The sequence below is a fragment of the Arachis hypogaea genome, chromosome 12, assembly GCF_003086295.3.
Source record: "Arachis hypogaea cultivar Tifrunner chromosome 12, arahy.Tifrunner.gnm2.J5K5, whole genome shotgun sequence".
NCBI lineage: Eukaryota > Viridiplantae > Streptophyta > Magnoliopsida > Fabales > Fabaceae > Arachis > Arachis hypogaea.
This window is the reverse complement of record NC_092047.1, coordinates 57,932,405-58,004,493: the sequence shown is the minus strand read 5'-3', so window position 1 is coordinate 58,004,493 and position 72,089 is coordinate 57,932,405. Positions and strand designations below refer to the sequence as shown.

The 72,089-nt window shown below is 39.3% G+C and overlaps 1 protein-coding gene and 1 non-coding gene across 2 annotated transcripts; one reads left to right on the top strand and one right to left on the bottom strand.

Annotated features, from left to right (window-relative positions):
* Positions 1–30,912: 30,912 nt before the first annotated feature.
* LOC112731034 (small nucleolar RNA R71) lies at positions 30,913–31,019 on the top strand. The gene has a single exon (XR_003166830.1). It is a non-coding gene; the product is annotated as a small nucleolar RNA R71 (small nucleolar RNA).
* A 9,502-nt stretch (positions 31,020–40,521) lies between these two features.
* Positions 40,522–42,559, bottom strand: LOC140176730 (nudix hydrolase 14, chloroplastic-like). The gene is made up of 7 exons (XM_072208273.1): positions 42,347–42,559; positions 42,122–42,184; positions 41,687–41,779; positions 41,496–41,588; positions 41,333–41,431; positions 40,896–40,994; positions 40,522–40,554 (listed from the first exon to the last, which is right to left on the bottom strand). Exons 1-7 carry the CDS (start codon positions 42,500–42,502, stop codon positions 40,522–40,524), a joined length of 636 nt encoding a protein of 211 aa, XP_072064374.1. The 5' UTR covers positions 42,503–42,559.
* Positions 42,560–72,089: the final 29,530 nt, after the last annotated feature.

Sequence of the window (72,089 nt, the reverse complement as noted above, 5' to 3'; positions counted from 1 at the left end):
CTTTGTTAGATAAGAAGTAGAATAAAAGTAAGTGGTGGTATATGTGTGATTGTATAATAGCTCACTTTTAGTGAATAAAGAGCCAGGATATCTCCTTCTAAGTATAGAGTGGCCTACTGTCTATGAATCTCAATCAAATAAAAATCCTTGGTTAGAAAGAAAAACAAAAAGAAAAAAAAAAGGGAAGTGGCAGAACAAAAGAAAAACAAAAAGAAACAAAGCTGGACACCAATAGCTTGAACTTTAGAATATATGCCTGTGGTGTCTTTGTATTAGGATCTGCTTGGATTATTAAGCTCTTTGGAGTGCATTAACACTTGATGACTTGGGTTAACTAACCCGGGATCATCGGCTGAAAGTCCACTATCAAGAGCAACCTAATTACAAGGCATTTAGCAGCCCAAAGAGGTGCTGGGCATCAATGTTCTAAAAAGGAATGTGAGCCAAGTGTCTATAGTGAATAATGTGTCAAGTATAAAGAAAAGGAAATGAACTTGCTACACATGACACTCAATTAAAGCTTATGAACAAAGTAATAGCCAAGGATAAAGGAATAATGAGAGGTCATAGCAGTATGTTGCTTGAAGCTTGAAGGAGACTTTCTAGGCCTAGGAGTCAATAAGAAGTGAGTATTTACATATCCACACAAAATCCCATGAACTATCAATAATACTCTGCTAGCATGAACATCCTCTTCCATCTCATCCTTTCTTCTCAATAAATCTTTTCTTGCTTGGGGACAAGCAAGCTTTAAGTTTGGTGTTGTGATGACAAGTCATCTTAGCCTAGTTTCACTAGTCTTTTTCTTTTGTTTTCACTTGAATGATGCACTTTCTTGAGCTACAAGTAAGCTAATTTGGGTAGATTTTCATCCTTCCTTTGATTGAATCAACCATGTATGAATTCATGCTATTTCATGAGGTTTTAGGCTATAATTGTCACATATTATGATAAAATGAATATCTCATGATTTTAAGCATAGCTTTGATGTGTTTGGTTGATTAATGATAGGTGAAGAAAGCTTGGAGAAAGGTTGAAGCAAGAAGGAATGGCTAGGAGTAAAGAGAGGACACTGGAATAAGTGAAAATGAACCAGTAAGCAAAAAGTTGGACCAAAAGTTAGCCTCAAACTTTTGCACAAACTTTTGGGTGAAAAGTTAGCCCCAACGTTAGCCCCTAACTTTTGGGCTAACGTTGGCACATGAAAGTTACTCCCTAGGCACCAAAAGTTTGCGCCAACGTTAGCCCCTAACTTTGAGGCTAACGTTGGCATGAGAAAAACACTCCCTGGGCACCAAAAGTTTGCGCCAACGTTAGCCCCTAACTTTGAGGCTAACGTTGGCATGAGAAAAACACTCCCTGGGCACCAAAAGTTTGCGCCAACGTTAGCCCCTAACTTTGAGGCTAACGTTGGCACATGAAAAACACAAAGGGGGAGCAAAAGTTTGCGCCAACGTTAGCCCCTAACTTTTGGGCTAACGTTGGCGCCATAAGTGCACTAAGGAAGGCCAACGTTGGAGCAAAAGTTAGACCCCTAACTTTTGCACCAACGTGGGTATCAGCAAAATATGGGGGCTGATATGAAAAGTTGGACCAAAAGTTTGTCTCAAACTTTTGGTCAAACTTTTACTCAAACTTTTGCAAAACTCCAACCCGGTTCACTTGGTTCACTTTGGTTCCTCTCCAAACTCCAAGAGCAATCAACCAAGGCCTCTCTCAACCCAATTCCACCAAGAGCAAAGGCCCAACTCAAGGCTTGAAGATCATTTGAAGAAAGTGTATAAATAGGATAGAATTCAAGTTCTTAAGAGAGCTTTCCTTTTGAGTTTTCATAATAGTTTTCGGAGAGCTTTGGATATTGAGTGATCTTTAATTTCTTAGTTTCGGGGAAGGAGAATTCCATTCTCTTCCTCTGAGTTTTATTGCTTTCAATTTCAATTACAACTGTCTTGGATCTTGGGTTGAAGAATTGAAGAAATTCTGTTTCAATCTCATCCTTGGATCTCACTGTTTATTTACTGCTTAATTGAATTTCAGTTTCGGTTAATTGTTCTTCATCTACTTTCTTTGCAATTTACTTTTCCCTTGCAATTGTTCTTGTTAGATCAAGGAAGGTAGTGAGATGTAGACCTGGTTTTCTAGTCTCTGGACCCCTGAGATCTGAAATTCCAATTTACATTCTGTTTTTGCTTTTCATGTTCATTTACTTGTTTTGCTTCAGATCCGATTCAACCCAAACACTCTTTTACTTTTCTGTTTGATGCAATTTACTTTTCCTTGTTTAAATTCTGCAAATCCAATCCCCAATTCCCTTTACAATTCCAGCCGTTTACATTTCTTGCACTTTAAGATTCCGCAATTTATATTTCTTGCATTCTAAGTTTCTGCCATTTAATTTCTTGTTCTTTAAGATTCAGCACTTTAATTTCTTGCTCTCTTTAATTTCATGCAATTTACCCATTCCCTTTACTTTCCATGCAATTTAATTTCTGCAAATCACAAATCACTCAACCAAATCTTGATTCGCTTGACTAAATCAACCACTAAACTAAAAATTGCTCAATCCTTCAATCCCTGTGGGATCGACCTCACTCCCGTGAGTTATTATTACTTGATGCGATCCGGTGCACTTGCCGGTTAGATTTGGGTGATTTTGAGAAATTCGTTTCTCTACGAAAATATCCCATCAAGTTTTTGGCGCCGTTGCCGGGGATTGATTAGATTGATAATGATTAAGTGAGGTGGTGATCTAGATCTAGCATTTTTTTTTATTTTCTGTTCTTTTAATTTTCAATTAACCCACTAACTGTTTGAATTTTTGCTTAAGCTAACTAAAACTTCATTCTAGCAATAGATTGAAGTGTCACTGGTTTGTGTGTTTCTTATGTTCTGCTTGTATGTCAGGTACAAGAAGAAATACACCCATCTTTCATGAACAAGACGAAAGAACTCTGAGAAGGTTAAGAAGAGCGGAAAGAGGGAAAAATATTGTTGGAGAAGAGGAATCAGAAGAAGAATTCCAAGATATGGAGGAACATTCAACCAATCCACCAGGTGAAGCAGATAACAACAATAACAATCCACCCCAGAGGAGAGTTCTGGCCTCCTATACCTTTGCAAATGCTAGACATTGTGGAAGCAGCATTCTCACCCCTAATGTCAATGCAAATAACTTTGAATTAAAGCCACAACTCATCACATTGGTCCAAAACAACTGCTCGTTTGGGGGAGGACCATTGGAGGATCCAAATCAACATCTGTCTACCTTCTTAAGGATTTGTGACACTGTCAAGTCCAATGACGTGAATCCTGAGACCTACAAGCTTCTGTTGTTCCCGTTCTCATTAAGGGACAAGGCCGTACAATGGCTTGAAACTTTTCCTCAAGGAAGCATCACTAGCTGGGATGATTTGGTGACTAAATTTCTAGCCAAATTCTATCCACCTCAAAGGGTTAACAGGCTGAAAACCGAAGTACAAACATTCACACAACTGGATGCTGAAAATCTGTATGAAGCATGGGAGAGATACAAGGCTTTGCTGAGGAAATGTCCACCAGAAATGTTCACTGAGTGGGACAAGCTACAGAACTTCTATGAAGGACTCACCCTAAAGGCTCAAGAATCACTTGACCACTCAGCTGGAGGTTCCTTGCAACTCATGAAAACTGCAGAGGAAGCTCAAAATCTCATTGATATGGTGGCTAACAACCAATATTTCTTTGCTCATCAAAGAAACTGCCAACCATCACAAAGAAGAGGAGTAATGGAGCTAGAAGGAGTGGACTCAATCTTGGCTCAAAACAAGATGATGCAGCAGCAAATTCAACAACAATTTGAGCAAATGGCCAAGAGGATTGATAGTCTCCAAGTTGCAGCAGTCAACACTAGCCAACCATCAACCACATGGGGACAGAATGAAGGAACTCAAGAAGAACAACAACAAGAGCAAGTACAGTATATGCACAACCAAGGACCAAATGAAGTGTATGGTGATACATACAATCCATCCTGGAAGAACCACCCAAACCTCAGATGGGGAGATAATCATACCCAAAACCAACAACCATGGTAGAGGAACTCAATTCAAAACAACCCAAGAAACAACCAAAACCACAACCAGCAGCAGACCAACCAAAACCCCTACAGAAAACCTCAAAACAACTACCCCAACCCCAACCAGTACCAATCCAATAACCAACCCACCAACCAAAATGCCTATCATCCACCACCCACATCTCATAACCCACCTCAAGTATCACCTGAAGCCCAGAGAATCACTAACTTGGAGGCCGTGATAGACAAAATGTTGAAACACCAGGAAATGGTAACCAAGAATCAGGAAGCATCCCTGAAAAGCCTAGAGAGACAGATGGGGCAAATCTCCAAGCAGATTTCTCTTGAGAGACCTTCAAGCTCACTGCGGAGTGACACAATCCCAAATCCTAAGGAAGAATGCAAGGCAATACAATTAAGGAGTGGGAGAACATTGATGAGCAACAATGACACTACTAAGAAGCAAGTAGAAAGCAGCAAAAGACCAATAGAAGAGGAACAGCCAACACACACAGAGGAAGCCAATGATGATGATGCAATGGCAAGCAAGGAAGCCTCAAAGCAAACTCAAGCAAAGGGGGAACAACCAAAAATTCCAAAAAAAGGGAATGAAGCAGTTGAAGAGCCAACCAAGAATCAAAAGCAACAAGTAGAGAAAACCTTTGTACCTCCACTGCCATATCCCCAGAGGTTCAACAAAGAAACCAAGGACCAGCATTTTCACAAGTTCCTTGAAACCTTCAAAAAGCTGGAAATCAATATTCCTTTTGCTGAAGCACTTGAGCAAATGCCTCTGTATGCCCAGTTTTTGAAGGAGCTTATCAACAAGAAAAGGAGTTGGCTTGAGAAAGAAACCGTGTTACTCACCGAGGAATGCAGTGCTTTGATTCAAAGGGGCATTCCACCAAAACTCAAGGATCCAGGAAGCTTTGTAGTCTCATGCACCATTGGCAGAATAATTCTCAACAAAGCTCTATGTGACCTTGGTGCCAGCATCAACTTAATGCCCCTCTCAATGATGAGAATACTTGCTATAGAAGAGCTTAAACCCACCAGGATGTCATTGGTCATGGCTGACAGATCAATCAAAACACGCACTGGAATTGTGGAAAATCTGTTGGTAAAGGTTGGGGAGTTTATTTTCCCAGTAGATTTTGTGATTTTGGATACTGAAGAGGAAGGAAACAATTCAATCATTTTAGGAAGGCCATTTCTAGCCACAGCAAGAGCCACTATTGATGTAGAAAAAGGAGAAATGATCTTCAGGGTCCACAATGAACAAATGGTCATAAACGTCTTCAAGTCAATGCAACACATTCCTGAGCAAGAGGATTATGTGAGAGTGGACATGATAGAGAGTTTGGTGGAAGAAATGCTGGAAGAAAGTCATCAATAGCAAGAAGGAAATCAAGGGGCAACAAAGGAACAAGTAGCTCAGACTTCCATTGAGCAAGATGAAAAACAAGTCAAGAAGGAAGAAGTACGAAAACAAGAACTGAAACCATTACCCACCCATCTCAAATATGCATTCCTTGGCACATCGGAGAGCTTTCCAATAATCATTAATTCATCCCTGACAAAGAAGGAAGAAGGAGAACTTCTTGATGTACTCAAAGCTCACAAAGATGCTTTAGGATGGACCATTGATGACCTGAAGGGAATCAGCCCTGCAGTATGTATGCATAAGATCCTCTTGGAAGATAATTCCAAACCAGTGGTTCAACCACAAAGAAGGCTAAATCCCACAATGAAGGAAGTTGTCCAGAAGGAAGTAATGAAGTTGTGGAATGCAGGGATAATCTTCCCAATATCTGACAGCCCATGGGTAAGCCCGGTTCAAGTTGTACCAAAGAAAGGAGGAATGACAGTCATCACTAATGAGAAGAATGAGTTGATCCCCACTAGAACAGTGACTGGGTGGAGGATGTGCATAGACTATAGAAGATTGAATGATGCCACCAGGAAGGATCATTTCCCTCTCCCATTCATTGATCAGATGCTGGAAAGGTTGGCCGGCCATGCCTATTATTGCTTTTTGGACGGATATTCTGGGTATAATCAAATCGTGGTGGACCCCAAGGACCAAGAGAAAACTGCCTTTACATGTCCATTTGGAGTCTTTGCATACCGGAGGATGCCCTTTGGGCTCTGCAACGCCCCTGCCACATTTCAAAGGTGTATGCTCTCCATTTTCTCTGATATGGTCGAAAAGTTTTTAGAAGTCTTCATGGATGACTTCTCTGTTTTTGGTGATAATTTCAATGCTTGTCTAAACCATTTAACCCTTGTCTTAAAACGGTGCCAAGAAACTAATTTAGTTTTGAACTGGGAGAAATGCCACTTCATGGTACCCGAAGGGATTGTTCTTGGCCATAAAGTTTCAAGAAAAGGGATAGAGGTTGATAAGGCAAAGGTTGAAGTCATAGAAAAACTCCCTCCACCAATTAATGTGAAATCTGTTAGAAGTTTCTTGGGGCATGCCGGATTGTACAGGAGGTTTATCAAGGATTTTTCAAAAATAGCTAAACCTTTGAGTAATTTACTAATGCTTGATAACCCTTTTATTTTTGATGAAAACTGCCAGCAAGCGTTTGAAACTTTAAAAAACAAACTCACAACAGCACCAATCATCACACCTCCGGATTGGGAGTTACCCTTTGAACTCATGTGTGATGCAAGTGACCTTGCAATTGGTGCTGTACTTGGGCAAAAGAAGGGCAACTTACATCATGTCATATATTATGCAAGTAAAGTGTTGAATGAGGCCCAAAGAAATTACACCACAACGGAGAAGGAGTTGCTATCTGTAGTTTATGCTTTTGATAAGTTTAGATCATACTTAATAGGATCCAAAGTTGTGGTTTATACTGACCATGTTGCACTTAAGTATTTGATGTCAAAACAGGATGCTAAACCAAGACTTATCAGGTGGATATTACTCTTACAAGAGTTTGACATTGAGGTAAGAGATAGGAAGGGCACTGAAAACCGGGTTACTGACCATTTGTCGAGGCTACCACATGAAACAATTCAACAAGCATCTCAGCCCATGAACGAAAGCTTCCCAGATGAGCACCTTTTGCAGATCCAGCAAGCACCCTGGTTTGCTGACATAACAAACTACAAAGTGGGAAGAAAGATACCTCAAGACTTTTCTAAGCAACAAGTGAAGAAGTTAATCAATGAAGGAAAGAAATTCTTATGGGATGAACCCTTCCTGTTCAAGAGATGTTCTGATGGAGTAATTAGAAGGTATGTCCCTGAGAGTGAAATGAGGGATATCTTGTGGCACTGTCATGGTTCAGCTTATGGTGGACACTTTGGCCCAGAGAAGACAGCTGCAAAGATATTGCAAAGCGGCTTCTATTGGCCAACTATTTTCAAGGATGCCAGAGAATATGTCCACCAATCTAATGAATGCCAGAAAGCAGGAGGATTAACAAGAAGGAATGAGATGCCTCAAAATTTCATCTTGGAACTGGAATTATTTGATCTATGGGGAATTGATTTCATGGGGCCCTTTCCCCCTTCCTATTCTTTCAGATACATCTTAGTCGCAGTGGAATATGTCTCAAAGTGGGTGGAAGCCATAGCTACTACCACTTGTGATGCATAGATTGTCCTCCAATTCCTTAAAAAGCACATTTTCACAAGATATGGAGTGCCCAAGAGTCTTATCAGTGATGGTGGAAGTCACTTTTGCAACAAACAGATGGAGAAGCTCCTCCACAAATATGGAGTAATCCATAAAGTGGCTACACCTTACCACCCTCAGACTAATGGCCAGGCTAAACTAGCAAATAGGGAGTTAAAGAAGATCCTAGAGAAAACAGTGGGAAGCACAAGAAAAGATTGGGCTAGGAAGCTAGAAGATGCATTATGGGCATACAGGACAGCTTTCAAAACTCCTATTGGCAAGTCACCCTTTCAGCTATTGTATGGCAAATCCTGCCACCTCCCTGTAGAGCTTGAACACAGAGCTTTTTGGGCCACTAAACTCCTCAACCTTGATTCCCAAGCTGCAGGAGAAAAAAGGTTGTTGCAACTAAATGAGTTAGATGAATTCAGGATAGAAGCTTATGAGAGCGCTAAGATATACAAGGAAAGAGCTAAGAGGTGGCATGACAAAAAAATCACAAAGAAGGAATTCAAACCAGGACAACAAGTGCTCCTGTGTAATTCAAGGCTTAAGATTTTCCCTGGCAAACTGAAGTCAAAATGGACTGGTCTATACTTGGTGACAAAGGTTTTTCCTTATGGGAGCATTGAACTGCTAGATGAAGCAACAAAGAATCAATTCACAGCAAATGGTCACAAGCTGTACTTGGGAGGACAATGGGATAAGGAAAAAGAGGTCCAGAACCTACAGCCTTCTTGAAAGGAATCGAAGGATGTCAAGCTAATGACAATAAAAGAGCGCTTGTTGGGAGGCAACCCAACCTGAGGTAGTTTCCTTTTCATAGCCTTTTTAATAAAAATGTTGAATAATTGATATGTATTGCAAGGAGCTAAGTTTGGTGTTGCACACCAAAAACAACTTAAAGGAGAATGGAGGATTCTAAGTTTGGTGTTCCACCAAAACCTCATTCAAAAGCACATTCTAATCTCCTGCACATTGTTAGCTCCAAGCAATCGAACAGATTATTCAACCACTTAACTGCTTTTTAGTCTTAACTTCATAACTTTTAGCAAGGATACAAGATTTTGCCTAGAGTTAACCTGTTGTACCCAGAGAAGTGGCAAGAGCTTAAGTTTGGTGTCCCCACACCAAATTAAATCCACAAGCCACACTCAACTCATGCATACTAACTGGTCATCTAAGGGCTTGAAAAGCAAGCAACTGTTGAGAATTATGCAGGGAATTCACCACCAGTTGAAGACACTATGCATCATAACTCAAAAGGGCACAACAGAAGGAAGGACAAAGGAACTGCAAACCAATAGGTTGTATTTACACTTAACTCTTGCTGTTGAAAAATACTTTGACTTGTGTTTTGTTAAAGTGTTCATCTAATACAAGTAGAATCAATCTTAGAATAAGTAATCTAGTCTATGTGTGTGCTTGTGTGTTTACTTTCACTTAGCAAAAAGCATGTTTTGTCCCCTGCATCTTTAAGTTCAATAAAAGAAATGTTTGAATGTGAAGTAAGATGGTCTCTGTTAGATAAGAAGTAGAATAAAAGTAAGTGGTGGTATGTGTGTGATTGTATAATAGCTCACTTTTAGTGAATAAAGAGCCAGGATATCTCCTTCTAAGTATAGAGTGGCCTACTGTCTATGAATCTCAATCGAATAAAAATCCTTGGTTAGAAAGAAAAACAAAAAGAAAAAAAAAAGGAAGTGGCAGAACAAAAGAAAAACAAAAAGAAATAAAGCTGGACACCAATAGCTTGAACTTTAGAATATATGCCTGTGGTGTCTTTGTATTAGGATCTGCTTGGATTATTAAGCTCTTTGGAGTGCATCAACACTTGATGACTTGGGTTAACTAACCCGGGATCATCAGCTGAAAGTCCACTATCAAGAGCAACCTAATTACAAGGCATTTAGCAGCCCAAAGAGGTGCTGGGCATCAATGTTCTAAAAAGGAATGTGAGCCAAGTGTCTATAGTGAATAATGTGTCAAGTATAAAGAAAAGGAAATGAACTTGCTACACATGACACTCAATTAAAGCTTATGAACAAAGTAATAGCCAAGGATAAAGGAATAATGAGAGGTCATAGCAGTATGTTGCTTGAAGCTTGAAGGAGACTTTCTAGGCCTAGGAGTCAATAAGAAGTGAGTATTTACATATCCACACAAAATCCCATGAACTATCAATAATACTCTGCTAGCATGAACATCCTCTTCCATCTCATCCTTTCTTCTCAATAAATCTTTTCTTGCTTGGGGACAAGCAAGCTTTAAGTTTGGTGTTGTGATGACAAGTCATCTTAGCCTAGTTTCACAAGTCTTTTTCTTTTGTTTTCACTTGAATGATGCACTTTCTTGAGCTACAAGTAAGCTAATTTGGGTAGATTTTCATGCTTCCTTTGATTGAATCAACCATGTATGAATTCATGCTATTTCATGAGGTTTTAGGCTATAATTGTCACATATTATGATAAAATGAATATCTCATGATTTTAAGCATAGCTTTGATGTGTTTGGTTGATTAATAATAGGTGAAGAAAGCTTGGAGAAAGGTTGAAGCTAGAAGGAATGGCTAGGAGTAAAGAGAGGATGATGGAATAAGTGAAAATGAACCAGTAAGCAAAAAGTTGGACCAAAAGTTAGCCTCAAACTTTTGCACAAACTTTTGGGTGAAAGTTAGCCCCAACGTTAGCCCCTAACTTTTGGGCTAACGTTGGCACATGAAAGTTACTCCCTGGGCACCAAAAGTTTGCGCCAACGTTAGCCCCTAACTTTGAGGCTAACGTTGGCATGAGAAAAACACTCCCTGGGCACCAAAAGTTTGCGCCAACGTTAGCCCCTAACTTTGAGGCTAACGTTGGCACATGAAAAACACAAAGGGGGAGCAAAAGTTTGCGCCAACATTAGCCCCTAACTTTTGGGCTAACGTTGGCGCCATAAGTGCACTAAGGAAGGCCAACGTTGGAGCAAAAGTTAGACCCCTAACTTTTGCACCAACGTGGGTATCAGCAAAATATGGGGGCTGATATGAAAAGTTGGACCAAAATTTTGCCTCAAACTTTTGGTCAAACTTTTACTCAAACTTTTGCAAAACTCGAACCCGGTTCACTTGGTTCACTTTGGTTCCTCTCCAAACTCCAAGAGCAATCAACCAAGGCCTCTCTCAACCCAATTCCACCAAGAGCAAAGGCCAACTCAAGGCTTGAAGATCATTTGAAGAAAGTGTATAAATAGGATAGAATTCAAGTTCTTAAGAGAGCTTTCCTTTTGAGTTTTCATAATAGTTTTCGGAGAGCTTTGGATATTGAGTGATCTTTAATTTCTTAGTTTCGGGAAGGAGAATTCCATTCTCTTCCTCTGAGTTTTATTGCTTTCAATTTCAATTACAACTGTCTTGGATCTTGGGTTGAAGAATTGAAGAAATTCTGTTTCAATCTCATCCTTGGATCTCTCTGTTTATTTACTGCTTAATTGAATTTCAGTTTCGGTTAATTGTTCTTCATCTACTTTCTTTGCAATTTACTTTTCCCTTGCAATTGTTCTTGTTGGATCAAGGAAGGTAGTGAGATCTAGACCTAGTTTTCTTGTCTCTGGACCCCTGAGATCTGAAATTCCAATTTACATTCTGTTTTTGCTTTTCATGTTCATTTACTTGTTTTGCTTCAGATCCGATTCAACCCAAACACTCTTTTACTTTCTGTTTGATGCAATTTACTTTTCCTTGTTTAAATTCTGCAAATCCAATCCCCAATTCCCTTTACAATTCCAGCCGTTTACATTTCTTGCACTTTAAGATTCCGCAATTTACATTTCTTACATTCTAAGTTTCTGCCATTTAATTTCTTGTTCTTTAAGATTCAGCACTTTAATTTCTTGCTCTCTTTAATTTCATGCAATTTACCCATTCCCTTTACTTTCCATGCAATTTAATTTCTGCAAATCACAAATCACTCAACCAAATCTTGATTCGCTTGACTAAATCAACCACTAAACTAAAATTGCTCAATCCTTCAATCCCTGTGGGATCGACCTCACTCCCGTGAGTTATTATTACTTGATGCGACCCGGTGCACTTGCCGGTTAGATTTGGGTGTTTTTGAGAAATTCGTTTCTCTACGAAAATATCCCATCAAGTTTTTGGCGCCGTTGCCGGGGAAAATCTTAAGCCTTGAATTATACAGGAGCACTTGCTGTCCTGGTTTGAATTCCTTCTTTGTGATTTTTTTGTCATGCCACCTCTTAGCTCTTTCCTTGTATATCTTAGCGCTCTCATAAGCTTCTATCCTGAATTCATCTAACTCATTTGGTTGCAACAACCTTTTTTCTCCTGAAGCTTGGGAATCAAGGTTGAGGAGTTTAGTGGCCCAAAAAGCTCTGTGTTCAAGCTCTACAGGGAGGTGGCAGGATTTGCCATACAATAGCTGAAAGGGTGACTTGCCAATAGGAGTTTTGAAAGCTGTCCTGTATGCCCATAATGCATCTTCTAGCTTCCTAGCCCAATCTTTTCTTGTGCTTCCCACTGTTTTCTCTAGGATCTTCTTTAACTCCCTATTTGCTAGTTCAGCCTGGCCATTAGTCTGAGGGTGGTAAGGTGTAGCCACTTTATGGATTACTCCATATTTGTGGAGGAGCTTCTCCATCTGTTTGTTGCAAAAGTGACTTCCACCATCACTGATAAGACTCTTGGGCACTCCATATCTTGTGAAAATGTGCTTTTTAAGGAATTGGAGGACAATCTGTGCATCACAAGTGGTACTAGCTATGGCTTCCACCCACTTTGAGACATATTCCACTGCGACTAAGATGTATCTGAAAGAATAGGAAGGGGGAAAGGGCCCCATGAAATCAATTCCCCATAGATCAAATAATTCCAGTTCCAAGATGAAATTTTGAGGCATCTCATTCCTTCTTGTTAATCCTCCTGCTTTCTGGCATTCATTACATTGGTGGACATATTCTCTGGCATCCTTGAAAATAGTTGGCCAATAGAAGCCGCTTTGCAATATCTTTGCAGCTGTCTTCTCTGGGCCAAAGTGTCCACCATGAGCTGAACCATGACAGTGCCACAGGATATCCCTCATTTCACTCTCAGGGACACACCTTCTAATTACTCCATCAGAACATCTCTTGAACAGGAAGGGTTCATCCCATAAGAATTTCTTTCCTTCATTGATTAACTTCTTCACTTGTTGCTTAGAAAAGTCTTGAGGTATCTTTCTTCCCACTTTGTAGTTTGCTATGTCAGCAAACCATGGTGCTTGCTGGATCTGCAAAAGGTGCTCATCTGGGAAGCTTTCGTTCATGGGCTGAGATGCTTGTTGAATTGTTTTATGTGGTAGCCTCGACAAATGGTCAGCAACCCGGTTTTCAGTGCCCTTCCTGTCTCTTACCTCAATGTCAAACTCTTGTAAGAGTAATATCCACCTGATAAGTCTTGGTTTAGCATCCTGTTTTGACATCAAATACTTAAGTGCAGCATGGTCAGTATAAACCACAACTTTGGATCCTATTAAGTATGATCTAAACTTATCAAAAGCATAAACTACAGATAGCAACTCCTTCTCCGTTGTGGTGTAATTTCTTTGGGCCTCATTCAACACTTTACTTGCATAATATATGACATGATGTAAGTTGCCCTTCTTTTGCCCAAGTACAGCACCAATTGCAAGGTCACTTGCATCACACATGAGTTCAAAGGGTAACTCCCAATCCGGAGGTGTGATGATTGGTGCTGTTGTGAGTTTGTTTTTTAAAGTTTCAAACGCTTGCTGGCAGTTTTCATCAAAAATAAAAGGGTTATCAAGCATTAGTAAATTACTCAAAGGTTTAGCTATTTTTGAAAAATCCTTGATAAACCTCCTGTACAATCCGGCATGCCCCAAGAAACTTCTAACAGATTTCACATTAATTGGTGGAGGGAGTTTTTCTATGACTTCAACCTTTGCCTTATCAACCTCTATCCCTTTTCTTGAAACTTTATGGCCAAGAACAATCCCTTCGGGTACCATGAAGTGGCATTTCTCCCAGTTCAAAACTAAATTAGTTTCTTGGCACCGTTTTAAGACAAGGGTTAAATGGTTTAGACAAGCATTGAAATTATCACCAAAAACAGAGAAGTCATCCATGTAGACTTCTAAAAACTTTTCGACCATATCAGAGAAAATGGAGAGCATACACCTTTGAAATGTGGCAGGGGCGTTGCAGAGCCCAAAGGGCATCCTCCGGTATGCAAAGACTCCAAATGGACATGTAAAGGCAGTTTTCTCTTGGTCCTTGGGGTCCACCATGATTTGATTATACCCAGAATATCCGTCCAAAAAGCAATAATGGGCATGGCCGGCCAACCTTTCCAGCATCTGATCAATGAATGGGAGAGGGAAATGATCCTTCCTGGTGGCATCATTCAATCTTCTATAGTCTATGCACATCCTCCACCCAGTCACTGTTCTAGTGGGGATCAACTCATTCTTCTCATTAGTGATGACCGTCATTCCTCCTTTCTTTGGTACAACTTGAACCGGGCTTACCCATGGGCTGTCAGATATTGGGAAGATTATCCCTGCATTCCACAACTTCATTACTTCCTTCTGGACAACTTCCTTCATTGTGGGATTTAGCCTTCTTTGTGGTTGAACCACTGGTTTGGAATTATCTTCCAAGAGGATCTTATGCATACATACTGCAGGGCTGATTCCCTTCAGGTCATCAATGGTCCATCCTAAAGCATCTTTGTGAGCTTTGAGTACATCAAGAAGTTCTCCTTCTTCCTTCTTTGTCAGGGATGAATTAATGATTACTGGGAAGCTCTCCGATGTGCCAAGGAATGCATATTTGAGATGGGTGGGTAATGGTTTCAGTTCTTGTTTTCGTACTTCTTCCTTCTTGACTTGTTTTTCATCTTGCTCAATGGAAATCTCAGCTACTTGTTCCTTTGTTGCCCCTTGATTTCATTCTTGCTCTTGAGGACTTTCTTCCAGCATTTCTTCCACCAAACTCTCTATCATGTCCACTCTCACATAATCCTCTTGCTCAGGAATGTGTTGCATTGACTTGAAGACGTTTATGACCATTTGTTCATTGTGGACCCTGAAGATCATTTCTCCTTTTTCTACATCAATAGTGGCTCTTGCTGTGGCTAGAAATGGCCTTCCTAAAATGATTGAATTGTTTCCTTCCTCTTCAGTATCCAAAATCACAAAATCTGCTGGGAAAATAAACTCCCCAACCTTTACCAACAGATTTTCCACAATTCCAGTGGGTGTTTTGATTGATCTGTCAGCCATGACCAATGACATCCTAGTGGGTTTAAGCTCTTCTATAGCAAGTTTTCTCATCATTGAGAGGGGCATTAAGTTGATGCTGGCACCAAGGTCACATAGAGCTTTGTTGAGAATTATTCTGCCAATGGTGCATGAGACTACAAAGCTTCTTGGATCCTTGAGTTTTGGTGGAATGCCCCTTTGAATCAAAGCACTGCATTCCTCGGTGAGTAACACGGTTTCCTTCTCAAGCCAACTCCTTTTCTTGTTGATAAGCTCCTTCAAAAACTTGGCATACAGAGGCATTTGCTCAAGTGCTTCAGCAAAAGGAATATTGATTTCCAGCTTTTTGAAGGTTTCAAGGAACTTGTGAAAATGTTGGTCCTTGGTTTCTTTGTTGAACCTCTGGGGATATGGCAGTGGAGGTACAAAGGTTTTCTCTACTTGTTGCTTTTGATTCTTGGTTGGCTCTTCAACTGCTTCATTCCCTTTTTTGGAATTTTTGGTTGTTCCCCCTTTGCTTGAGTTTGCTTTGAGGCTTCCTTGCTTGCCATTACATCATCATCATTGGCTTCCTCTGTGTGTGTTGGCTGTTCCTCTTCTATTGGTCTTTTGCTGCTTTCTACTTGCTTCTTAGTAGTGTCATTGTTGCTCATCAATATTCTCCCACTCCTTAATTGTATTGCCTTGCATTCTTCCTTAGGATTTGGGATTGTGTCACTCGGCAGTGAGCTTGAAGGTCTCTCAAGAGAAATCTTCTTGGAGATTTGCCCCATCTGTCTTTCTAGGCTTTTCAGGGATGCTTCCTGATTCTTGGTTACCATTTCCTGGTGTTTCAATATTTTGTCTATCACGGCCTCCAAGTTAGTGATTCTCTAGGCTTCAGGTGATACTTGAGGTGGGTTATGAGATGTGGGTGGTGGATGATAGGTATTTTGGTTGTTGGGTTGGTTATTGGATTGGTACTGGTTGGGGTTGGGGTAGTTGTTTTGAGGTTTTCTGTAGGGGTTTTGGTTGGTCTGCTGCTGGTTGTGGTTTTGGTTGTTTCTTGGGTTGTTTTGAATTGAGTTCCTCTGCCATGGTTGTTGGTTTTGGGTATGATTATCTCCCCATCTGAGGTTTGGGTGGTTCTTCCAGGATGGATTGTATGTATCACCATACACTTCATTTGGTCCTTAGTTGTGCATATACTGTACTTGCTCTTGTTGTTGTTCTTCTTGAGTTCCTTCATTCTGTCCCCATGTGGTTGATGGTTGGCTAGTGTTGACTGCTGCAACTTGGAGACTATCAATCCTCTTGGCCATTTGCTCAAATTGTTGTTGAATTTGCTGCTGCATCATCTTGTTTTGAGCCAAGATTGAGTCCACTCCTTCTAGCTCCATTACTCCTCTTCTTTGTGATGGTTGGCGGTTTCTTTGATGAGCAAAGAAATATTGGTTGTTAGCCACCATATCAATGAGATTTTGAGCTTCCTCTGCAGTTTTCATGAGTTGCAAGGAACCTCCAGCTGAGTGGTCAAGTGATTCTTGAGCCTTTAGGGTGAGTCCTTCATAGAAGTTCTGTAGCTTGTCCTACTCAGTGAACATTTCTGGTGGACATTTCCTCAGCAAAGCCTTGTATCTCTCCCATGCTTCATACAGATTTTCAGCATCCTGTTGTGTGAATGTTTGTACTTCGGTTTTCAGCCTGTTAACCCTTTGAGGTGGATAGAATTTGGCTAGAAATTTAGTCACCAAATCATCCCAGCTAGTGATGCTTCCTTGAGGAAAAGTTTCAAGCCATTGTGCGGCCTTGTCCCTTAATGAGAACGGGAACAGCAGAAGCTTGTAGGTCTCAGGATTCACGCCATTGGACTTGACAGTGTCACAAATCCTTAAGAAGGTAGACAGATGTTGATTTGGATCCTCCAATGGTCCTCCCCCAAACGAGCAGTTGTTTTGGACCAATGTGATGAGTTGTGACTTTAATTCAAAGTTATTTGCATTGATATTAGGGGTGAGAATGCTGCTTCCACAATGTCTAGCATTTGCAAAGGTATAGGAGGCCAGAACTCTCCTCTGGGGTGGATTGTTATTGTTGTTATCTGATCCACCTGGTGGATTGGTTGAATGTTCCTCCATATCTTGGAATTCTTCTTCTGATTCCTCTTCTCCAACAATATTTTTCCCTCTTCCCGCTCTTCTTAACCTTCTAAGAGTTCTTTCGTCTTGTTCATGAAAGATGGGTGTATTTCTTCTTGTACCTGACATACAAGCAGAACATAAGAAACACACAAACCAGTGACACTTCAATCTATTGCTAGAATGAAGTTTTAGTTAGCTTAAGCAAAAATTCAAACAGTTAGTGGGTTAATTGAAAATTAAAAGAACAGAAAATAAAAAGAAAAATGCTAGATCTAGATCACCACCTCACTTAATCATTGTCAATCTAATCAATCCCCGGCAACGGCGCCGAAAACTTGATGGGATATTTTTGTAGAGAAACAAATTTCTCAAAAACACCCAAATCTAACCGGCAAGTGCACCGGGTCGCATCAAGTAATAATAACTCACGGGAGTGAGGTCGATCCCACAGGGATTGAAGGATTGAGCAATTTTTAGTTTAGTGGTTGATTTAGTCAAGCGAATCAAGATTTGGTTGAGTGATTTGTGATTTGCAGAAATTAAATTGCATGGAAAGTAAAGGGAATGGGTAAATTGCATGAAATTAAAGAGAGCAAGAAATTAAAGTGCTGAATCTTAAAGAACAAGAAATTAAATGGCAGAAACTTAGAATGCAAGAAATGTAAATTGCGGAATCTTAAAGTGCAAGAAATGTAAACGGCTGGAATTGTAAAGGGAATTAGGGATTGGATTTGCAGAATTTAAATAAGGAAAAGTAAATTGCATCAAACAGAAAAGTAAAAGAGTGTTTGGGTTGAATCGGATCTGAAGCAAAACAAGTAAATGAACATGAAAAGCAAAAACAGAATGTAAATTGGAATTTCAGATCTCAGGGGTCCAGAGACTAGAAAACCAGGTCTAGATCTCACTACCTTCCTTGATCCAACAAGAACAATGGCAAGGGAAAAGTAAATTGCAAAGAAAGTAGATGAAGAACAATTAACCGAAACTGAAATTCAATTAAGCAGTAAATAAACAGAGAGATCCAAGGATGAGATTGAAACAGAATTTCTTCAATTCTTCAACCCAAGATCCAAGACAGTTGTAATTGAAATTGAAAGCAATAAAACTCAGAGGAAGAGAATGGAATTCTCCTTCCCCGAAACTAAGAAATTAAAGATCACTCAATATCCAAAGCTCTCCGAAAACTATTATGAAAACTCAAAAGGAAAGCTCCCTTAAGAACTTGAATTCTATCCTATTTATACACTTTCTTCAAATGATCTTCAAGCCTTGAGTTGGGCCTTTGCTCTTGGTGGAATTGGGTTGAGAGAGGCCTTGGTTGATTGCTCTTGGAGTTTGGAGAGGAACCAAAGTGAACCAAGTGAACCGGGTTGGAGTTTTGCAAAAGTTTGAGTAAAAGTTTGACCAAAAGTTTGAGGCAAACTTTTGGTCCAACTTTTCATATCAGCCCCCATATTTTGCTGATACCCACGTTGGTGCAAAAGTTAGGGGTCTAACTTTTGCTCCAACGTTGGCCTTCCTTAGTGCACTTATGGCGCCAACGTTAGCCCAAAAGTTAGGGGCTAACGTTGGCGCAAACTTTTGCTCCCCCTTTGTGTTTTTCATGTGCCAACGTTAGCCTCAAAGTTAGGGGCTAACGTTGGCGCAAACTTTTGGTGCCCAGGGAGTGTTTTTCTCATGCCAACGTTAGCCTCAAAGTTAGGGGCTAACGTTGGCGCAAACTTTTGGTGCCCAGGGAGTGTTTTTCTCATGCCAACGTTAGCCTCAAAGTTAGGGGCTAACGTTGGCGCAAACTTTTGGTGCCCAGGGAGTAACTTTCATGTGCCAACGTTAGCCCAAAAGTTAGGGGCTAACGTTGGGGCTAACTTTTCACCCAAAAGTTTGTGCAAAAGTTTGAGGCTAACTTTTGGTCCAACTTTTTGCTTACTGGTTCATTTTCACTTATTCCATCATCCTCTCTTTACTCCTAGCCATTCCTTCTTGCTTCAACCTTTCTCCAAGCTTTCTTCACCTTTCATTAATCAACCAAACACATCAAAGCTATGCTTAAAATCATGAGATATTCATTTTATCATAATATGTGACAATTATAGCCTAAAACCTCATGAAATAGCATGAATTCATACATGGTTGATTCAATCAAAGGAAGCATGAAAATCTACCCAAATTAGCTTACTTGTAGCTCAAGAAAGTGCATCATTCAAGTGAAAACAAAAGAAAAAGACTAGTGAAACTAGGCTAAGATGACTTGTCATCAGTCTTCTTGAACACCTTCTCCAAACGAACAGTTGTTCTAAACAAGGGTGATGAGCTGTGGTTTAAGTTCAAAGTTGTTGGCATGGATTGTTGGCTTTTGGATGCTACTTCCACAATTACCTAGGTTTGGATTGATGTAAGAGCCCAAAACTCTTCTATCCTCCCCAGCATGATTTGCTCTACCTCCTCCCCCATGGTTGTGATCCTCTTCTTTATGATGGTTTTCCATGTTGTCTTCCATGTTTGGTTCAAAGGATTCCTTTTCTTCCTCAGCACCAACCACTTTCTTTCCTCTTGTCTCCCTCCTTAATCTAAGGAAGGTCCTCTCAGGTTCAGAATCGAAGGAAGTTGAAGCCCCGGTTCTTCTCCCTGTCATACAACCATCAAGTGTAAGCAAAAAAAGATAGGTGCAGAGAGTATTTTTTTTTATCAGAATTACTGTTAGCTGTGGGTGATACAATATATCAAATAGTTAGTGGGTTAGCAAACAGAATTGAAAATAACAAAGAAAAACAAAAGAGTAGAGGGGGAAGGGAAGAAGTTTAACTAAAACAGAAAGTAAATCACTCAAACAAAAAATGAATTTCACAAAGTAAAAATGCTCAATCTAGTGATCTTCCAATTTAATCATTGTTGATGCACAATCAATCCCCGGCAACGGCGCCATAAACTTGATGCGAGTGGAAACTGTCTCTCAACAAATTTCCTTCGGCAAGTGTACCGAATTTGTCGTCAAGTAAAAACTCACAATAGAGTGAGGTCGAATCCCACATGGATTGATTGATCAAGCAACTTTAATTAGAAGAATGTTCTAGTTTAGCGAATCCAGAATTTGGATTGAGAGTTGCAGAAAATAAAATGGTGGGAATGTAAATAACAGAAAAGTAAATGCTAGAATTAAAGGACTGGAAGTAAATAACTGAAAATAAATTGCAGAATTATAAATGGGAATGGGGGATTTGCTCATAAAAGTAAATGGCAGAAATTAAAGAGAATGGGTAAGATCAGAGATGGGGAGTTCATTGGGCTTAGGAGATGTTGCAGTTCTCCGGATCAAGTTCATTTTCATCTCTTCCTCAATCAATGCACTCATTGATCTCCTTGGCAATCTTAATTGATTGAATTACAATTTCTTACAATTCAATCTCTCAAATCTTGATCAATAGCCAATTCCTTGGTCAATTGCTCATGAGAAGAGATGAAGTATGGTCACTGATTATACCACATGCATTTCCCAAATCAAGTATTGAGAGGGTTATAGTCACATACCCATCCAAACCCAATTTGGTCCAGCATGAGAAAGCATTTCTAGCTTGATCTCTTCATTTCTCTTTCAAGGTTCAGAAGAGATCCAAGTTTGAATAGCTTCTTTTCTAAGATAACTACTCAATTGGATGAAGATCGAAAGCTTTCAAGTAAAATCAAGAGAAAAGATAGAAGAAGAATAATGAAAATTAGTATTGATCCATCAAATTACAACAGAGCTCCCTAACCCAATGAAAGGGGTTTAGCTGTTCATAGCTCTAGAAAATGAAAACAAAGATGGAGAATACATCATAGAACTAGAAATTGCAGAGCAAGTAAAATACAGAAAGTAGTTCCCTTTTTCCCCTCTTTTGGAACTCCCTCAACAATTCAAAGCTACTCCTATATATACTACTTCTCTCAGCTTCTAGTTGGCTCTTCAAGTCTTGGGCCTTTGGATCTTGAGTTTGAAGCAGTTCTCTTCTTCATTTGGGCTTGGCTTTACTTGCAGAGAGAAAATGTGAAGTGGGCAGAGACCTTAGCTCAGGACGTTAGGGGTGTTAACGTTTAGTGAAAATATAAGTTCGAGAATGTTAGTGACAATCAACTTTCTCACTAACGTTACTAAGTAAAAGCCACGTTAACTTCAACGTTAGTGGCATAAACGTTGCCACTAACGTTGCCTCTAAGTCCTTCGCACACGTTATTGAGACTTAACATTTCCAATAACTTTGAAAAGCCCCCTTTGTTCCCACGTTAGAGCCCATGTTAACTTAGTTAACGTGGCTCTTTAACGTGGGCTTGCCATCCTTCGAGAACGTTAGTGACACTCAACATTGTCACTAACGTTCCAAGGTGCCCCTATGCCTCACGTTAGAGTCCACGTTAACTAGGTTAACGTGGCTTCTAACGTGGCCATGCTTAGCCATCCCCAACGTTAGTGACAATGTTGAGTGTCACTAACGTTGGCCATTCTTTCACTCATCAACGTTAGCTTCCACGTTAACTAAGTTAACGTGGAAGTTAACGTGGCTCCTTGGGGGTTGTGTGGTTGCTTCCAACGTTAGTGACAATGTTGGGTGTCACTAACGTGACATGCTTGCTTCTTACGTTAGCTCCCACGTTAACCAAGTTAACGTGGGAGTTAACGTGGTATGTTTCTCCTTAGGCCAACGTTAGTGACAATGTTGAATGTCACTAACGTTGGCATTCCTCCCCCCTTTCTAACGTTAGAGGCCACGTTAAATAAGTTAATGTGGACTCTAACGTGGCCACTTATGAGCATTTGCCAACGTTAGTGACAATGTTAAGTGTCACTAACGTTGGCTCAACTTCCCTTCTCCACGTTAGAGTTCACGTTAACTTAGTTAACGTGACTCTTAACGTGGTCAATGATGGCTTTGAGAGCGTTATTGGCAATCACTTTTCTCATTAACTTTGCAAGTTACCTCCCATTCCTTGCTTCCTTTGGTCCTGAAATCAAGCAATAGAGCGCATCAAAGTTCTAGTCCAAGTCATGGGCAATGCAACATACAATTTGTCACTAAACTTATGCAAAATCCTCATGAAATAATGTAAAATGCACAATGTATGCTTGAATCAAGGTGTAAGTGAATATCTACCCAAAACTAGCTTATTTCCTAAGGAAATGCATGAAACTAACCTAAAAACAGTAAAGAAAAGGTCAGTGAAACTGGCCAAGATGCCCTGGCATCAAGTCATTAATGCATAAATCTTCTTCCGGGTCCACTTGGTGTGTGCTTGGGCTGAGCATTGAAGCTCCCATGTGTAGAGACTTTTCTTGGAGTTAAACGACAGCTTTTGTGCCAGATTGGGCGTTTAACTCCAGCTTTTGTGCCAGTTCTGGAGTTAAACGCCAGAATTCTTGAGCTAACTTGGAACGCCTGTTTGGGCCATCAAATCTCGGGCAAAGTATAGACTATTATATATTGCTGGAAAGCCCAGGATGTCTACTTTCCAACGCAATTAAGAGCGCGCCAATTGGGCTTCTGTAGCTCTAGAAAATCCACTTCGAGTGCAAGAAGGTTAGAATCCAACAGCATCTGCAGTCTTTTTTCAGCCTCTGAATCAGATTTTTGCTCAGGTCCCTCAATTTCAGCCAGAAAATACCTGAAATTACAGAAAAATACACAAACTCATAGTAAAGTCCAAAAGAGTGATTTTTATTTAAAAACTAATAAAAACATAATAAAAACTAACTAAAATATACTAAAAACATACTAAAAACAATGCCAAAAGCGTATAAATTATCCGCTCATCAGTGTTGAACTTCAATGAGTACTTGCATTGTTTGGATATTTTGATATCACTTGGCTTATTTGTGTTATGTGGTTGATGCACAGAAAACTTGTCTCTTAACAAATTTCCTTCGGCAAGTGTACCGAATTTGTCGTCAAGTAAAAACTCACAATAGAGTGAGGTCAAATCCCACAAGGATTGATTGATCAAGCAACTTTAATTAGAGAAATATTCTAGTTGAGCAAATCCCAGATTTGATTTTAGAATTGCAGAAAATAAAATGGTGGGAAGGTAAATGACAGAAAAAGTAAATGCTAGAATTAAAGAACTGAAAGTAAATTACTGAAGTAAATTGCAGAATTGTAAATGGGAATGGGGGAATTGCTCATAAAAGTAAGTAACAGAAAATAAAGAGAATGGGTAAGATCAGAAATGGGGAGTTCATTGGGCTCAGGAGATGTTGCATTCTCCGGATCAATTTCATTTTCATCTCTTCCTCAATCAATGCACTCATTGATCTCCTTGGCAATCTTAAGTGATTGAATTACAATTTCTTGTAATTCAATCTCTCAAATCTTGATCAATAGCCAATTCCTTGGTCAATTGCTCATGAGAAGAGATGAAGTATGGTCACTGATTATACCACATGCATTTCCCAAATCAAGTGTGAGAGGATTATAGTCACATATCCATCCAAACCCAATTTGGTCCAATATGAGAAAGCATTTCTAGCTTGATCTCTTCATTCCTCTTTCAAGGTTTAGAAGAGATCTAAGTATGAATAGCTTCTTTTCCAAGATAACTATCCAATTGGATGAAGATCGAAAGCTTTCAAGTAAAATCAAGAGAAAAGATAGAAGAAGAATAATGAAAACTCGTATTGATCCATCAAATTACAACAGAGCTCCCTAACCCAATGAAAGGGGTTTAGTTGTTCATAGCTCTGGAAAATGAAAACAAAGATGGAGAATACATGTTGAAACTAGAAGTGCAGAGAAAGTAAATACAGAGAGTAATTATATGCCAAGAGGCTCCCTATATTTTCCAACTCCCTATTTAATTCAAAGCTACTCCTATATATACTACTCTTCTAGTTGGTTCTTCAAGTCTTGGGTTTGAGCCTTTGGATCTTGAGTTTGAAGCAGTTATCTTCTTCATTGGGCTTGGCTTTATTTGCAGAGAGAAAGTGTGAAGTGGGCAGAGACTTTAGCTCAGGACGTTAGTGGTGTTAACGTTAAGTGAAAATATGGGTTCGAGAACGTTAGTGACATTCAACTTTTTCACTAACGTTCCTTACCCAAGTAAGAGCCACGTTAACCTCAACGTTAGTGGCACAAACGTTGCCACTAACGTTGCCTCTTTGTCCTTCGCGCACGTTATTGGGACTCAACTTTCCCAATAATGTTGAGAAACCTCCCCCTTCCCTATGTTAGAGTCCATGTTAACTTAGTTAACGTGGCTCTTTTAACGTAGGCTTGCCATCCTTCGAGAACGTTAGTGACACTTAACATTGTCACTAACGTTCCAATGTGCCCCTTAGCTCCCACGTTAGAGACAAAGTTGAGTGTCACTAACGTTGGCTCAACATTCCCTTATCCACGTTAGCTTCCACGTTAACTTAGTTAACGTGGGAGCTAACGTGGCTCATGGTGGCATGTGTGGGCTCCTTCCAACGTTAGTGACAATGTTGGGTGTCACTAACGTTGGTGTCACCTCCCTTCTTCACGTTAACTTCCACGTTAACTAGGTTAACGTGGGAGTTAACGTGTCCTAGTGTGACTTGGGTGGGTTCCTTCCAACGTTAGTGACAATGTTTGGTGTCACTAACGTTGGCGATCACTTTGTCTCCTTACGTTAGCTCCCACGTTAAGTAGGTTAACGTGGGAGTTAACGTGGCTTAATGTGACTTGGCCAACGTTAGTGATAATGTTTAATGTCACTAACGTTGGCCTCCCCCCTTTCTTCTTAACGTTAGAGGCCACGTTAACTAAGTTAACGTGGCAACTAACGTGGCCACTTATGAGTTTGGTCCAACGTTAGTGATAATGTTAAGTGTCACTAACGTTGGCTCCCTTTCCTTTCTTCCACGTTAGAGTTCACGTTAACTTAGTTTACGTGACTCTTAACGTGGGCAATGATGGCTTCGAGAGTGTTATTGGAAATTACTTTTCTCATTAACTTTGCAAGTTACTCCCATTCCACGTTAGTGTCAACGTTAGTGTAACTAACGTTACCACTAATGTGATTCTTCTTTGCTTCCCTTGTCCTAAAATCAAGCAATAAAGTGCATCAAAGTTCTAGTCTAAGTCATGGGAAATGCAACATCTAATTTGTCATTAAATTCACGTAAAATCCTCATGAAATCATGTAAAGTGCACAATGTATGCTTGAATCGAGATGTAAGTGAATATCTACCCAAAACTAGCTTATTTCCTAAGTAAATGCATGAAACTACCCTAAAAACAGTAGAGAAAGGGTCAGTGAAACTGGCCAAAATACCCTGGCATCACAACACCAAACTTAAAGCTTGCTTGTCCCTAAGCAAGTACTGGAACAAGAGAATGATGAATAGAATGCCAAGAGGAATGAGTCATTCTTGTGAAAGTCATGTCCCTGGTTTTATGGTGGTTTCATGTATAGCAACTTAGGTTCATTCCTGGCTTTCAGACCTTTTTCATGTCCTAGAATACTTACTGTGATTGCATCCCATGAGGCTTTTATTTATTGATCCTTTTGTTGTTATTTCAGGGCTTATTTTTGTTCTTAAGCTAAGTGCTTTGTAAGGGGGCAACTCTTTAAAATAAGCTTTCAGCCAACACTCCCGAACTAGTTGGTTCAAGGTGCTAGGTCTTGAAGCACCCCTAAGGACTTACTTGCTCAAGTCTCTCCCCCATACATACACACCACAGGCATATAGTTTATTTATTTTCTTTTCTTGAGATCTTGGTGTCCAGCACCTCTTTGGGTTACTAAATGCTCCATAGTGAGGGTTACTCTTGATAGTGGACTTTCAGCTGATAATCCCGAGTTAGTTAACCCAAGTTACCAAGTGATAAGGCACCCCTAAGAGCTTATTCATCCAAGTAGATCCCTCACACAGGAGCACCACAGACACATGTCTCAAGATTAAAACCATTGGTGCCTAGCCTTATTGCTTACTCTTTTTCTTTTATTCCTCAACTTTGATTGTTCTTTCCCTTTTTCTTATTAGGATCTTCTTATTTAGCTAGTCTTATGGGGTGTGTCTCATACATAGTATTCATGACAGATAGTTGTCCTCCCACCTTATGGTTGAACCAACTTAGCTAACTTATGACTATACCATAAACTCATGAACTTATTCCATAGTATGAACTCATCTCTGGTCTTTGAAAACACTCATTCTCTTTTTCATTTAATTTAAAGGAACAAGCATACAAGTAAGCAAAGTAATGATGCAGTGACATAAGGACTAGCAATCATAAACCTCTTCAACACAAAAACTTTAAAAAATAGAATTTAAACTAACATGGAAGCAAGTTCTATTTCATACAAGATCTTCCTTATTTAAAACATAGAGAAAAAAATGGACCAAAGAAGGAACTCCACCACCTTTTACTCTTGTGGATGTCCATGCTCTCCTTCTTGCTTTTCCTCCTGGTGTTTTTCTTGATTGCTTGTGCTCCCACTTCCCTTGCCTTTTCCAAGCAGCTTCTTCCAAAAACCACCATCTTCCATCTTCTTCTTGAGTGTTTCCTTCTGCTGTTTCACCTTCCTCTCTTCTTGTTCTACAAAATCTTTTTGGACCTCATCATATGTAGGGATGGCATAGTGTAGATGATGCATATTACTGGACATGTAGTTCAACTTGGCTTGAGTGTTGACGTTGAACTCCTCCCTATGTAGTTGCCGCCCTTCATTAAGTACAGTGAACTCATTGAATGCTTTCATCTGGGCTATTTGTCGCTAATTGAGTTCCTGCAAATGCTTATCTTGACGTTCTTGCCTCTCAGTAACTTGGTGGATGGTTTGAGTGAGCTGGGAGTATTGTTCCTGTTGCTGCTCCATTTGTTGTTTCTGCCACTCTTCTTGTTGGCTCATTCGGTTTAGTATTTGCTCTTGTCCTTCCATATGTCTCATCCCCAAATCTTCAATAGCTCTTAGAAGGTGATTCATATTCAAGTCGGCTGGGTAAGGATGCTCTCCTTGTTGATATTCTTCCTGATGAGACTCCTCTTGGTGAGCTCCTTCTTTTGCTTTTAGTTTCCCTATTTGTGGCCTTCTTTTATGCTGAGCAGGTGTAGTAGAGGCCATACGCTGGGTTGTCATTAGCCTCCCAGGGTTCACCCAGTCTGGATTGCTATCCTCAAAGACCACCTTGGCCTTTGTGCATAATCGGAGAATGGTGCTGGGGTACCAAAGCCTGGCACCTGATTCAAGCTTCTCAGCTGAATCTTGAATTCCCTCAGCTATAAGTTCATGCACATTGATTTCTCCACCTTATACTAGGCAATGTACCATAGTTGCTCGATTAATATTTACCTCTGAATTATTTGTAGTTGGGAGAATAGACCTCCTCACGAGTTCAAACCACCCCTTGGTTTCTGGGCTAAGGTTTCCCCTCTTGATGATCCGGGGTCTCCCATCTCCATACCTCTCCCAGTCAGCTGCTATAACACAGATGTCAGTCACAATCTCAGTGAGCTCATCATTGTCTTGGCTTTTACTTATCCTTGCATGATAGCTGGGCACATCAAAATGTGGTGATTTCAGGTGAAGAGTTCTTATTATAGCATTTGGGCTGAAGTCCACCTCCTTTCCTCTTACATAGCTTTTGAAGGTTGGGGCCCTGGTTTTGTCTTCTCTGACCACATTTGCGTAGAATTCTTTGATAAAGTTTGCATTGATCTTCCCCTCTGGATTGGTGAGCATTCGCCACCCTCTTTCTTCAATCTTCTCCCGAATCTGTGGGCAGTCGTTTTCATTGATTTGGAAGGTTAACTCGGGCAGTATCATTTTGAGCTTTATCCGCTTAAATTCTCGTTCATGGAAGGCAGTCTTGAATCTCTTCTCGTCGAAAGGAATGTTCTCCATTGGTTCCTTCCTCTTTTGCCTCTTGGAGCTTGATGATGCCATGAATGAAGTTAATGCGAAAAGGGTGCAGTGAAGGGAAGAAATGTGGGATTTAGAGAGTGGGAAGTTGAAGAACTAGTTGCTGGAAAGTGAAGTGCAAGAGATATGAATTTTGAATGTGGAGATGGTGCAGATTGGATCCACTTATATAGAGAAGTAATGAAGAGATGAAAGGTGTGGATTGATGGGGTTGGTGTATGATGAACGGATGGGGTTTTGTATGGAGTAAGCACGAGGATTGCCAACTTTATGATGGAGTTGGTTCAGTTTTCAAGTTTGTTCTTCCTCCAATGTTGCATGGCAACCATTCCCAATGCATTCCCCCTTGAGGCACGTGTGTAGTACCTTCTTCATGAAGTGGCCGAACCTTCCTCATTAAATTGTCCAATCAATCTCCTTCAATGCTCCTTTCCTTTCCCTATAAAGACCAAATAAGAAAAGTAAGAAATATCATAAAAAAAGAAATCAATTTAAATTTTTACGGCTAGAATAATGAAGAGAAGAAAAGATTTTGTTTATTCATGAACTCCAACTAACTAACTAACTGTGTATCCTTATATGCACATTTGGTGGCACCATGGGGTGACACCAAACTTAGTTTGGAGCACTGTGAAGAAAAGTTCTGTTCAAAGCTCCAAGACTAGCATGCTCTCAGTTACATTCATGCTTTCTTGGCACGCTTTGAACACCAAACTTGTTCTTCACTATATACTGCAATATAAGGACTTCACCAAGTTTGGGTTGGAATTCATGAATATTGATTTATTCACTAGTAAAAGCTAATAAAACATGGGTTGCCTCCCATGAAGCACTTCTTTAGCGTCACTAGCTTGACGTTTCTCCTTCATCAGGGAGGTTGATAATGCTTCAAGTCCCCCCCTTTTGCCTTGGACTTATATCCATTGGTTGTATCAATGATCTCTACATGTTCCAAGGAGAGAACTCTGTTGATAGTGAAGACCTTAGGTAACTGAGATGGTACAGTGGAGAGATTAGGGGGGGATATCTGGGAAGTAAGCTGAGATCACTTTATCTCCTGGAGAGAAGTCTTCAGTAGGGATCTTCTTGTTCCTCCACTCCCTTGGTACCTTCTTCCTTGTCCCTTTTGAAGTTGCTTTGCTCTTGGTGACTTCTTCTTCTAAGGGAATTTTGTTGTTGTCTTCACATGTCTCTGGTGGTTTAGGTTCCTCCAGCTTTTCCTTGAGCTGTGACAACTGCTTATTTCCTTGTTCATCAACCAAGTGTTTTCCCAAGTGGGCTGGTTGTGCTTCAGTGCTTGCTTCATCTTTCAGTTTCTCATGATGATCTTTGCTTGGTTTTTTATTTTCTTGGTCTGCTTCTTGTGAGAGTTTGAAGACATTAAAGCTGAGTCGTTCATCATGGATCCTCAATATTAGCTCCCCTCGCTCCACATCTATGAGTGCTCTGGCTATAGCTAGGAATGGTCTTCCCAATATGATTGGGTGAGTGTGACTTTCTTCCATGTCCAGGATGACAAAGTCTGTTGGGAGAAAGTATTTCCCAACCTTTAATAATACATTTTCCACCACCCCTATTGCTTGTTTTTGAGTTTTGTCAGCCAGCCTGATGACTACATCTGTGGGCAATATCTCATTGATCTGCAGCCTCTTCACCAGGGATAAAGGCATTAAGTTGATGCTTGCTTCCAAATCGCAGAGTGCTCTATCAAACATTGTTTCCCCTATGGCACAGGGGACATGAAAACTCCCTGGATCTTTTCTTTTCGTAGGCAACTGCGATTGAATGAGGGCACTGCACTCCTTATTCATCACTATAGTTTGGCCTCCCTTGAGTGAGCCTTTCCTGGGAAGCAGCTCCTTCATATACTTGATGTATGCAGGCATTTGTTGGATAGTCTTGATGAACGGTATGTTCACATGCAAAGATGCAAACAAGTCAAGAAATCTTGAGTATATTCTCTTCTCCACAGCACCATTGAGCAGTTGGGGAAAAGGTGCATAGAGTCTCAGCAGCTCCTGTTTTGAGATTTCTGGTTCTTGGTAATCTTTTTCCCCCTCCTCTACTGAGGTATCTTCAGGTTGTTCTGACAGCTTGCTTGGCTTGTCCTCAGTCTCCTTATCACTTATAGTGACCATCTTGCAATCTTCCCATCTTACTTTCTTTTTTTCACCTCTCGGATTCTTCTCTGTGTCACTTGGGAATCCATCTGTGGGTTTGGAAATTTGTTCAGAGAGATACCCCACTTGAGATTCTAACCTCTTGATTGTGTCTCCTTGGTTCTTGAAACTGGCTTGCACTTCCTCCTTGAACACCTTGTTGTCTTGAATCTCCTTGCTTATACCTTAAAGTAGATTCTCAATCCTTGAGATTCTTTCATCTAATGATGACAGGTCAGGCTGAGGAGGGTTATTTTGGCCTTGATATGAATGTGGAGAGATGTTGTCATGGGGGTGTTGATATGGTCTAGATGTGAAGTGTTGGTGGGCTGCATTGTTTGGATTTGGGCGTCTTTGATCAAGCCTTTGGTCTTGTTGATTTCCCCACCCAAAGTTTGGGTGATTCCTCCATCCAGGGTTGTAGGTCTTGGAGTAAGGATCATGGTTTTGCCTAGGTGAATTCCCAATGTAGTTGGCTTGCTCCTGACCACCCCCTGCTTCTTCATTCACTCCTTCTTGGGTTGTTGATGAAGTGGAGATTGCTGCTACTTGGTTCCTCTCCATCTTCTTGGTGAGTTCAGCCAGCTGCTGGGTAATGAGCTTATTTTGGGCCAGCAGAGCATCTACATTGTTTAGCTCCATTACTCCTCTTGTGTTCCCTCTTTCGGAAGCATAGAAATAGTCGTTCTCTGCTACGATTTCAATGACATCTATGACCTCCTCAATGGTCTTCTTCTTGTTCAAAGATCCTCCGGATGAATGGTCTACGGCCTTCTTTGACTCATAAGAGAGCCCTTCATAGAAAATGTGCAGCTGCACCCATTCATTGAACATATCTGGTGGGCACCTTCTTGTTAGGTCCTTAAACCTCTCCCATGCTTCATACAGAGTCTCACCATCTAGTTGCTTGAAAGTTTGGACCTCAGCTCTCAGCCTATTAATTCGTTGAGGAGGGTAAAATCTTGCTAAGAATTTGTTCACCACATCATCCCAAGTTGTCAAGCTCTCCCTTAGGAAAGACTCCAACCACTTGGCTGCCTTATCCTTGAGTGAGAATGGAAATAAGAGCAGTCTATAGGCGTCAGGGTGAACACCATTAGACTTCACTGTGTCACATATTCTCAGGAAGGTGGTTAGATGTTGATTGGGGTCCTCTTGGACACTTCCTCCGATCGAACAGTTGTTCTGAACAAGGGTGATGAGCTGTGGTTTTAGTTCAAAATTGTTGGCATGGATGGTTGGCTTTTGAATGCTACTTCCACAGTTTCCTTGGTTTGGATTGATGTAAGAGCCTAAAACTCTTCTATCCTCCCCAGCATGATTTGCTCGACCTCTTCCGCCATGGTTGTGAGCCTCTTCTTCGTGATGGTTTTCCATGTTTTCTTCCATGTTTGGTTCAAAGTATTCCTCCTCTTCCTCAGCACCAACTACTCTTTTTCCTCTTGCTTCCCTTCTTAATCTCAAGAAGATTCTCTCAGGTTCAGAATCAAAGGAAGTTGAAGCCCCGCTTCTTCTCCCTGTCATACAACCAACAAGTACAAGCAAAGAGAATAGGTGCAGAAAGTATATCTGTCAGAATTACTGTTAGTGTGAGTGATGCAATATATCAAACAGTTAGTGGGTTAGTAAGATGAATGGTAAATAACAAAGAAAAAGTAGGGGGAAGGGAAGAAATTAACTAAAACAGGAAGTAAATAACTCAAACAGAAAATTAAATCAAACAAAAATAAAATGCTCAATCTAGTTATCCTCCAATCTAATCATTGTTGATGCACAATCAATCCCCGGCAACGGCGACATAAACTTGATGCACGGAAAACTTGTCTCTTAACAAATTTTCTTCAGCAAGTGTACCAAATTTGTCGTCAAGTAAAAACTCACAATAGAGTGAGGTCGAATCCCACAAGGATTGATTGATCAAGCAACTTTAATTAGAGGAATGTTCTAGTTGAGCAAATCCGGGATTTGATTTTAGAATTGCAGAAAATAAAATGGCGGGAAGGTAAATAACAGAAAAAGTAAATGCTAGAATTAAAGAACTGAAAGTAAATTACTGAAGTAAATTGCAGAATTGTAAATGGGAATGGGGGAATTGCTCATAAAAGTAAGTAACAAAAAATAAAGAGAATGGGTAAGATCAGAAATGGGGAGTTCACTGGGCTCAGAAGATGTTGCATTCTCTGGATCAATTTTATTTTCATCTCATCCTCAATCAATGCACTCATTGATCTCCTTGGCAATCTTAAGTGATTGAATTATAATTTCTTGTAATTCAATCTCTCAAATCTTGATTAATAGCCAATTCCTTGGTCAATTGCTCATGAGAAGAGATGAAGTATGGTCACTGATTATACCACATGCATTTCCCAAATCAAGTGTGAGAGGATTATAGTCACATATCCATCCAAACCCAATTTGGTCCAGCATGAGAAAGCATTTCTAGCTTGATCTCTTCATTCCTCTTTCAAGGTTTAGAAGAGATCTAAGTATGAATAGCTTCTTTTCCAAGATAACTATCCAATTGGATGAAGATCGAAAGCTTTCAAGTAAAATCAAGAGAAAAGATAGAAGAAGAATAATGAAAACTCGTATTGATCCATCAAATTACAACAGAGCTCCCTAACCCAATGAAAGGGGTTTAGTTGTTCATAGCTCTGGAAAATGAAAACAAAGATGGAGAATACATGTTGAAACTAGAAGTGCAGAGAAAGTAAATACAGAGAGTAATTCTATGCCAAGAGGCTCCCTATATTTTCCAACTCCCTATTTAATTCAAAGCTACTCCTATATATACTACTCTTCTAGTTGGTTCTTCAAGTCTTGGGTTTGAGCCTTTGGATCTTAAGTTTGAAGCAGTTATCTTCTTCATTGGGCTTGGCTTTACTTGCAGAGAGAAAGTGTGAAGTGGGCAGAGACTTTAGCTCAGGACGTTAGTGGTGTTAACGTTCAGTGAAAATATGGGTTCGAGAACGTTAGTGACATTCAACTTTTTCACTAACGTTCCTTACCCAAGTAAGAGCCACGTTAACCTCAATGTTAGTGGCACAAACGTTGCCACTAACGTTGCCTCTTTGTCCTTCGCGCACGTTATTGGGAATCAACTTTCCCAATAACGTTGAGAAGCCTCCCCCTTCCCTACATTAGAGTCCACGTTAACTTAGTTAACGTGGCTCTTTTAACGTAGGCTTGCCATCCTTCGAGAACGTTAGTGACACTTAACATTGTCACTAACGTTCCAATGTGCCCCTTAGCTCCCACGTTAGAGTCCACGTTAACTAGGTTAACGTGGCTTCTAACGTGGCCATGCTAGCCATCTCCAACGTTAGTGACAAAGTTGAGTGTCACTAACATTGGCTCAACATTCCCTTATCCACGTTAGCTTCCACGTTAACTAAGTTAATGTGGGAGCTAACGTGGCTCATGGTGGCATGTGTGGGCTCCTTCCAACGTTAGTGACAATGTTGGGTGTCACTAACGTTGGCGTCACCTCCCTTCTTCACGTTAACTTCCACGTTAACTAGGTTAACGTGGGAGTTAACGTGGCCTAGTGTGACTTGGGTGGGTTCCTTCCAACGTTAGTGACAATGTTTGGTGTCACTAACGTTGGCGATCACTTTGTCTCCTTACGTTAGCTCCCACGTTAACTAGGTTAACGTGGGAGTTAACGTGGCTTAATGTGACTTGGCCAACGTTAGTGATAATGTTAAATGTCACTAACGTTGGCCTCCCCCCTTTCTTCTTAACGTTAGAGGCCATGTTAACTAAGTTAACGTGGCAACTAACGTGGCCACTTATGAGTTTGGTCCAACGTTAGTGATAATGTTAAGTGTCACTAACGTTGGCTCCCTTTCCTTTCTTCCACGTTGGAGTTCACGTTAACTTAGTTAACGTGACTCTTAACGTGGGCAATGATGGCTTCGAGAGCGTTATTGGCAATTACTTTTCTCATTAACTTTGCAAGTTACTCTCATTCCATATTAATATCAACGTTAGTGTAACTAACATTGCCACTAATGTGATTCTTCTTTGCTTCCTTTGTCCTGAAATCAAGCAATAAAGTGCATCAAAGTTCTAGTCCAAGTCATGGGAAATGCAACATCCAATTTGTCATTAAATTCATGCAAAATCCTCCTGAAATCATGTAAAGTGCACAATGTATGCTTGAATCGAGATGTAAGTGAATATCTACCCAAAACTAGCTTATTTCCTAAGTAAATGCATGAAACTACCCTAAAAACAGTAGAGAAAAGGTCAGTGAAACTGGCCAAAATACCCTGGCATCAGTGGTGTTGTTTTGATGATTGGTATTTCATTTTGGGATATTACATTTTTGAATTTCTTCAACTTGCTTATTGTTTGGAAGTTCCACACCAAGTGTTTGTTGAAAAACACCAATGACATTTTGGTTCATTTTGACATCCTGCTTTCAATTTAGTGCTCCTTTCTCTTTACACTTGCTCTTTTTTGTGTGCATTGAGCCGATTATGCTTCATCTTTACCATCTATGTGCTCACTACCTATGACTTGCTTCTTTGTTCCATATTGCAAGATTTGTGATTCCACTTTATCCCATTTGTATGCTTTATTGTCTTGGAGTTAGACTGGGTGAATGATTTTCTTATGTTTAGTACCTTTCTTGCATGTGTTACTTATTATTATTAGTGATGCTTGAGCCCACGCTTCTCATGCTTTACACTTGCATGCTTCTCTCACTCTTGCATCGCATGCTAGTAATTTGCCCCATGATTATACTGTTGTCTTACTTACATGTTGCTGCTGTCATGTCTTTAGGACACTTTGTTCCCTTGTGGCACTAATTCTCACTTACATGTTATTTAAGTGTTGTTTCTTTGGGTTTAATATTTTCTCTTTTCCTTCTCTTTTTAGGATGGCCATAAAAAAGGGCAAGGAGAAGGCTTCGAAAAAGTCACCTACAAAGAGAGCACCTCAAAGAACTACTACCAAGGCGCACCCTGCACTAAAAGTTAAGCCTCCCTCCAAGAGGGTGAAAAGAGTTATTCATATTGATGAGAAAAATAAGGGCAACCCTGCGAAGGACTCTGCAAGGTTCACCAATCGCTTTTGTGAGCTCATGTTCCCTATTTTGGTTGAAAGAAATTACCATTCTGAACATCTCCTCACACCTCTGGAGCACCTCGTTCAGTTTGTCATACCCCGCATCGAGGGGCGACAATAGGGATTTCTCAATCGGAGACCGCAGGAAGCTAATCTTTCTTGGGTGGTGGAGTTCTGCTCCAACTATCACGCACCTTCTCTTCAATCGATTTTCGTGCGCTAGAAGCAAGTCCCCATATATAAGAATGCCATTCAGAGGATACTTAAGGTTTTGCCAATGCCGGATGGGATGGATGGTTACCAAGAAATCCTACTATAGCGCTGCATACCCGTTTTTGATTGGGGTTCTATCCTTAGGGTCATTGCCCAACCGGGAGAGCAATGGACCCAAGGGAGAGTCAAGGGCCGACCTAAGGGCATTTTGGCACAAGAACTTACTGTAGAGGCTAGAATGTGGGCCCAAATCATGTCTCACCACGTACTTCCGAGCACTCATGAGTCCTTATTCACAACGGACTTGGCCCTTCTTGTCTGGTGCATCCTCAGTGAGAGGCCTATTGATAAACCATATTTTATGATATATTTTGTGCTTAGTTTGAGTGATTTATTCAATCCTTCACCCACTTATTCATATTAATTGCATGGTTTTACTTTCCCTTCCTTATTATGTGATGTATGTGAAAAACATGTTTCCTATGCTTTAAAATTAATTATTTTAATTACCTTTATTTCCATTCGATGCCGTGATTCGTGTGTTGAGTAGTTTCAGATCTTCTAAGGTAGGAATGACTTGAAGGATGGAAAGGAAACATACAAAAATGGAAGGAAAGCACAAAACGGAGTTTTTGGAGAAACTGGCATCCACGCGATCGCATGGGCGACGCGGACGCATGCCAAGCACGAAGAAGCAGCGACGCGGCCGCATGACTGACGCGACCGCGCGCCTTAAGCAAAACACATATGACGCGGCCGCATGACTGACGCGACCGCGTGACAAAGAAAACTCCGAATGACGTGACCGCGTGACCCACGCACCAGAAATTACAAAAAACGCTCCCAGCAAATTCTGAAGCCCTTTTTTGCCCAAATCCAAGTCCAGAAGGCATAGACCAGAGGTTATGAAGTGGGGGAATGCATCCATTCAAAGAGAATCTCCACTTTAGTTAGTTTTCATGATTTAGATTTAGTTTAGAGAGAGGTTCTCTCCTCTCTCTTAGGATTAGGATTTAGGATTTCTCTTAGTTTTAGGAGTGACTCTCGATCCTAGGTTCAATGTTCCTTTACTTTAAGCTTCCCTTTCACTTTTTATTCATTCCATTACTTTAGTTGGTTATTTGATTCTGCAATTTAATTGGTGAATTCTTCCATGTTACATATTACTCTTTTGAATTAATGTTAATTGAGGTATTTTAGTTTATTATTGCTTTCTTTTATTTACATTATTGTTATTCCGATCTGAAGACATTTTTATTCCAGTAGATTTACTTTTCTCCTTTTGGTCTTGGTTAAGAAATCAGTAACTCAGGAGTTATCAAACTCAAACATGATTGATAATTGTTATCTTTGTTAATTAAATTAAACTTCAATAATCCCAATCTTTTCTTAGGAAATAAATAGGATTTAAAGATCAAACCAATTAATCCCTTGACCTTCCTTTATCTTAGTAAAGGTTAACAAAGTGGAATTAAGATTCAATTCTCATCATCATTGATAAGCATAACTAGGATAGGACCTCTAATTTTTCATACCTTGCCAAAAGTTTATTTACAGTCATTTATTTATTTTACTTGCCATTTAAATTACTTGTTCTTCATTTACTTTAATTGCTGATTAAACCATTCCTTCCTCATTCTCAAAACCCCAATTTACAATCTCCATAACCAATAATAAGAACATACTTCCCTGTAGTTCCTTAAGAAGACGACCCGAGGTTCGAATTCTTCGGTTATCAATTTATTTAGGGGTTTGTTACTTGTGACAACCAAAACGTTTGTACAAAGGGATTTATGTTGGTTTAGAGACTATATCTACAACGCGACTGTTTTTATAAAATTCTTTACTGGCAAAAATCCTAACGTCAAAATGGCGCCGTTGCCGGGGAACTGCAATCGTGTGCCTTATTATTGGTTATTGTAAATATTTTTCTTTTACTTGTTTATTTGTCTTTATTTTTCCCCTCTTTATTTCTTTTTAGCTACTATGAATTCTCACCCATTCCGCTTTGAGTTTGGTTCTAATGTTATTGAAAGGAATGGAAGTTATAACAGGAACATGCATCAAGGTCAGAACAACCAAAGATGGATGGAGCCAAGAGGATCTGATCAACCCTTTAGGCAACAACACCCTCCAAGATATCATGGACAAAGATCATTCTACAATGCATACCAAGCAAATAGACATGGTGGACAACCTTGTAATTACCAACAAGCCCCACCTTGTGCTTATAAGCCATCCTCTCAACGTAACTTCGAACCACCACACTCACAAGCTCCTTTCCACCATTCACCACCGTATGATCTTCATTTACCCCAGTTCCAATCCAATCACTCCCAAACACCACCACTTTCCCCTGTGCCATATCCAAATCTATCACCCCGAGAATCAGAGATTCGCCTCAAGGAAACAATAAGTCGACTTCAAACAACCCTTCATCAACTGGAGCAAGCAGTAAGTCAATTATCTTCTAGATGTTCAAACATTCAAGGACATCCCACAGCCCCAGGTGGACAATCTAATGAAGAGCATAGCATGAAGAAAATACTAGAAACTCCAGTAGACAAGACAGAGCATGGTTTCGTACTGGAACAAGTAGAGGAAGCTGTCATTATTGAAGAAGAAGAGTTGGTTGAAGACTTAGGAGACGCTAAACCTCCATGGGAATCCAAAGTTGTGGAGCATTCTGTCAAGGATGTTACAATTGATGCTAAGGAGGATTGTGCGCAATCCCCAGAGCAAGTCTTTCATGAAGAACTAGACAGAATAACCCAAGAAGCAAATTTCCTTGATGTTGATAGTCACAAGTCAAGTTCTCCTAGTAATGAACTTGCATCTGCAAGTGAATTCTCTGAGATCGAAAAATCTTCCCCAAGTGAATACGAAGATGATACGGAGGTAGATTTCTCTCAACCTCCAGTCTATGACTTAAGTGATGAGGAAGACATAGATGGCTTTGATCAGGACATGGATACATTTGAAGAATCTTGCAAGGAAGTGGAGAATTTCACAAAAGAGCACAAGGGAGTAGAACTCACAGAACCACTGGAACCACCTATCTCAAGGCCATTACCACCCAATACAAGTTTTAAGTGGGTACAATCCTTAACTTTTAACTGTATTTTTCTACTTGAATATGGTTTGCTTAAAACAGATGGCCAGCTTAGAGCTCTCTGCGACTTTAAGAGTAAAAGGGAAATAGCTCGTACTCAGAGCTGGTGCACGAGGTTCAATAAGGTTCTACGCTTCAACTCGAAGTACACGGATTGGCATCATGATCAATCAGATGGATCTCGAAAAATGTTTGGTTATCCTGGTGAGAATCGAATTCTAAACCGCCCAGATGGATAAGTATAGATCAAGACGAAGGCGGATTTAAAAGCAAAGTTTGGGATCCTGGAATCTATGCTGACAATCATCATCTCGGGAGCCTGACAATCTGTTTGAAGCTGCTCAGAAGCTTCACATGCCTAGTTTGGGACCCCGGAGGCTATTGGCATTCCAAGCATTGGTGGAGATTTCTGGATGAATTTAAGCATAAGCCGCCATAATAGGAAGCTCATCCAACGTCCAACTTAAGGACTTTAACTAAAAGTGCTAGGTGGGAGACAACCCACCATGGTATGATCGTCCCTTTTTCAATTTTTATTTAGTTTTATTTGTTTTCAAGTTTTGTTTTATTAAACCTGGAGTTTTGCATCTCATTTATATTAATCATTGCATTATGCATACTGCATAATTGCATACCTGCATAAAAAAAGGATGCGCGATGCGACCGCATCATTCATGCGATCACGTCAAGTTGTGAAAAAGACTTCCCACGCGACCGCGTCATTCACGCAGCCATTGTGCATTTTGCACAAAATGCCCATGCGATCACGTCCCTGACGCGATCGCGTCGCATGGATTGCACAACACCCCAAAAGGAGATAGAGAGTTGCGCTGAAACGACGCTGGAATTGTGCGTTTAGCACAATTTCCATCGACGCGATCGCTTGTCTCATGCGATCGCGTCATTCACTCTTTTAGCTATTCCATGCGATCGCGCCACTGACGCGATCGCGTCAACCACCATTTCAGCCCAACCACGCGACCGCGTGCCCCACGCGATTGCGTGGATTCAAATTTATAACCCCCAGTCACGCAAACCCTATCAGTCGCGCCCCTCAAACCCCTCTCCTCCCTCTCTTCTTCTCCAATCACACCACCACCACCACGCGACCGCCAGACGCCGCCGACCACCCAGACGCCGCCGCCACCCACCCCCTTCCTCCTTCCCCCTTCTCTCTTCTTCTTTCTTCTTCTTCCCCCCTAACCGCCACTGCCCACGCCGCGCCACCACCACCACCGCGCCGCCATCACCGCCCAGCGCCACCCACGCCCCCTCCCTTCCCCTATTACCCCCCTATCCCCATTCTCCTCCTTTTTCCCTCCCTTCCTCCGAACGGCAGCCACCGCTACAAGAAAACACGTATTTTGTCACGCTTTTAAAGCGTGGCAAAAAGCTGAAAAAAGCGTGGTGATAGCTTTTCGCCACGCTTTTTGAGCTATCGCCACGCTTTTGAAAGCGTGACCTATCAAAGGGTGGCGGTTGCTCTATCGCCACACTTTTTGCACCCTATTGCCACGCTTTTTGTTTGCCACGCTTTTTTACAAACTGCCACTTGGAAAAGCGTGGCTGTAGGTGGAAAATATGGCCACGCTTTTAAAGCGTGGCGATAGGTGGAGATACGGCCACGCTCCATAGCAAAATATACAACCACGCTTTAAAAGCATGGCGAAATCCTTGTTAAATTAAAAAAAAATTTCTTTTCGTTACTTGATCTTCATTGCTACACAATATAAATTTTCAATCCTTTTTTATTACCAAACCTACAAATATAGTATGCAATTTTTATTACAAGACAAATCAAACAATAATTAGTGAGATATATAATTTACTATAATTGTTTTATACATTAAAAAATTATTACTCAAATATAAAATAAATCTCGAGTTCAGATTCCAAAACTAAAAACTGAAGAAAAATATAGAAACAATACAAGCTAGAACTGCTCATAATATATCAAATTATACTAATAGAGATGATCATCAACCTAAATACTTAGTAAAAGATCAAAATCAACCTAAAACTGCTCCACTTTGTGCATTAAGGGTTCAAGTTATCCATTCCAATACTAGCCTGCAGCAAAATATCAAGAACAAATTGAACCAACAAAAATGATATATATAAAAATATTATAAGAAATAATCTAATTTATGCATGTATTAACAATTCCAAATTAAACCAGGTTCACATTCTACTATAAAAATTCATCAGCATTGTTATGCTAATAGGAATAAAAATTCCAAACACCTTGCACATCTATTTATCTTTATTATTACAAAAAGTAGTAGGCACCTAATGAGCAGCTTCTACCTAGCATCCATTTACAAATAGTGGCAGTGGTATTCCAAACTCATAGTAAGTGAAAATTAGTGAAGAAAATGGATTGAACTACATTTTGAATCCATAAAGTTCACCATTTCGCCGATTTGCATTTGGCAGATATTGCACTCCCTTGGAAGTAAGGCTTGGAGGTTTTCAACTTCTTCATAGGTTGGTCTCTTATAATCTACTGTCTGTTAATCATTTAGCAAAAAAAATAGATCCTTAGAGAGAGATAATAAATTCTCACTATTTTATTTTATTTTATTTAGAAAAAAAAGACCCATAAGCAAGGATTATCAAATACTGTTAGATTGAACCGCATATAGCCAGAAATTGAATTGAATGCTCACTGATTGGTAAATGCAAATCTAAAAGTACAATAACACGAAACTAAACTATGCTCAAAATACCAAACTAAATTATTGAAATATAAAGCAGATGCATTATTAGCTCTTTTTTTAAGCGACAAAATTATTTATTTGCAAAACCAATAAAGCAATAAGGTTGATGCAGAATGCTTAAGGTATACTGGTGAGGGAAAAAATCTGCATCCTGTTGAAGAATCCAAGAAAGCAGTGAGATCAACCATGTCTTCAAGTTTGAACTTTATGCCAGTCTCCTTTTCAACCTGTCAGAGGCACAACTAAGCCATGAAGAGAATTGGAGAGAGAGAGAGAGAGAGAGAGAAAAGCCTCACGAACTGCAGTGCCAACGAAATCACCCTTGTCATCATCCAACATTCCAGCAGGCAATTCCAAAATAATTCTTCCAGTAGGAACCCTTGCCTGATAAATAAAAAATAATAAGCATAATATGGAACTCTAGTTAAAATGTTTGAAAAAAAAAACATAGTTCTCTCTGCAAAGATCCAACATCTAAGAACCTGTTCAGTAAAGACAGCATAAGTTTCACCATCTGATTCCAGAAGTATCAACACAGTCACAGCAGGTCCTCTTGCAAATACAATACCTGGAACCTAATCACGGTTTACTTTATTATATATAAAGAAAGAAATCAGCATCAGGTGCAAGTGCAGAGAAATTACAAGCAAAAGAGGAATGATGGATGCCTGAGAACATAAGGTAAGAAGCAAAAGATCCTAATAGTTGTGCATTTTAGATATCACATAGCTCAGAATGTGGTATGCCTATGAATCAAATACTATTAATACATTGCTTGCCATGATGAGGAATCCAATTTTTGGATATTGAAGCACAAGAAGTTATTTTTGAATAATATATATAGAGCATAACAGGTAAAATGTCTACTAGTTCATAGTCCCTTGCTAAAATTAACACAAGAAAATGGAAACATAGACTGGCTTATAAATGTCAGCTTTAAATTTGAGAAACCCAATGCACTTTCCAAACATGTCTACACCCTGTTTACACCAAAAAGAGTCCAACTAGTTTCGTTGATTTTGATTTGAGAACATGAATAAGACTAGAAGACTAACAGGTTAGTCAGTTACTTAAATTACCACTTAACAAGGCCTAATTATCAGAAATCATATCCACTTTTTAAACACTGATGATGCAATTACCTGAATTAGAACTTGTCTCAGAGCCAAGGTGCTATCAGCTAGAATCCCAATCTCACTTTGCAAGTTATGCAACCATTGCTTGAATAAAGAGGAATCAATAGCATTCCTGCAATGGAAAACAACAAAAACCAAACCAAACCACCACAACTGAGACATGTTTTTTATATAGCATGATAACAAGAAGAAACTGTGTGCCTATCAATTCTCTTTTGCCATTACATCTCATAGGGACTTGTCAAAATCTAGCATCTAATTGAACAAAACCTCCAATATCTAATTTTAGTAGCTGTCAAAACCTGCAGGGTGTGAAAGAGGAAGAAAAAAATGCCTAAATCCATCTTTTAATATAATTATTCAGCACATTCCCTTTCTGAACAAACAAACTGAACTTTCAACACATATCTCACCCTGAAATCAAAACAAGAACAAAATGTTAAAGAGTGTCATTATAATGTGTAACCTGACTTTCTTCATTATTATTCACTTAAGAGAAATTTGACCTTGTTATATACTATGCCCAAGAGAGCAAGGCTAGCAGCTTTATCTACATCAGCATCATCAAAGATTAGAAGAGGTGACTTTCCTACTAATTCAAGTGAAACTTGTTTCAAGTTGATGCTAGCTGCAGCATGCATTATTTCACGGCCTACCTCCATCGAACCGGTGAAGCTGACCTGCACACACATAAAGCACAAAAATCAAAATATTAGCCGAGGTTAACTATACAAATCAAACAATGCTATAGCCAAGTTATATTGCGGTCAATTACATACTTAACTCGATACAATCAATACAAAGAATAAGAACTTAATTTGTAGTTTCAAACATTGCGGTCAATTACACACTTAAAGCTTAAACTTTTTGAAACAGAATTCAAAGAATAAGAACTTAATTTGTAGTCTCTTTGCATAACCTTCAAATAAAACAAAGCCAAAAAAACTTACTCAGCAATAAAGTTGGATTATCTAAACAGAGGGTAGTTAATGAAAAGCAAAATCAACATTACCTGGAGCAGATCAAACTGAACTCTCCCTTCTACAGCAACTTTACTTTCAGGAGTCCTGAATAAGTGGGTTATCTCTCCTTTGGGCCCATATCTCGTGTATGGATCAACAACTAGTGGAGGAAGACGGGGTGCCTTGATAGTAGGTGCTTCTGGAAGATCTAATTCAAGATGGCCAAGTGGCCATAAGAAAGAGTTCTCCTGAAATAATACACATTTTTTTCTCAGATTGCCAATAGAATTGAGAAAGGGGAAATTAAGCTGAGCAAACACTTCAAGATACCATGACAGCATCACCAACAGTCAGCTCAATGTCATATCTGCCAGAGAGATAGTAAAATTTCTCCACCAAGCCAAGAAAATCCTAGAAAGCCAAAATTACAAACATCAGTAGAACATTAAACATGATGTACCTTGAAAAAATCCAGAATATGACACTGCAAAACTTTTGAGAAGCAACAACAACAAAAAAACACAGTTGATGATTACGAAACAGAATATACCAACCAAGTGAATGAACCAGGATGGAGCAACTACCAAAAGTTGTTGCATAATAAACTTTAAAAGAAGTTGGTGCTGAGTGTTTTGATGAACTAACTTCCAGAACTAGCATCCTCCCTGCGAGCATACTTCACCACCTTCTTATTTGAATTAGCAGCAAATGCCTTCGCCTTCTCGATGCACTCATCATACTCTCCACAACGAAATGCCTTCACCTGCTTCGACTTCTCAAGGTTATACCAGTCCCTAAATCAGAGAAAAAAAATCACAACTCGAACAATAAACAAACTCAAGGAAGACAAGCAACATTTCTTGAAAAGCCAACAAAAATTACATCATTCCTACATCTAGTTCAGGTTTCAGTCACATACTTCTCTGGCCTGCTAGCAAAATTCCAAATTTCCAATCGAAAAAACATCAAACAAGGGCAGAGGAATACAACAGAGTAGTACCAAAAGGAAGCTGATTTAGTGAAGAAAACAAATAGAAAAGAAAAGAGGAATACAGAACTTAAAAAAGAATCACGGGTACAAACATGTAACCATAGGTGCAAACACACAAAACAACAACAAAATATTCTATAAACAAGGTTATCATATTAAAGAACCCCCAAAAAATTGGCTCATGAATGCATTTATAAGCAGATGGAATTCAAAATTTCCAGAGGCTTGAACTCATAAACAAACCGTCCTTTATTTCATCGTTATTTTTCAATTCCCGTTCCCCACCAAAACCTCCCCTAAATTGTGCACAACATTAAAAAAACCCCTAAAATTTGCAAATGCACTGCCGGCGCGAATTGAAACATGAAAGAAAGAGGAGAAGAACCTGAAACAACACAACGAAGCAACTATTCCTTCAACAAGGGCAAGACCGACATCGACACCGAGCAAGAGACGCAGAAAACAGTTGCCGCCTCCGAGCTCCGACACCAAGCAAGAGACGCGGAAAGCAATTGGCGCTGACGCTGACGGTAAGGATGCTGGTAACGGCGACGAGGAAACGAGGCGGAGAGGGAGCGGAGGCTAACGACGCAGCGAGGGTGGTGCTGGAGACGGTGGGATGTGAGCTCGAATAGGGTAGCAAGGGTGAAAGAGTGACCAAGGGATGTGATGAGCTCGATGAGGGTAGCTCGATAAGGGTTGGGGACGGGTTGAAAGAACGTCAATTGGGTTGGGGACTGGGTTGGGGGCCGGGTCTTTAGGGTTTTTTTTTTAAAAAAGCTTTTGGCCACGCTTTTACAGCGTGCCAAAAGAGTACTACGATATGGCCACATTTTGTAAGCATGGCCGTAATGAAACTCTGTCGCCACGCTTCTAAAATGTCCCTGTTTCTCTCTATGGCCACGCTTTTGAAGCGTGGTAGAAAAAAACGTGGCCGTTTCTCTAATCAATTGCCACCCTTCCAAAAGCGTGGCCGTTGACCTTTTTCGCCACGTTTTTGAAGCGTGGCAAGAAAAAACGTGGCCAAATCTCTTTTCAATCGCCACCCTCACAAAAGCGTGGCCATTGACCACTTTTGGCCACGCTTTTAAAGCGTGGCAAAAAAAGCGTGGCCATAGGCCTTTTTTCTTGTAGTGGCGCCACCGCGCCACCCTCCTCCGCCACGCCAGACACCACCACCGTCATCCCCAGCCACCTCTCTGCCCCACTCTCTTTCTTAGGCCTACCAGGTTCCGACGAACGCCACCCTTCTATCCTTCGTAGTTCATTCATATTTTTCTATTTATGTTCGTCATTAGGCTAGTTAGATATGCATGTTGTAGTGGATTTTAGGTTGTTAGGTAGCCTAGGATGTGGTTAGTGGATTTAGGTCTGTTTAATTGCGCTGTTCGTGTTTCTTGTTTTATTATTTTTGCAATTCTGTTGTTGCTGTGATGTTAGTTTTGTTCATATGCTGTAATTTCTTGTTTCATGCTGCTCTTTACTCTGATTTTTCATGTTCTTATTCCTTATATGTAATTGCAGCTGTATTTTTTATTCATATGAACTATTCTGTTGTTTTTTTATTTTCCGGGTCAATCCAATTTTAGCCGGAATGCTGCCCAAATCCCTGTAAAATGTTTCCATTCATGTTTTGATTTTGGCATTTTTAACTGTGCTTTCCCTATATTTAACCAAAATAATTCATGAATGCCAGGGCACGCTTTCTTATTCTTTTTTATTTCCTGGTTCATAATTTGTATTTTTGATGTTTGATTCCAATTTTTGCTATTTCTATATCTATTTGAATCATCATCAACCTGTTTTCCTTATTTGGATATGAGTTACTTACAGCTTCTAACTGTGAATACTTGTTACTTGGAATATTTTCATTATGCCACTTACTTTAACCCACTTTTTACTAACTCACTAATGTTAACTTCCTAAACTCTTTTTCAATTCTAACCAACCTAACCTTTCAAAACTTCTCTTCTGATTTTCTTTCACTTTCTTTTAACATTCTAACTATGGCATGATGTTAATTTTTCTATTTAACATGAATTCAATTACATTTTGGATTGTGAATTCTCCTTTTCGGACTTTTAACTCCTATACAATCCTTAATGCACATTTACTTAACTCATTTTCCTTATCCTTTTGCTCCTTTGCCACTTTGTGTTTCTTTTGATTATTTGCCTATTTGTTTTCCTGTTTTCACTATATCCTGGTTTTCTGTTTTTCAGGATGTCTACAAGCCAGAGAAAAGGAAAAGGAAAGGCTACTACTGGCAAACGGAAAAGAGGAGAATCCTCCATGTCCATTATGGATATTATGCACGATGACTCCTTGCGGGAGAAAAATTTTACCCCGCAAGAGAAGGCCGACCAGCTAATCCCTGCCACTGATCCAATAAAGTTTGCAAACCGATACTGTGAGCTGAAGTATCCAGTGTTTGCAACCTCCAGGAACCTATACCTGGAGAGGACTTTGAAGATCACAGAAGAACTCCAGCAATACACCTCTGATCAGATCAAACAAAGAGGCCGGTTCTTTCTGGAGAGAAACCTAACTGAGGTCAATGCATCTTGGGTTAGGGAATTCTACTGCAATTACTTCAAAACCTCCCTAGATGCAGTGAACCTTAGAGGAAAGCAGATTCTGGTCACTGAAGAGGCCATTGAAGATGTTCTGAAGCTTCTGCCTAAAACTGATCAGCTGGATGGTTATCAGAAAGCTGAGGAGGATATGCGCTTCATGCGATTTGATTGGGATGCAGTCAAGGCCCGGATAGCCCTTGACCCGACCGTTCCTTGGATTATGGGTCAGAACACTACCATGCCGAAGGGAATCAAGTGGATTTACTTGAATGATGAGGCTCGGCTATGGCATCAGATACTTAGTAACTTCATTATGCCGAGTACTCACGAGACTGAGATACCAGCCGTTATGATCACCCTCCTATGGTGTGTGATGGAAGGTAAGGACATGTACCTGCCACGCTTTTTCCGGTACCATATGGCCAAGGTCCACGTCCGAGGCACTCTTCCCTTTCCTTATCTGATTACACAGCTAGGCCGTCGAGCTGACGTGCCTTGGGAGGATGCTGATGAAAGGCCACCTGCTGCAGAATGCAAGAAGATTATCCCTCACAGTAGGAACTTTCTGGCTTTGGGCTACAGACCTCCTTTCCTCACTGCTGCTGCTGAGACAACCACACCATCTGCCGGCCCCTCTTCCTCTACAGCTACCCCTGCCACCACCACTGCACCTCCACCTGCCCCAGAGCCCGTCTATCATCTAGTGCACCGCCTGTTTCGACGACTTGACCAGATGGAGCATCGCAACAAGCAACGCTATGAGCACCTGAAGCTGATGATACGATCTGGCGACATCCCCTCCGAGCCTGACACACCATTCGAGGCATCTGAGGAGGAGGCGGATGATCACGAGGCAGAGACCCATCCCCAGAGCGAGGCTGCGCAGGCAAGCACAGAGCAGGCCGCATTACATCAGGAGGCTCCGCCTCAGATTCAGGCTGTAGACCCCGAGATCCCTATCCAGTCAGCACTTTCTCTGCAGCAGGCAGCTCCTCAGACCACCACCACAGAGACTCCAGCTACCCACCCTTCCAGTGATGACACCCCTTCACACCCTACTTGAGTGAGCATCGGGGACGATGCTACATTTTAAGTGTGGGGAGGTCGCCATCTCTGGCGTTCTTTTTGGTGAACCACTACATACTCTTTTTATTTATTTGCTACTTTCTGTATTTTTATTTTTATTTTTATTTTTATTTTCTTAGTACTTATATATATTGCTACTTTTATGTATTTATTCTATGTTGTACTTTAGTTCATATTTTAGCCATTTAGTTTTAGTTGCAATTCTAACTTATTAGTTATAGAAATTGTGGATTAATTAGTATAGTTTACCCTTTTTAGCATAAGATAGCTTAGTTTAAATTGAAAATATAAAAAGGAAGTAAACTAGGGACTTGAACATAATAGAAACAATCCACACACCTTGTATATATAGCATTACATGTTAGTTAGTTAACAACATTTCATCAAGGAGAAACACTAGAACTTTAAAGCCACCTTAAGTTTTACATTAAGAATAATGGGAATTTTTAACTAAACCTGCATGACATACATAACTGATAAATGATTTTTGAGCTAGAGAACACACAGCCTGTGAGTTTTGAGCTTAATTGTATGGTTACATTCAAACCATAATATTTTATTCCTGTGTGTTCCGCCCTTCTTTTTTTATTCTGGTGTTCTTTACTTTGTTTTAATATATATGTCCAATTATAGAATAGAAATACATACCAAGAGAGTGATTGAGGCCATTATTTGATTTTAGCTCACTTATCCCAGAATAGCCTACCTTTTACATCACCCTTGTTAGCCCCCTTGAGCCTTTAAATCCCTTTTATTCTATAAACTACATTACTAGCCTTAAGCAGAAAAACAAAATAAAAATTCCAAGTTGAATCCGTGGTTAGCTTAAGATAGAAATTGTGTATGGTTTACATGTGGGAAACCTATTGGGAACATGGATGATAAAAACAAAAGGTAGAAAAGTTGAAAAGAATGAAATAATTCAAAATAAAAGTTTTGGGAAGCATGCTCATGTGAAATCAAAATAATTGAATTACCATGTGCATTAAAAAAAAGGTGTTATGAATAAAGGGGACACAAAAGAATTCCCCAAATGTGAAATAAAGCAATGCACATGGGATAAAAATAATAAACATTGAAACATGAGCATGTAACATCAAAAGTGGGAAAATATGGGAGAATAGGTAAAAGAAGCTTTGCTTTACAAAGTATGTATGTTAGGTGAGATCTTAGACTAATTAAGGATTCACTTATTAACTCACTTAGCCTTATACATATACCATTACCTTTACTTGGCCCCATTACAACCTTAACTAAAGACCTCGTGATTTTTGGTATGTCTATATTCTATAATTGTTGATTGGTTAGATGAAGAACAAAGTTATAGGAAGTAAGAATAAAAAGAAGAATAGAGTGATTAACCCAATAAACACTGAGTGACTAGAGAGTAAACACAAAATCCAGTGACGGTTCAATAGCTCATTAACATATATCTCTGTTGAAATTATTAATTGTCTTGCAAGTTTATAAAATGTTTTTCTCTCCCATTTCAATTGTAAAGGCACTTTATCAACTATCTAAGGTTTGGCTATATATATATATATGACTCCTTGAAAATGTGAATTAATTCAACTACATGCAAGCTTTATATACAAGTGAATAAAAACTAGAATTGCATGATGCATCATTCATTTAGGTAGTTGCATTTAGATTAGATTGCATTGCATGGAATTCCACCACTTTAACCTAACATTACTCTTGGACTTAGCATGAGGACATGCTATTGTTTAAGTGTGGGGAGGTTGATAAACCCATATTTTATGATATATTTTGTGCTTAGTTTGAGTGATTTATTCAATCCTTCACCCACTTATTCATATTAATTGCATGGTTTTACTTTCCCTTCCTTATTATGTGATGTATGTGAAAAACATGTTTCCTATGCTTTAAAATTAATTATTTTAATTACCTTTATATCCATTCGATGCCATGATTCGTGTGTTGAGTAGTTTCAGATCTTCTAAGGCAGGAATGACTTGAAGGATGGAAAGGAAACATACAAAAATGGAAGGAAAGCACAAAACGGAGTTTTTGGAGAAACTGGCATCCACGCGATCGCATGGGCGACGCGGACGCATGCCAAGCGCGAAGAAGCAGCGACGCGGCCGCATGACTGACGCGACCGCGTGCCTTAAGCAGAACACATATGACGCGGCCGCATGATTGACGTGACCGCGTGACAAAGAAAACTCCGAATGACGCGACCGCATGACCCACGCGGACGCGTGACAGAGGCCACACACCAGAAATTGCAGAAAACGCTCCCAGCGAATTCTGAAGCCCTTTTTGGCCCAAATCCAAGTCCAAAAGGCATAGACCAGAGGTTATGAAGTGGGGGAATGCATCTATTCAAAGAGAGTCTCCACTTAAGTTAGTTTTTATGATTTAGATTTATTTAGAGAGAGGTTCTCTCCTCTCTCTTAGGATTAGGATTTTGGATTTCTCTTAGTTTTTGGAGTGACTCTCGATCCCAGGTTCAATGTTCCTTTACTTTAAGCTTCCCTTTCACTTTTTATTCATTCCATTACTTTAGTTGGTTATTTGATTCTGCAATTTAATTTGTGAATTCTTCCATGTTACAGATTACTCTTTTGAATTAATGTTAATTGAGGTATTTCAGTTTATTATTGCTTTCTTTTATTTACATTATTGTTATTCCCATCTGAAGACATTTTTATTCCAGTAGATTTACTTTTCTCCTTTTGGTCTTGGTTAAGAAATCAGTAACTCAGGAGTTATCAAACTCAAACATGATTGATAATTGTTATCTTTGTTAATTAAATTGAACTTCAATAATCCCAATCTTTTCTTAGGAAATAAATAGGATTTGAAGATCAAACCAATTAATCCCTGGACCTTCCTTTATCTTAGTAAAGGTTAACAAAGTGGAATTAAGATTCAATTCTCATCATCATTGATAAGGATAACTAGGATAGGACCTCTAATTTCTCATACCTTGCCAAAAGTTTATTTACAGTCATTTATTTATTTTACTTGCCATTTAAATTACTTGTTCTTCATTTACTTTAATTGCTGATTAAACCATTCCCTCTTCATTCTCTAAACCCCAATTTACAATCTCCATAACCAATAATAAGAACATACTTCCCTGCAGTTCCTTGAGAAGACGACCCGAGGTTCGAATACTTCGGTTATCAATTTATTTAGGGGTTTGTTACTTGTGACAACCAAAACGTTTGTACGAAGGGATTTCTTTTGGTTTAGAGACTATATCTACAACGCGACTGTTTTTATAAAATTCTTTACTGGCAAAAATTCCTAACATCACCTATCAACATTCCTTACCTAATCCGGCAAGCAGTGGGCCGCGTTCACACAAAGGGTAACCTCCCATTCCCCGCCTTGGTAACGGATTTGATTGCAGCCGTTGACCACGAGACTAAGGACGTGAAGGCGATAATTCCGGTGAAGGACAACTTCGTCCCGAGTGGAAAGTATCTTAAGCCCCTACGGGAATCGCAAGCCTTGACAAGGCCATTCCTTCCGACATTCCTACTACCGTATCGGTACCACAGAAATCATCCCACCAATTATTTGTTGAGCTCACTAAAAAGGTAGACCGATATGAGCGGCAGAACAAACTCCGTTATGCTTACTTGAAGAAGCTCTTGGGTTGTGCTAACCCACCTATGGACGAGCCGGACACTTCAGAATCCACTTCAGACCAAAGTGAAGCGAGCACTCAAGAGACGGATAGTGAAAGTGCCGACCCCAAACCCACTTTGTGCATTACCGATAGCACGGAGGACCGTGCAAATTTTTAAGTGTGGGGAGGTTGTTTACCGACTTCCGTAGGTAACGACCCTTCTTTTCAACACCCAAATTTTTAATTGTCTTGAATTTTTTGTTGTTAATTAGGATAACTTGCAGTTCATGGTTAGTTTTTGCATTTAAACAGTCTTCGCATGATAGTTATTTCTTACTAGGACGACTTGGTTAGGGAGATGACTTCTTTTCTAAGAAACTATTTTTTTAGGGCACCCTACCAATTTTTGAAAAATTTTTGTGTTAAACTTGCTTGAAGGAATTAATTTTGGAAAAGCTTTTGAGTTAAGAACACACAAGCATGTGAGTTTTGAGCCCAATTGCATGGTTACATAATATAACCACTTATTTCCATTCTTGTGTGCATTGTTCTCCTTCTATGATTGCAATCCTTGATTTGTTTGATTTTATATGTCAATTATTTTGTGTATGAATGAATTTACATGATTGAGGCCGTTATTTCAATAGCTCACTTACCCAAATAGCCTTAACCCTTTTATCTACCATTGTTAACCAATTTTGATCCTATGTTAAACCCCCTTTGTTCTTTAATTTAGCACATCAATATCCCTAAGTGAAAAACAATAAATGTCCTTTGATTTGGATCTTTGATTAGCTTAGGCGAGTGAGGGTGTGTGTCATTTAAGCCGGAGGAGAGCTTGGGAACATTTGTAGAGGTAAAAGTGTGTTTTTGTAATTTTTATTGAAAATATTGGGAATCGGGTACATACTCATGTATTGAATTTTTAAAACATATGCATTGGCACTATTGTATATGTTTCATCAAAAGAGAAAAGCAAAATAAAAATAAAAGAAAAAATGTAGAAAAAGAAATAGAAAAATAAAAGAAACAAAAATATATAGAAAAAGAAAGCAATAAAAAGGGGATAAAATGCCCCAAGGCGAAGCCAATAATAACCAATGCATATCGGTTGTGGATTAAAAGAGAATACATGAGTGTGTAAAAAGTGAATGAATGGGTAGTTAGGTTGTGTATTAAAATTGTATAGGTTGTTGTGTGTGTTAGGTGAAAGCTTAGGTTAATCAAGGATTCAAATTTTAAGCTCACTTGGCCATATGTGCATCCTTACCCTTACCCTAGCCCCATTATAACCTAAAGAAAAGCGCTCATGATGAATGTACGCATGCACCGAATAATTATTGATTGTTAGATGAAAAAAAAATCTTGGAAAGCATGATTAGAGGAGAATTTAGTGATCAACCCTATACACTTGAGCGAATAGAGCGGATACACTTCCGGTGAGGGTTCGATGCTCAACCCCTTGTTCCCGGCTTTCACAAGCTTTCTTCTTGCAAGTTGTTTACACTCCATTTTGATATTTGAATTGGTAGAGTTCATGAATGATCATATCACCTTAGTCCTACTCGTTCATGTATGTGTTCTAGGAAGTTGATTCACTTTTGACCAAGTAGATAGAAGTATTTGCATTAGTTGCATCCATGTAGATAAATTGCTTTTTATACACCCCATTCTCCTATATTCTTTGGTCTTTTAATTTTTAGCATGAGGACATGCTTGCTTAAGTGTGGGGAAGTTTGATAAACCCTAATTTTGTGGTTTATCTTGTGAAGAATTTGGAGAGTTTTATCAATATTTTCCGCACTTATTCATATAAATTGCCTGGTTTTGTGTTTCCTTCCTAATTTTGATTCATGGTTTAAAACATGCTTCTTTTACCTTAAAAATTCTATATTTAAATCCTCTTCTATTACCATTCGATGCCATGATGTGTTTGTTAAGTGGATTCAGGATCTATAGGGCAAGAATGGTCTAGAAGATGGAAAAAAAGCATGCACAAGTGGAAGGGACATGAAGAATGATGCTTTGGAGAACTAGAGGCGACGCGCACACATGGCTGACGCGCACGCGTGGATTGGCACAACAGTGACAAACGCGTACACATGCTCGACGCGTACGCATGGCTCGCAGAACTCAGATGACGCACACGCGTGGCTGACGCGCACGTGTGACACTCAACATGTGACTTCATTAATGAAATCGTGGCTGTCAATTTCTGGGGAGCTCCAGACCCAAATCCAACTTGATTCTGCATGGAAAAGACCCAGGAATTGATGGAGGAAGGGGGGATCCAATCATTCACACCTAACACATGGTTTTTAGCTAGTTTTTGGTTCTTGTTTTCTAGAGAGAGAAACTCTTACTTCTCTCTAGATTTAGTTTGTTTTTGATCCTCCTTTGTTGAAATTTTGAATTGGGTTTTGTTAATTTTAGTTTCAATTACTTAATTTGAGTCCTCTAGTTATAATTTTGTTTAGATCTTGTGTTGAATTGTGTTTTCTTGTTATTTCCCTTTTCTTCTCATTTTATGAACTTTATGGATCTTGGTTTTCTTTAGTGCATTAATGTTTTCTATGATTGATAGTGTTAATTGAGTTGTTTTCTATTAATAATTGTTAGTTGGTATTTGTGATTTTTAATTAATTTGCAATTTGAATATGTCTTTTATTAATGCATACCATGTGTTTGATAAAATGTTCCCCTTGATTATGGAGTAGTTTTCTATACTCTTGGCCTAGGCTAAGGGAATTGGGTGACCTTGAGTCATTGGGTCTAATTGGATTGGTGATTTGAGAACACTTAGTGGTCAATTTGATAACCATTGACACTAGCCTACTACTAAGTCAATTAGTATCTAGGTTAGAACTTATGGCTTGATGTTGATCAAGCCATTTGACATATTTCAAGTATAGAAGTAGACTTAATGAGCTTGGTTCCTCATAATTGTCAAGATATGGTTATTAGACAAGGATGGTGACCCCAATTCCTATGCCTAGCCAAGAACCCCTTCTATTATTTATATTTGAAACCCAAAAATCCTAATTGCTTAATTCTTGTTATAGTTAGTTTAGTTGTTTACTTAGTTCTAGAGTAGAGGTAGATTTGTATGCTCCCTTACTAGGTTGAATTTGCTTATACTTGGTTTTAGTTACTTTGATTTAGTTTTTTGCACCTTAAGATTCCTTGCATGTTAAGTTTAGTAGTTTAAATTCTTGTTTATGACTCCCAATCGCAGAATTCTAACCAATATTAACGCACATGTTTGCCCATTCTCTTGAGGACGACCCGAGAAAATACTCTCGGTTACTTTATATTGGGGTTGACTTTCTGATAACCATATCAAAATTTGAGGATAAGGTTATACGTTTGTCTAGGACTATACTATGACATGATTTCCTATTGATGAAATTCTATATCAACGATAATTCTCTCACCAGGTAGGTAGGATGTAAACCCCGTAAAATTAGTGAATAATTATTCAATAAAATAAATTTTAGTAAAAGAAATTAAGAATATTAATTTTGTAGTTTAATAAGATAGAGCTAATTAAAACAAGAATTTCAACACTAATTCTAAAGAATTTGGCCCAAGATTGGGCCGAACCGGTCAAACCAGGCCCGTGGGCCCAACCAACTCATTAAACAAAATGACCATCAGCTCATCTACTTCCCATTTCACCATTTTACGCTGGGAAACAAGGAGAGGGGAAGAACACAAACTTCAAACCCTTGTTCTTGTTTCAAATCCAAATAACTTTTGATCCGGAGCTTCGATCGCCGCACCGTTCCCAGCCACGCGTCCGCAATGACGTGCTCTACAAAGCCTGGTGCTTAATTTGGTAAGGAATCTTTAGTTTTATTCTCAGCCTCTCTTTCCCCTAAATTTTCGAAATTAATTAGAGTGGAGTTGAGATTTTGCTTCTTTGATGTTATAGGGTCCGATTAGCTTGAGAAAAATGCTCACTCTTGCTTATTTGGTTCTTGGGTAAGGTAAGAATCCTAGAACCCTAGCTAATTCTTTGATTAAGTGTGTTGGGTATTGAATTTTGGGTATGTACATGTGACAAAATGTGTTAGGTATGTATATATATATATATATATATATATATATATATATATATATATATATATGCATGTGTGTGTGTGTGTGTGTGTGTGTGTGTGTGTGTGTGTGTGTGATATGAAGCAATTGGAAATGTTGGAAGCTTAATTGAAATCTTCGAGTTGGTGCTAGTTGCTGAATTTTGGTGTTGAGGCTTGCATTTTTGCCTAAGTGGGTTGTCTTGGGTTATACGAGGAAATCGGCCAAGATATGATTTTAGTTTCTCGTATTTAATATACAATGTCTTGTGAAAACTTAGGCTAGATGACAATAGGATAGGAATGAATGAATGAGTATGTTAATTGTTTATTACCTTTGATAATATTTGTTGATATGGATTGAGAAGTTGTTGGTGTTTATTGATTATGATAGAATTAGAATTGATGAGTGATGGTTTGATGATGAGTGGTAAGTTGGCAATAATGACATGTATATATGATGGAATGTTGATGGTTGTTGGTATAATTATGAAGTTTATGTATGATAGTTTTGTGAAAATGAGGAATGGTGGGTGATGGAAGGGTGTGATATTGTGTTAATGTGATTGGTATGTTGTGGTGCTGAATTATATATATGGAATGTTGAGGTTTGAATTGATTGTTAATGAAAATAGAGGTTGAGGGTTTTTGTGTAAAATTAATTTTTGGTCGAACTTTGGCGAAGCATAACTCGGCCTCCGGACTTCCAAATTGTTTCAAACTTGTTTCATATGAAAAGTTTACACCATTCGAAGAACGGATGAAAAATTTTTGAAATGAAAAAGTTATGCACGTCGGAAGTTTAGAGTGCAAAACTGAAAATTCTGCAGCATTCAGCATTTTTGCTGTTCTGCATAGCTTGCGTATGCGACCACTGCACGCGACGCGACCAAAATTTCCGGGTTTGGCATCTTGTGAATGCGGACAAGGTGCTTGCGTATGCGAGCAGTGGTTTTTGAGGGGTTGCGTACGCGACCACCTGCACACGACGCGACCAACCTTTCCGGGTTAGGTATCTCGCGTACACGTGGCCCCTGTTTCAGCAAACATGAATTTTTTGTTTGTAAAGCGTAATTTCAAACCTCTAAGCCTCTTTTTTTATTCTTTTAGCCCTAGATCCCATTAGTATGCCTAGTAATAAGATGAAGCTAGGAAAATGTGGTAACTTGGAGATGAAGAAAGCTTGAGAAGTGATGAATTAGGTATGAGGATATATATATATATATATATATATATATATATGAATCCTGTTGACCTTACGGCGTAAGGGTGACCGGGCACGTATAAATTTCCAGGAAGGATTTCCCCCAATGAGCAAAATTTATACATATGAATGAGAAAAAGCTATGAATAGACTCTTGGGGATGCTCGTCGAGGGACAATCCAGGGTTTAGCAACCGGACTTGTCAGGTTGGCTTGATAACTGATAGATGAGACTCATCAGCCATATGGTAGGCATGCATCATATGTATATTGTTTGAATTGCTTGTTTGTGCATTATTTGGGAATGCCTAATTGAACATACCATGTTAATTGTTATATTTGCTACCTGCAGTACTTGTACTCTACCTGTGTTTGTTATTGTCTGCTTGGTTGTCTGTGCTCTCTGGTGTTGGAGGATTGGAGGAAAGGAGGAGGATTGATGGTTAGATTTAAGTTTTAGTTGAGATAGAAACCCTTAGAGGACCACCTTGAATTATGGTTTCTGCTTTAGTTCTTCAAGCTTTATAATTTGAGTGTCGGCATTCTAGGATTGCCTCTGGCTTTCCCAGGACCTTATATCTTATGTACGTGGCACCTTTACCATGCTGAGAACCCCCGGTTCTCATTCCATACGGATACTTTTATGTTTTCAGATGCAGGTCGAGAGGCACCTCGCTTGGTGTCTGGAGCTCTGCAGTGAAGTGGATCTTTTGGGACTTTATTTTTGTATAGTTTATATATGATCATATGTATAGAACTTTCCTTATAATTTGTTTTACTTTTTTACCTCTTAGAGGTGTATAGAGAACTAGGGTTTTATTTATGTATTTTGGACTTGGGGTTATGTATATATGTATGTAAATATTCTCTGGCCAACCTTAGCTTCGCAGGCTGAGTCAGAAGCTTGCTGTTTTGTACTCTTGACCCTCTACTCTTGTTTTCTGTATATATATGTTATGAACCTTAGCTTTCTTCGTACGCAAGTAATCCCTATTCTTGAGCATTGTGCTTTTAATTTCGCGATTTTGGTTTACCTATTCCTCAAGGCTCCTATTATATTACATTCTTTCCATTATTATATGCATATATTTTATTATAGAGGTCGTAATACCACACCACCTCTGTTTTACGACTTAAGCATAAAGCTCTATGTGGTAGGGTGTTACTGATGACAAGTCATCTTATGCTAGTTTCACAAGCATTTTTCATTTGTTTCATTAGGTTTTATGCACTTTCTTGCACAATAAGTAAGTGGTTGGAGTGGAATTTTATGTTTATTTTGATTCAATCAAACATCATTTATTTTATACAAAATCATGAGATTTATGCAAGAACTAAGTGATTATTATGAATGATGCAAATTCTTATGATTTTGGTGAGACTTTGATTGCTTGTTTGGTTGATTTTAGGTGAGAAAATAAAGAAAACGAGAAGCACTATAGAATAACATTGCGTTCAAATGAAGAACGCCACGCTCACTTGACGACGCGCACGTGTACAGGACGCTTACGCGTCAGAGGCAAGTTTCGAAGACCCAGGCGTACGCGTGCATGACGCGTACGTGTGGAAGTGGTTGGTGCTCGTTTTTAAAGAGAGCGCTACATTTAATTACTCAGCATTTTCGGGAAGATTTAAATTTGGAGCTGAAGTTTTGAAATCGACGCGCACGCGTGCATGACGCGCATGCATCGATGGAGCACCTGGGAGGAACCACGGGAACGAGTGAGTGATGCTGAAGCATGGAATTGGTATTTTGCACCCACACGCACACGCAGAGGATGCGCACGCATGGGCAGCGTTCATTAAGCCAACGTAGCACTCAGTAAGTGAACGCTATGGAAGCACGCGTACGCGACCTGTACGCGTCGATGAGCAAAAAGGCAAAAGGACGCGCACGCATCAGAGACGCGTATGCGTGGATGAATGATGAACTGAACTCTCGTGCGGTCTAGAATTTTCACAATTAAGTTCTCGTTGCAAGTATAGCTTCTAGACCGACAAGAAATCCTTTCTTGCAAAAGTTTGGTTGTCACAAGTAACAAAACCCAATAAAATTGATAACCGAAGTATTTAAACCTCGGGTCGTCTCTCAAGGAATTGCATGGAGGTGTATTTATTATTGGTTATGGAAGATTATCTTTTGGGGGTTTTTGAATAATGAACAGGAAAAGTAAATTGCAAGAATTAAAGTAATAACTAATAAAGCTCTTAGCAAGATATGAGAACTGGAAATTCCATCCTAGTTATCCTTATCAATTGTGATGAGAATTGTTTATTACTCCCACTTAGTTAACCCTTACTAAATAAAGGAAAGTCAAGTGGACTAATCAATTTGATTCCTCAAGTCCTAGTCAACTCCTAAAGAAAGACTAGCTTTAGAGGGATCCAAATCAACCAGCAAATTCCAATTATCAATCAACAAAGAAGTTTGATAACTCAAGTGTCACCAATTACTCAATTCAAGCTAAGAATATAAAAAGCTAAATTAAAATCATAAATCTGAAATACCTCAAATTGCATTAAATAGAAAATTAAAGTAAAACATGAAAATTCATAAACCAAGTAGTAACATAAAGTAATCAATAAGGGAAATAGACAAACTAGAACACTAAGACAAATAAAAGTAGAAGAGAAACTAAATTAAAGGAACATTGAACCTGGAATTGGGACGAAATAAACCTAAAACTAAGGAAAATCCTAATCCTAAAACCTAGAGAGAGGAGAGAGAGGTCCTCTCTCTCTCTAGAAACTACATCTAAAACCTAAAATTGTGAATTATGAAAGTTTTTTTTTTGAATGAATGGATTCTCTCATTTTATAGCTTCTAATCTGTGTTTTCTGGGCCAAAAACTGGGTCAGAAACACCCCAGAAATCGCTGGAGGGGAATTCAGAAACGTACAGGTCGCTGGATTTGCGCAGATCCATGCGTGCGCGTGAATTCACGCGTGCGCGTCACTTATCTTCAGGGAAACTATGACAAATTATATATCATTTCGAAGCCCCAGATGTTAGCTTTCCAATGCAACTAAAACCGCCTCATTTGGATCTCTGTAGATCAATTTATGGTCAGTTAAGTACGAAGAGGTCAGGCTAGACAGCTTAGCAATTTCTTCAACTTCTTGTATTTCTTCCACTTTTGCATGTTTCCTTTCCATCCTCTAAGCCATTCCTGCCTTATAAATCCTGAAATCACTTAACACACATATCAAGGCATTGAATGGTAATAAGAGAGGATTAAAATTAGCAATTTAAAGGCCCAGGAAACATGTTTTCAATCATAGCACAAGATTAGGAAGAAAAATGTAAATCCATGCAATTAGTATGAATAAGTGTGCAAAGACTTGATAAAAACCACTCAATTGAGCACAAGATAAACCATAAAATAGTGGATTATCAACCTCCCCACACTTAAACATTAGCATGTCCTCATGCTAAGTTCAAGAGAAGCTATAAAGGAGTGAAGAGGAATGGTAGAATGTATGAAATGCAAGCTATCTATATGAATGCAACTATATGCTAAGATGTTTCTGCTTACTTGGTTAAAAGTAAACAAGTTCTCCAAGAAAAACATAAATCCGATTTCACTAATTCAAATCATACAATCAAAGACAAGTAAACTTGTAAGAAGCTAGCTCATGAAAGCAGGGAACATAGAATCGAGCATTGAACCCTCACTGATGGTGTATATGCATTCTAGTCACTCAAGTGTATAGGGTAATTACTCTACTCTTCTCTAGTCATGCTTTCTAAACTTTTTTCTTCACCTAACCAATCAACAAATATTTAATGTACCAATAAAAACATCATGAGGTCTTTTCAAGGTTGTAATGGGGCTAAGGTAAAGGTGAGGGTATATATATGGCTAAGTGAGCTATAAATTGAATTCTTGACTAACCTAAACTCTCACCTATACATACTCTATATTCTTCTTAAATCATGCCTAGCTACCCAAAATTTCCATTTTTGCATCTCATACTCATGCATCAACTTTTCTTTAATTTTATCACATATGCATTGATTTTTTCATTAACTTAACAGTGGGGTAATTTTGTCTCCTTATTTATTTATTTAATTTATTTATTTATATTGTATATATATAATTTTTTTTCTTTTTCCTTTTTTTTTTCCTTTTTTTTGTATTTTTTTATTGAAAATATAAAAGTAAACATAACATATCAATGCACATGAGTTTTTTATTTTTTTCTGGTCTCATATGAGTATGCACCCAAATTCCCAATACTTTTGTCACTAAACACAACACACTTTCATCAACCCAAGTTCTCACGGTTCCCCACACTTAGTTGATACACAATCTCTATCTTAAGCTAACCAAAGATTCAATTTGGGATATTTAATTGTTTTTCTGCTTAAGGCTAGTGATGTGGTAAAATATAGAATAATTGGGGATAAAAAGGCTTAAGGTGGCTAACAAAGGTGATTAAAAGGGTAGGCTATTTTGGATAAGTGAGCTAATAACAATTAATGATGGCCTCAATCATATGCATACATATAAATACACTAAACATTGGACATATAGAATGAAACAAAGCAAAGATTGCAGCCATAGAGAAGAAAACACACAAGAATAAAATATTCTGGTTAAATAATGTAACCATATAATTAAGCTCAAATTCTCACAAGTGTGTTCTTAGCTATAACCCATGTTCCAAATACAACTTCCAACAAGTTTAACAAAAAATTTTCAATTTAAATTAGTGAAATACTAAAAAAAAGGGTCTTGAAAAGAAGCTCATTACTTTAACCAAGCAAAACATACATGCAAGCAATTATTAACATGCAATCTATCCTAACTAACAAAAGAAAAACTAAAAATGTTGGTGTTAAAAGCTAGAGAAGTTACCTCCGGAAGTCAGGTACTGACCGACCTCCCCACACTTAAAGCTTGGCACCGTCCTCGGTGCCTGATAAACCACTATTTTATGGTTTATATTGTGTTTAATTGTGTGGTTTTATCAAATCTTTACCCACTTATTCATTAAATAAGAATGCATTTATAATTCCTTCCTAAAAATACTTTATGGTTGAAAACTTGCTTCCTAGAGACTTTTAATTTTGTATTTTAATTCTCCTTTATTCCATTCGATGCCGTGATCTGTGTGTTAAGTGTTCCAGGCTTTATAGGGCATGAATGACTTGGAGATTAGAAAGGAAGCTTGCAAAAATGGAAGGAACACAAGAAATTAAGGAGATGACCAACGAGAAGTGACGCGGGCGCATGACTCGCGACCACGCGATATAGCGGAAATTGCAGTGACGCGGACGCATGGCTCACGCGACCGCGCGGATTGAAAACTGCACCAGTGACGCGAAGGCGTGGACGACGTGCATGCGTGGCAAGACAAAACACTGGATGACGCGAACGTCTGGATGACGCGATTGCGTGACATGCGCGATCTGCAGAATTCGCTGGGGACGATTTTGGGCCCTGTTTTGACCCAATTTTCGGCCCAGAAAAGCATATTAGAGCCAGGGAACATGCAGAGACCAGAGAACAACATTCATTCCACATAATTTTAGTTTTAGATCTGATTTTACTCCTCCTCTATGTTTTCTCTCTACACATTCATAGTTCTTAGGATTTTGATTTATGGCTTTTTGGATTGGGATATTGAGAAGAGTTATTACCTCCGCTAAGATTTCGTCATTCTAGTTTGTTTCCTTACTTGTCTCTTACTCTTCCATGTCTTCAATTTACTCAGAATTACTATTGGATTATTTTTAGAATTCATTAATACAGGAACTATTTTTATTTTTAATTGATCTTTTAATTATTATTTATCATGTCTTTCTTTATTTCCCTTTCTTATGTTATGAAGTTTACATTCATAATGAGCGAGTAGTTCCATAACTTGATTGGGAGATGATTGAAAGGAAACCTTGAGTTGGATTACTCAAGAGAAAAATTGTAATTGGGTTTATTGTTGCATCGCCCTCTAGTCATTGACACTAGTCCTTCCCAAGAGAGAGGATTAAGACTTGTGACTAGAAATAGCTTTCCAACTTGCTTGACTTTCCTCTACCTAGTAAGGGATAACTAAGCAGAACAACCTTCAATCATCAATTAATCTTGAGAGTACTCCAGCAAGAATAGGGCTTCCAACTAATCTACTCCCAGTCAAGGTTTTTATTTAAATTGCATAAATTCTCTAACTTAATTTCCCGTTTATCAACTCAAACCATTTTAGAAAACATCTGATTAATAAAATAGCACACCTTTCTGCAACTCGTTGGGAGACGACCTGGGATTTATACTCCCAGTATTTTAATTCTACTTTTTGTGACAACCCCTTCTAAATTGATACACGGAATTTCGGTTGGTTAAGAACTGTACTTGCAACGTATCTCTTATAATAATTTCTTAACTCGCCAATTTCTGCCACGTCAATTTTTGGCGCCATTGCCGGGGAGTTGCAATAGAGTGCTAAGTTATTGATTGGAATTTATTTATTTGCATTTTATTTTATTTTTGCTACTATGAGCTGCATATTTCTTTTGTTAAATGACGCATTCACTTCCTGATCCAAGCTTGCCAGTATTTGATCCTGAGATTGAAAGAACTATCTCACGAATAAGGCAAGCTCGGCGTCGGTTAGTCCTCTCTGAGGGCAAATCTGAAATGTCACTTGAGGAAGAAACAAGCTCCCTTTCTGCTGATTCGGTTGATTTACGTGTAGGTGACATGGCAGCACCTAGGAGAATTACTATCCAGGAGGCTAGAGCCCCTGATTTTACAATGCAACCGTTTCAAGCGCATCACTCAGCAGTGGCTACAGACTTTGAAATAAAGACTGCACTGCTCAACTTGATGCCTAAGTTTTATGGCTTACCTGCTCAAGAGCCTATCAAGCACCTGAGAGATTTCCAAGCAGCCTATTCTACTGTCAGGCATGATGGTGCAGATGAAACTTCTATTCTGTTAAAAGCTTTCCCGTTCTCTCTTGAGGGAAAGGCGAGAGAGTGGTACTACACTCAACCTGCAGCAACTGTTTCTGACTGGGATACGCTCAAAAGAGAATTTTTGGAAAAATTCTTCCCAGCTGAAGTTACTGACAAACTAAGGAAAGACATTTCCATGATTGTTCAGGACGAATCCGAGACTCTCTATGAATACTGGGAGTGCTTCAACAACCTTCTGGAAGCATGCCCCCACCATATGATTGACAAGATAGTGTTGCTCGGCTACGTCACACAGGGCATGAGGCCCCAAGATAAGACCACATTGGAAAGTGCTAGCAATGGGTCTATGAAAAATTACAAGACCACTGATGAGGCATGGCAATTGATCAGCGACTTAGCTGAATCTACTCGGAATCACAGGGAGAAACAAGGCCATTCAAAAGCTGTTGCAGAAGTATCCTCTAGCAGAGAGACTGCTGTTCTAACTCAGAGTATCTGTGAAATGACCAACTTACTGAAGCAGATGCAATTGAATCAACAACAAGTTTAGCAAGCTCAACCTTCTCCCCCACAACAAAGCCAACAGTTAATCCCATAGAGAGTGTGCAGAATCTGTGCTGATTATAGCCATTATACTGATGAATGTCCGCAGTTCCAGCAAGAAGACAACACTGTGGCAGTGATGAGCGGATAATTTATACGCTTTTTGACATTGTTTTTAGTATGTTTTTAGTAGGATCTAGTTACTTTTAGGGATGTTTTCATTAGCTTTTATGTTAAATTCACATTTCTGGACTTTACTATGAGTTTGTGTATTTTTCTATGATTTCAGGTATTTTCTGGCTGAAATTGAGGGACTTGAGCAAAAATCAGATTCAGAGGTTGAAGAAGGACTCCTGATGCTGTTGGATTCTGACCTCCCTGCACTTAAAGTAGATTTTCTGGAGCTACAAAACTCGAAATGGCGCGCTTCCAATTGCGTTGGAAAGTAGACATCCAGGGCTTTCCCGCAATGTATAATAGTCCATACTTTTTCAAAGTTTAGAGGACGCAAACTGGCGTTCGACGCCAGCTCTCTGCCCAATTCTGGCGTCCAGCGCCAGAAACAAGTTGCAAAGTGGAGTTCAACGCCCAAAATGGCACAAAAGCTGGCGTTCAACTCCAGAAAGAGCCTCTGCATGTGTAACATTCAAGCTCAGCCCAAGCACACACCAAGTGGGCCCCGGAAGTGGATTTATGCATCAATTACTTACTTTTGTAAACCCTAGTGGCTAGTTTATTATAAATAGGACTTTTTACTATTGTATTAGATCATCTTTGGACGCCTGGTTCTTAGATCAGAGGGGCTGGCCATTCGGCCATGTTTGGACCTTTCACTTATGTATTTTTAACGGTAGAGTTTTTACACTCCATAGATTAAGGTGTGGAGCTCTGCTGTTCCTCAAAGATTAATGCAAAGTACTACTGTTTTCTATTCAATTCACTTGTTCCGCTTCTAAGATATTCATTCGCACCTCAACCTGAACGTGATGAACGTGACAATCATCATCATTCCCTATGAATGCATGCCTGACAACCACTTCCGTTCTACATTAGATTGAATGAGTATCTCTTAGATCTCTTAATCAGAATCTTCGTGGTATAAGCTAGATTGATGGCGGCATTCATGAGGGTCCGGAAAGTCTAAACCTTTTCTGTGGTATTCCGAGTAGGACTTTGGGATTGAATGACTGTGACGAACTCCAAACTCGTGAGTGCTGGGCGTAGTGACAGACGCAAAAGGATAGTAAATCCTATTCCAGTATGATCGAGAACCTCCAAGATGATTAGCCATGCAGTGACAGCGCATCGGACCATTTTCAGAGAGAGGAATAGGATGCAACCAATGACAAGGGTGATGCCTCCAGACGATTAGTCGTGCTGTGACAGAGCATTTAGACCATTTTCCCGAGAGAGATCGAAAGTAGCCATTGGCACCGGTGACATCCTTACATAAAGCCAGCCATAGAAAGGAGTAAGATTGATTGGATGAAGACAGCAGGAAAGCAGAGGTTCAGAGGAACGAATGCATCTCCATACGCTTATTTGAAATTCTCACCAATGAGTTACATAAGTATTTCTATCCTTATTTTATTAATTAATTTCAAAAACCCCATTACTATTTTATATCCGCCTGACTGAGATTTACAAGGTGACCATAGCTTCCTTCATACCAACAATCTCCGTGGGATTCGACCCTTACTCACGTAAGGTATTACTTGGACGACCCAGTGCACTTGCTGGTTAGTTGTGCAAAGTTGTGAACCATGGTATTGGCATCGCGTTTTTGGTGCCATTGCCAGGGAAAGAAAGAGCAATGAATTTTATATAATCAAAGTGTAATCACAATTTCTGCGCACCAAGTTTTTGGCGCCGTTGCCGGGGATTGTTCGAGTTTGGACAACTGACGGTTCATCTTGTTGCTCAGATTGGGTAACTTTCTTTTTGTTTTGTTTTCAAAAATTTTTCAAAAATCTTTCAAAAATTTCTCCTTTGTTTTCAAAAAAAAAATTTAGTAAAAAAAATATTTTCAAAAATATGTTTTTCTTCAGAATTTTTAAGAATGAATTCTAGTGTTTCATAAAGCATGTCTGGCTATAAAGCCATGACTGTAGGGCATGTTAGATGTGTCATGTCTGAGTTACATACTAAAGCTTGGCTGGCTATTAAGCCATGCCTGACCCTTTTGATTGGAGCTTTAGAGCATAAGATTCCTGGAATTCATATTAAAAATTTTGAATCCTTATTTTTCTTTTTCAAAATGACTTTCGAAAAAATTTAAAAGAAAATACAAAAAAAATTCATAAAATCATAAAAATAAAAAATATTTCATGTTTCTTGTTTGAGTCTTGAGTCATGTTATAAGTTTGGTGTCAATTGCATGTGCATCTTGCATTTTTCGAAAATATTCATGCATTCATAGTGTTCTTTATGATCTTCAAGTTGTTCTTGGTAAGTCTTCTTGTTTGATCTTTGTATTTGCATGTTTTGTGTCTTTTCTTGTTTTTCATATGCATTCTTGAATTCTTAGTGTCTAAGCATTAAAGAATTCTAAGTTTGGTGTCTTGCATGTTTTCTTTGCATTAAAAAATTTTTCAAAAAATATGTTCTTGGTGTTCATCATGATCTTCATAGTGTTCTTGGTGTTCATCTTGACATTCATAGCATTCTTGCATGCATCACATGTTTTGATCTAAAATTCTCATGCATTGCATCATTTTTCTTGTTTTCTCTCTCATCATAAAAATTCCAAAAATCAAAAAAATATCTTTCCCTTTTTCTCTCTTAAAATTTCGAAAATTAGATTTGACTGTTTCAAAAATTTTTAAAATCTAGTTGTTTTCATGAGTCAAGTCAAATTTTCAATTTAAAAATCTTATCTTTTTCAAAATCTTTTTCAAAAATCAAATCTTTTTCATTTTTCTTAGTTATTTTCGAAAATTCCAAAAATATTTTTCAAAAATCTTTTTCTTATTTTTTTATATCAAATTTTCGAAAATAACAATAACAATTAATGTTTTGATTCAAAAATTTCAAGTTTGTTACTTACTTGTTAAGAAAGATTCAAACTTTGAGTTCTAAAATCATATCTTGTGATTTCTTGTGAATCAAGTCATTAATTGTGATTTTAAAAATCAAATCTTTTTCAAAAACTTGATTTCAAAATATCTTCTCTAACTTCCTAACTCCTTATCTTTTCAAAATTTGTTTCAACTAACTAACTAACTTTTTGTTTGTTTCTTATCTTTTTCAAAACCACCTAACTAACTCTCTATCTCTAATTTTCGAAAATATCTCCCTCTTTTTCAAAATTTCCTTTTAATTAACTAATTATTTCAAATTTTAAATCTTAATTTTCGAAAATTACTAATATTTTTCAAAAACTATTTTCGAAAATCACTAACACTTTTTCAAAAATAAATTTCGAAAATTCACCTTCTTCCTCATCTCCTTCTATTTATTTATTCATCTACTAACACTTCTCTTCATCTCACATCTCTGCTATCCTTACCCTTGTGTTTGGATTCTTCATTTTTCTTCACCCCTATTCCTTTTCTTCTTCTACTAACAATAAGGAACCTCTTTACTGTGACATAGAGGATTCCTCTTCTTTTCTTTTTCTCTTCTCTTTCTTATGAGCAGGGACAGAGAAAAAGGCATTCTTGTTGAAGCTGATCTAGAACCTGAAAGGACTCTGAAGAGAAAACTAAGAGAAGCTAAATTACAACAATCCAGAGACAACCTTATTGAAAATTTCGAACAAGTAAAGGAGATGGCAGCCGAACCCAACAACAATAATGCAAGGAGAATGCTTGGTGACTTTACTGCACCTAATTCCAATTTACATGGAAGAAGCATCTCCATTCCTACCATTGGAGCAAACAATTTTGAGCTGAAACCTCAGCTAGTTTCTCTGATGCAGCAGAACTGCAAGTTTCATGGACTTCCATCTGAAGATCCTTTTCAGTTCTTAACTGAATTCTTGCAGATCTGTGATACTGTTAAGACTAATGGAGTAGATCCTGAAGTCTACAGGCTCATGCTTTTCCCTTTTGCTGTAAGAGACAGAGCTAGAGTGTGGTTGGACTCTCAACCCAAAGATAGCCTGAACTCTTGGGATAAGCTGGTCACGGCTTTCTTAGCCAAGTTCTTTCCTCCTCAAAAGCTGAGCAAGCTTAGAGCTGATGTTCAAACCTTCAGATAGAAAGAAGGTGAATCCCTCTATGAAGCTTGGAAAAGATACAAGCAGTTGACCAAAAAGTGTCCTTCTGACATGCTTTTAGAATGGACCATCCTGGATATATTCTATGATGGTTTATCTGAGCTATCAAAGATGTCATTGGATACTTCTACAGGTGGATCCATTCACCTAAAGAAAACCTCTGCAGAAGCTCAAGAACTCATTGACATGGTTGCTAATAACCAGTTCATGTACACTTCTGAGAGGAATCCTGTGAGTAATGGGACGCCTATGAAGAAGGGAGTTCTTGAAGTTGATACTCTGAATGCCATATTGGCTCAGAACAAAATATTGACTCAGCAAGTCAATATGATTTCTCAGAGTCTAAATGGAATGCAAGCTACATCCAACAGTACTCAAGAGGCTTCTTATGGAGAAGAAGCTTATGATCCTGAAAACCCTGCAATAGCAGAGGTGAATTACTTAGGTGAACCTTATGGAAACACCTATAACCCATCATGGAGAAATCATCCAAATCTCTCATGGAAGGATCAAAGGCTTCAACAAGGCTTTAATAATGGTGGAAGAAACAGGTTAAACAATAATAAACCTTTTCCATCATCCACTCAGCAACAGACAGAGAACTCTGAACAAAATACTTCTAATTTAGCAAACTTAGTTTCTGATCTATCCAAGGCCACTATAAGTTTCATGAATGAAACAAGGTCTTCCATTAGAAATTTGGAAGTACAAGTGGGCCAGCTGAGTAAAAGGATCACTGAAATCCCTCCTAGTACTCTCCCAAGCAATACAGAAGAGAATCCAAAAGAAGAGTGCAAGGCCATTGACATAAGCACCATGGCCGAACCTGTAAGGGAAGGAGAGGACGTGAATCCCAAGGGGGAAGACCTCCTAGGACGTCCAGTGATCAATAAGGAGTTTTCCTCTGAGGAACCAAAGGAATATGAGACTCATCTAGAGACCATAGAGATTCCATTGAACCTCCTTATGCCATTCATGAGCTCTGATGAGTATTCCTCTTCTGAAGAGAATGAGGATGTCACTGAAGAGCAAACCGCCAAGTTTCTTGGTGCAATCATGAAGCTGAATGCCAAATTATTTGGTATTGAAACTTGGGAAGATGAACGTCCCTTGTTCACCAATGAACTAAGTGATCTGGATCAACTGACATTGCCTCAGAAGAGACAGGATCCTGGAAAGTTCATAATACCTTGTACCATAGGCACCATGATCTTTAAGGCTCTGTGTGACCTTGGTTCAGGAATAAACCTCATGCCCCTCTCTGTAATAGAGAAACTGGGAATCTTTGGGGTGCAAGCTGCTAGAATCTCATTAGAGATGGCAGATAATTCAAGAAAACAAGCTTATGGACAAGTAGAGGACGTGTTAGTAAAGATTGAAGGCCTTTACATCCCTGCTGATTTCATAGTCCTGGATACTGGAAAGGAAGAGGATGAATCCATCATCCTAGGAAGACCTTTCCTAGCCACAGCAAGAGCTGTGATTGATGTGGACAGAGGAGAATTGATCCTTCAATTAAATAAGGACAACCTTGTGTTTACAACTCAAGGATCTCTCTCTGCATCCATGGAGAGGAAGCAGAAAAAGCTTCTCTCAAAGCAGAGTCAACCAAAGCCCCCACAGTCAGACTCTAAGTTTGGTGTTGGGAGGCCACAACCAAACTCTAAGTTTGGTGTTGAACTCCCATGTCCAAACTCTAAGTTTTGTGTTGGGGGAGTCTCAACAATGCTCTGAACATCTGTGAGGCTCCATGAGAGCCCACTGTCAAGCTATTGACATTAAAGAAGCGCTTGTTGGGAGGCAACCCAATTTCTATTTATCTAACTATATTTTTCTTAGTTATATGTCTTTATAGGTTCATGATCATGAGAAGTCACAAAATAAATATAAAAATTGAAAACGGAATCAAAAACAGCAGAAGAAAAATCACACCCTGGAGGAAGCATCTGCCTGGCGTTAAACGCCAGAACAGAGCATGGTTCTGGCGCTGAACGCCCAAAATGGGCAGTATCTGGGCGCTGAACGCCCAAAATGGGCATCATCTGGGCGCTGAATGCCAGAATTGCACCCTGGAGAGGAGCTGGCACTGAACGCTCAGAACAAGCATGGTTCTGGCGTTCAACGCCAGAAATGGGCAACAAATGGGCGTTGAACGCCCAAAATGGGCACCAATCTGGCGCTGAACGCCCAGAGTTGTGTGCAAGGTCATTTTACATGCCTAATTTGGTGCAAGGTTGTAAATCCTTGAACACCTCAGGATCTGTGGACCCCATAGGATCATCTCAGGATCTGTGGACCCATAGGATCACCTCAGGATCTGTGGACCCCACAGATTCCCACCTACCTCCACTCACTTCTTCTCACCCCTCACCACTCTCTTTCACAAAATCCCATAAACACTCTTCCCCAAAACCCTTCACCAATCACCTCAATCTCTCTTCCTCATCACCTCCTCACCACTCACATCCATCCACTCATCCCCATAAACCTACCTCATAAACTCCACCTACCTTCAAAATTCAAAATCAATTTCCCACCCAAACCCACCCTAAATGGTCGAAACTCCACCCCCTCCCATCCCTATATATAACCCTCCATTCTTCCTCATTTTCACACAACACTACCCTCTCTTCTCTTCTTGGCCGAAACAAAACCCCTTCTCCCTCTCCTCCATTTCTTCTTTTTCTTCATCTATTCTTTCTTCTCTTGCTCGAGGGCGAGCAAAATTCTAAGTTTGGTGTGGTAAAAGCATAAGCTTTTTGTTTTTCCATTACCATTGATGGCACCTAAGACCGGAGAATCCTCTAGAAAAGGAAAAGGGAAGACAAAAGCTTCCACCTCCGAGTCATGGGAGATGGAAAGGTTCATCTCCAAAGCCCATCAAGACCACTTCTATGATGTTGTGGCCAAGAAGAAGGTGATCCCCGAGGTCCCTTTCAAACTCAAAAGAAATGAGTATCTGGAGATCCGACATGAAATTCAAAGAAGAGGTTAGGAAGTTCTAACAAATCCCATCCAACAAGTCGGCATCCTAATGGTTCAAGAGTTCTATGCCAATGCATGGATCACCAAGAACCATGATCAAAGTAAGAACCCGGATCCAAAGAACTATGTTACAATGGTTCGGGGGAAATACTTAGATTTTGGTTCGGAAAATGTGAGGTTGGCGTTCAACTTTCCAAACATGGAAGAGAACGCACGCCCCTATACAAGGAGAGTCAACTTTGATCAAAGGTTGGACCAAGTCCTTATGGACATATGTGTAGAAGGAGCTAAATGGAAAATTGACTCAAAAGGCAAACCGGTTCAACTAAGAAGACGGGACCTTAAGCCTGTAGCTAGAGGATGGTTGGAGTTCATTCAATGCTCAATCATTCCCACTAGCAACCGGTCTGAAGTTACTATAGACCGAGCCATCATGATCCATAGCATCATGATTGGAGAAGAGGTGGAAGTTCATGAGATTATACCTCAAGAACTCTACAAGGTGGCTGACAAGTCCTTCACTATGGCAAGGTTAGCCTTTCCTCACCTCATTTGCCACCTATGCAATTCGGCTGGGGT

What these genes read in the sequence shown, in the direction of transcription:
- LOC140176730 (XM_072208273.1), bottom strand. Translation starts at nt 42,502, where the DNA reads ATGTCTCAGTTGTGGTGGTTTGGTTTGGTTTTTGTTGTTTTCCATTGC. An exon ending in TGAGACAAGTTCTAATTCAG is followed by an intron (nt 42,185 to 42,346) that starts GTAATTGCATCA and finishes TGGTGTAAACAG; the next exon opens with GGTGTAGACATGTTTGGAAA. An exon ending in TTGGCACTGCAGTTCGTGAG is followed by an intron (nt 41,432 to 41,495) that starts GCTTTTCTCTCT and finishes TGCCTCTGACAG; the next exon opens with GTTGAAAAGGAGACTGGCAT.